Source organism: Lynx rufus, unplaced genomic scaffold (genome assembly GCF_022079265.1).
Source record: "Lynx rufus isolate CCGP_SWC_20201006 ecotype Redwood Valley unplaced genomic scaffold, mLynRuf1.p SCAF_15, whole genome shotgun sequence".
NCBI classification, from domain to species: Eukaryota; Metazoa; Chordata; class Mammalia; order Carnivora; family Felidae; genus Lynx; species Lynx rufus.
Window position 1 is genome coordinate 50058415 of NW_025814829.1, and position 60948 is coordinate 50119362.

At 43.0% G+C, this 60948-nt stretch overlaps 2 protein-coding genes across 2 annotated transcripts in view; both read right to left on the reverse strand.

Annotated features, from left to right (window-relative positions):
* Nucleotides 1–16085, reverse strand: part of FMO4 (flavin containing dimethylaniline monoxygenase 4) — a 17292-nt gene extending 1207 nt beyond the window's left edge. The window contains exons 1-7 of the mRNA XM_047077366.1: nt 15954–16085; nt 12334–12522; nt 11031–11193; nt 6500–6642; nt 5067–5266; nt 3378–3730; nt 1147–1216 (exon numbers count right to left, since the gene is read on the reverse strand). Coding sequence (XP_046933322.1) covers nt 1147–1216; nt 3378–3730; nt 5067–5266; nt 6500–6642; nt 11031–11193; nt 12334–12522; nt 15954–16085 — 1250 coding nt within the window. The remainder of the gene's footprint in view (nt 1–1146; nt 1217–3377; nt 3731–5066; nt 5267–6499; nt 6643–11030; nt 11194–12333; nt 12523–15953) is intronic.
* A 12654-nt stretch (nt 16086–28739) lies between these two features.
* Nucleotides 28740–51029, reverse strand: FMO1 (flavin containing dimethylaniline monoxygenase 1). Its single transcript, XM_047077327.1, has 7 exons — nt 50898–51029; nt 41281–41469; nt 37813–37975; nt 32958–33100; nt 30534–30733; nt 29335–29690; nt 28740–28816 (listed from the first exon to the last, which is right to left on the reverse strand). Exons 1-7 carry the CDS (start codon nt 51027–51029, stop codon nt 28740–28742), a joined length of 1260 nt encoding a protein of 419 aa, XP_046933283.1.
* Nucleotides 51030–60948: the final 9919 nt, after the last annotated feature.

Sequence of the window (60948 nt, forward strand, 5' to 3'; positions counted from 1 at the left end):
TGACAGAGTGAGTCTGTAGGTATGGGGGGAGGGGAGGGGAGAACATTCCAGGCAGAGGTTAGAGTAAGTGTAAAGGTTCTGAGGGGGCTAGGTTTGGGGTGTTTGAGGACCAGGGAGGAGGCTGCCTCGGACTGGAGCAGTATGGGTGAGGTGGGAGGACAGTAGGCAGTGAGGGCACAGAGATGGCTGGTTGCTCTGGAACACTGGGGAGCCCCAGGGAAATTTCTGGGAGTGAAAGGGGAAGCAATCAGAGTGTTTTGACCAGAAGGACAACGTGGCGCTCCTCACTTCTGCCGCAGCGTCAAGACTTGACACTCTCTGTAGGAGAGCAGAGAGGAGGCCAGGAGACCAGATAAGTGGTGACAGTCAGTGTCCTAGTGAGAGGCGACAGTGGCCTGGTCTGGGGCGGCTGTGGGGGTAGCTAGAAGGGTCTGGATTTCTACCTTCTGTTCGAAGGTAGGAGCCGACAGTATTTGCTGATGTGCGACATGGAGAGAAGAAGAGGAGAAAAGGATCACTCAGGGGTTCTGGCTGATCACGCAGAGTGAGTAGCCAGTGACTGAGAAGGGGAAGAAGAGTCTCAGAGCGGCCCGGGTGCAGGATGAGTGGGCAGGTGTTAGAGGGCTAGAGTTCATTCTTAGCTGTATTAAATTTGAGATATCTAAGTGGTATCCAAGTGGAGATATCTAGAGGGACTTGGATTAGGAGTTGGAATTCGAGGGAGAGACTTGGGAGTCACGACTATGTGATGGAATTGAGAGCCACAGGCCTGGGTGAGGCCGCCTAGGAGTGGGTGTTCGTAGAAGTGAGAAAGGATCTGAGGATTAAGGTTGGGGTTCGCCAATTTTTAGGAGCGAGGAAGAGGTGACACCAGGAATTGCAGAGAAAGAGCAGCCTAAGAGACACAAGAACAAAGACACAAGGGGGTTCTGGGGGCCAAGTGAGCTCAAGGTTGCCACCTGTTGGGGCCCTGGCTCTGTATTCTGCTGAGAGGAGCTGGTACCCCCGCCTAACACATCCGAGACCACACATCTAGTTGGTGGAACAGTTGGGATTAAAAGCATGTTCTTCTGGCTCCGATGCGGGTTTGTGGATACGGAAATACATTGGTAGGTTTTCCCGAAGAAGCTGCATGTCGTGTCATACCTTTCTATGAGCTGCTCCTTTTTCGTAGCCTCGGCCATCAATTTGGGAGACGGAGGTATCTTACAGAGTCCTGTGAGAAACATTGGAAAGAACATTAACGTCACATGTGCCTTTTCCTTTGCGTTCTCTTCTCCCTCGTTTCTGGTCCCCCACTGCTCTATCCTTAGGACGTGTAATAGTCAAAGCTTAGACTGGAACTAGAGGTAATTTCTGGAAGCATAATGCCCCTCCAAACCCACTTAACCAGGGTTCGTGGCATTCTACTGCCAGAATTATGAGGAGGGACGCCCCTGTCATCCAGCCCTCAGCCTGCGCTGACCCATCGGTCATTGGTACCTGCTCCAGCTCATTTACCCGCTTGCACATTACATATATTCATATATACTGTTTGTATTGTATTGTTTGTATACCCCTGTTTGTATTTGTATGTGTGTGTTAAAGCTATTTGTGGGTTAAATGTAACTACTTAAAATGACCTTGTTTTTATAGCCCTGCTTTGACATGTCTTCACTCCTGTTGCACTGGAAGCCTCGTGTGTGGAAGCGCCTGGTGGTCCCTCAGCCTCACAGAGAAACTAGGCTCTGACCTCTTGAGTGGTTGTGGGCATGTGTTCCTTCTCGGTCTCTCTCCTAGACGGTCTCAGCTCTTGGACTCTGCTCTTCCGACTGGAGCCAAGTGCTGGCCCCAGGGTGGGGGGTTAGTACCCGCTTGAGATAGGTCTGACTTAGGCCCGTCATGTGCTTGCCACTAGAGTCACTTTACCCTGTAAAAAGCGGGCAAGACTTTACCTAGTGGTTCTCAGATTGCGTCTGGAGGCTCTCTGGAGAAGCATGCAATTCCTCCTGTGGCGTCATCTAATTGAGTTTTGTTTTGTCAGCTCTATCATTCTGGTGAGCATTTTTGAGCTCATTACAAAACATTAAAAAAACCCCAAAACACCACGTACTTAAGAGTCTTCTGAGATTTTAATATAACCAGATAATGTTGTGAAAGCACTTTAATTGGCCTTAAAGAAAGAAATATTTGTGATCATTTAATGAAAATGTGCGGAATCTGAGGTCTATTACATTTGTAGAGGGTGAACGAAGTCAACACAACTTAGTACTGTGTTATATACTGTTGATAAATTACTGGTGATTGTCTTTATTCATTAATGACACAATTCTGAGAAAGAACACCTGGTTGGCTCAATTGTGATTGCTGTTTATAGTTAAAAAATCAGGGGCGCCTGGGTGGCTCAGTCAGTTAAGCATCCGACTTTGGCTCAGGTCATGATCTCGCACTTTGTGAGTTTGAGCCCCGCGTCGGGCTCTGTGCTGACAGCTCAGAGCCTGGAGCCTGCTTCGGATTCTGTGTCTCCTTCTCTCTCTGCCCCTCCCCTGCTCACGCTCTGTCTCTCCCCCTCTCAAAATAAAATAAAATAAACATTAAAAAAATAAAAAAAATCATGCAAATGCAATTCTTTAAAATGCTTACTAATCTAAAACCTGCCCTACTTTGGAGAGGTATGATAGTAACAGCAAGAGTAAGAATGCCAGTTACCAATTAGTAGAGTTCACTGTGTGCCAGGTACCACGATAAGTGGTTGGCAGACATTATCCATCTCACAAAACTGTTGTGAAAGAGGTTTTATTCTCCCCATTTTACAGACGAAGGGGCTGAGATTCAGAGAGGTCCTCACAAAGATAATGAGTTTTAGAGTTGGGATCAGACCCTGGTAACCCCGACTCCATCATCTGTGCTCTTACTGTGAAAACTGACAGCAGTTAGTGTCTAGTGTCTAAAATATTTTTTTATAGGCATTACTCAAAGGTTACCATCTCCTCAGAACTCAACTTTATTCACAGTCTGCATTATTCCAGCAACTTCCTTTGGAAGGGATATAGAGTTCTACTTCTAGAAATAAATAGAAAGATTTAGAAGTAAATAAGCTAGAGTAGAACAGAATATAGGATCCCAAAGCTTCCAACAATTTCAGTTAATCTGAGAAACATGATTATATGTTGCTGTGCAAATTAATCCCATCCACACAACCAAGACCTTTTTTCCACCGTCATGTTAGTGACATAAGCACACCCATGACAATATTACTCATATATGAAATTAAATATTTCCTAAACTTGAAATATCTTATGGTACTTTAGCTCACATCTGTTCCATTTTGGCTGAATCACAAGACACTAATTGGAAACTCAGTTGATCACGTAGGGCTTTAAATAGAGTCAAGGTACCTTTGAATACTCTTGTGGCCCAACGTGCCTGGAGCTCTGTGCCTGATAAGATGGATCCTTTAAGGCTGATGAGGCCAATGATAGCTAACGTTGCCCTCTCCAGGTTTGAAGGAAAGACCTGCTTATACAGGAATATCTTCTTTGTACAAAGGCTTTTGAGAGGCTCTTCAAGGAAGGGAAAAGAAAATGTGTATCCTGTCGTAAAGATCACAACGTCGAGGTTTTCCTCCACTGTTCCGTCTTCAAAGACAGCAGAGGTTTCCGTGAACTCCTTCACGCTGGTTTTCATAGTGACCGTCCCACAGAGGATACAGATTGGCAGTTCATCATTCACAATGAATTTTGGTTTTCTCCTTTGACACAGAAGAGAAAATTATTCATTGTAGTTGTATCTGTGAGATGGTTGAGCAAATTATTTATTTGGTCAGCTCAGGGGAATTATCTGCTAAGCCAAGGGAGTGAATTGGCCAATGTCTAGTTCAAAGTTGTCTACCCAACTTACTGTTTCAATAGCATCTTTTGTTTTTCTGCTTCCAGTAGAAGGCATGTGGAAAATGGCTAAACCTATTCTTTTCTGCCTGGAGTTTAAAATTCTCTGTCTCTTGAAATTCATTTCTGGAGCAATGCTTTTCTCGAAGAATTAGGACGGAGTATACAGCAATCCATTTAAGAATCAGGTCTCACATCACCCAGGCCTCAAAGGGTTGACGTTAGACAAAGAGGAAATTAGCAAGAAACTTTTTGGATAAAAATAAAAAAATCTGAACCAAGTTATGCTGAAAAATATTTTTTATTACGAACATCATTCCATCTAATCATGGCACATATAATGTCTTTATAAAATTGACATATCAAATCATCCACTGCCGTTAATTTTCTTTGTAAGTTGAGAGCTGTCTTACCAAAAAAAAAAAAAATATTTGGGTCAAGCATAAAATAGAAGTCACATTTAATGACCTTACATTCATTTCAAAAGTTTTCTTTTCCTTGCCATGTGCAGCTTCATACAGATGCATGTTATATTAAAATGTTTAATTTTAGGAACTCCTATTGGAAATTCATCCTCTAATCATTCAGCCAGAGAATCATTGGCAAGAGCTGGCCATCTGTCCTCAAGATGCTGCAAATATTCCATTTGTAGATGGTGCCCATTTCAAGACTCCTCAAAGCCAATTTTAACATCCTGACTTTCAAGCTAACATCCCGACTTTTCAAGAAATGAAAAGTTTTTATCTTTCATTATATTCTAGCCTCATGAATTACTACTTTTGTTACCAGACAGAGAATATTCCTATTTGTGGTACCTGATGGACATTGTCTTAAGGAACTAAGCCCAGAGCAGAATAAATAAAGGCAGCATAATAATTACTGAAGATTTGAGTTCTGAATAAAGTAGAATTAAAAATTATTGATTGTTTTTTAAAAATATGTTTATTTAGAGAGAGAGAGAGAGAGAGCACGTGCATGCACCTGAGTGAGTGGGGGAGGGGCATAGAGAGAGAGGGAGAGACAGAATCCCAAGCAGGCTCCATGCTGTCAGTGGAGAGCCTGACTGGGGGCTTGATCTCATGACCTTGGGATCATGACCTAAGCCGAAATCAAGAGTTGGACACTTAACTGACTGAGCCACCCAGGTGCCCTAAAATTATTGGTTCAATAATTTTCCCATTAAATAAAAAATTTAAGTACCCCTTTGTAATACTTAATCCATAATTCTCATGGTTAAATCTTTTATTCATTTGCCTCTCTTGAATCCAGTTTAGTACACACGAGGGCAGAACTTGCGCCATAAAATTAAGGTATCTTCTTGTAATCACCATATTATAGGGGTAACCCCCATTTGAACAGCGGTGGATAACCCAGGCACCAGTTCTAGTACTGAGAAGTACCTAAAAAGTAAGGAAGGATAAATATATGTACATCATTTTGTAGTATGTTTGTTTGATGTGCTTCAAATGTTCTTATAACATCTGTCCTTTTTAAAGAAGTTTTTATCTTAATTCCAGTTAATTAACATCCAGTGTTATATTAGTTTCAGGTGTACAATATAGTAATTCAACCCCTGCACACATCACCCGGTGCTCATTGCGACAAGTGCACTTTTAGTCCCCTCACCTATTTCACCCATCCCCCCACCTCCCTCCCTTCTGGTGCTCTCAGCTTTGTTCTCTGTGGGTAAGAGTGTGTTTCTTGGTTTGCCTCTTTTTCCCTTTGCTCATTTGTTTCTTAAAGTCCACACGTGAGTGAAATCATAGGGTATTTGTCTTTCTCTGACTGACTTATTTCACTTAGCGTTATACTCTCTGGCTCCATTCATGTTGTTGCAAATGGCAAGATTTCCTTCATAGCTTCTGTTTTTAACTGGTGAGTTTGTACATAGAACTACAAATGACTGTTTCTGTTGTTTTCGTTTTTATGAGTCACTTTTACCTGATCTATATATCTGTTAAGTATTTTTATCATGTTCACTATAAAAATTATAGTGCTAGTAGATATGTGCACTGTTGACCTGGCAATCTTTTACATATAAATAATACAGAATGTAAAGTGGAGTTTTGGGAAAGCAATTTTAACTGAGTTCAATACAAATCTTCAACATCTCCTTCCCAAATCTAATAATGTCCTATAATATATGTTAAAGTGGAACAGATTTCTAATTTGCGAATCTATGCTTGGACTTTCTAAAGTCATTCTGCACACTTCGTGGGCAAAGTGAAGGCTGTTTTTATCTGAAAACAAATTCTAAATGTGACTTCTAATAGAAAATTTGGACATGTTCAGAAAATAACTTCCATTTTCTATTTTTATATGGGGGTTTCGCCAGAATTATGAAGAGAGAGTGTAAAAACAGATCAGTGGTCTTGGTGGAGTAATTTATTCATTTGGTCTTGTTCCTGAAACAGTGCCTCTGAAAAAATGCCTCGTGGCCTGGCATCCACACAGTGTCCTTGACCCCTCTTGGAGATGTTTCAATTCTGTTATGTGTGGATTTTTTTTTTTTTTTCACTCACGTTGGGTCCACATGATTTAGCAATCGGCCAATGTGCTTTAGAGTCTTGTATCCCTCTCTCCAGCCACCAGAAATGATGATGGGGTGGGGGTGTGGATTCACCCTTGTGTACCTGAGCTGCTGTTCGACTGAGTTCCACTGCCACGTCCCCTCCAGTGTTCCCAAGACCGATCACTAACACGCGTTTGCCTTGAAAGCCTTCTGGGCTCTTATATTCCTGACTGTGCAGGATCTGGCCTTTAAATTTATGAATACCTGAGGGGAGGGAGGGATCAGAAAATCAGAAGCATCTAAAGTTTTATAACTCCCTAGTATGCAGGCATAGGGTCTGTAGGAAAAGGAACGTTCCAGAAATATGTCAGCCTTTTGCTCCTGCTGCTAATTGCAGGACATAGAAGCCACGTATCATTTTCTTCTCCCATTGGATTCTCTGAGCCTGGTTATAGCTTTAGTACAACCTGCAGGAGATTTAAATATACGGGAGAATTTAAATTCCACATGAGTGCTCCCTTTTAAAGCAATTACCTGGGGAAATCAAGGTCACTGCAGACCATAAGAAACATCTCATGCACGACCCTGAACATCCTAAGCAAGAAGCAGATTGCCGACGCATGTTATTTTACCCAACAGATATATTCTATAAGAAAATGGTTTGCGTATAGAACATATTTACAAGTGAATTTTAATTCAATTATAATTTTCCACAAAAGAAATTTTGTGGCAAGTTCTCTTATACATAATGACTTTTGTGGCTTAGGCTTGCTACTTATACTCTATGCTTATTTTACGTTATTCTTTATTATAGGCTTAATGCTTCATTATACCATATGCTTATCTATACTCTATTCTTGCATTATTTACATTTGTGTTACTGACTGGTTTTTCAAGTTCCGAACACCGTTGATACAAGTATCACTCTTATGGTATTTGTATACATGAGAAGGACTCATGTATCCAAATATTTCTTCTCTTGATTTATTTTTGGTAATTATGTCCTTGGCACGTATAAAAGACATAAGCCATGGATTCATAAAAATGAAGACTGGTCGCAACAGCGGAAGTAGAGGTATTTCCAGCGGTGGCTGCAGAAATGGACATTATGAGGTGGCAGAGGAAACAAGAGTGATGGGGACAGTGACCATCAGTGAGATGAAACTCTGATGAAGAATCTGGAAGGAAGCCCTGCAGTTTAGAGAGTTTAAAAGCTTCTCACCCCAATACTTCAAGTACATTTGAAATTTTAATATAAAAAAATGAAACTGTCTCCTAGAATATATCAATCTTCTATCACAGTGATTGACTGATTCATTTACTCAGTAACATTTATTTATTTATTAAAAACAACTTTTTTTAATGTTTATTTTTGAGAGAGAGAGACAGAGCGTGAGTGGGGGAGGAACAGAGAGACGGGAGACACAGAATCCAAAGCAGGCTCCAGATTCCAAGCCATCAGTCCAGAGCCGGATGCAGAGCTCTCCAGCTCATGCACTGTGAGATCGTGACCTGAGCTGAAATCAAGAATTAACAGACTGAGCCACCCAGGAGCCCCATGATGCCAATTTTTGTTTCAGTAGGCTTCATGCCCAGGGTGGAGTCCAACGCAGGGCTTGAACTCACAACCCTGAGATCAAGACCTGAGCTGAGATCAATAGACACTTAACCGACTGAGCCACCCAGGTGCCCTGATGCCAACTGAAAGGAACTTTGCATAAGACAGGCATCTATCTGCCCAGGCAATGAGACCCTAAAGACAGTCTGTGTGGAGATGACTGGGGGAGGAGCTAGGGTTCAAGGAGCTGTGCGTGGTCAGCGACAGGGTGCGGCCCATGCTAAGGGGCTGCACTGAGAGATCCCCCTTCATGGAATGTCCCTCTGAAGCAGAACCAAGAAAGCACCCTGCAAAGTGTCAGTCTTAGGCACGTCTGCGGCCAGAGAAAACTAGCGCCTGCTTGGTGCCAGTCAAGAAAGACCCTCCCTGCCCCCTGTGACTCTAATTCCGGAAGGGTCTAGGGTTAGAGACTGTAGCTGGTGGGTGACGGGTTTGGCAAGAGGAGGCACTGGGAGAGGAAGGGGGAAAGTCATGGGTGCCTCCTGTTCTCACTGAGCGTCCAGCCCAAAGCAGGCTCCAGCCGGGGGAGGGGAAGCCCCAACGTTACATGTGGTTGCAAGTTTTGACTATTCCACGAGGCAAGATGTTTTCGTTAGGAAAATGAGAATTTTCTTGGGTGATTTTAAAGCGAGGAGAGGGCTTGCCGTGATCTGACAGAAAAGCGGTGGGAATGGCCCGAGATTGCACGGCGGGGGAGAGGAAGGGCAAACCCCACAGAGCAGGCCTGCTCTGAGAGACAGAGAGACAGAGAGAGAGAGAGAGACAGAAACAGAGATAGAGCGTGAGCGGGGGAGGGGCAGAGAGAGAGGGAGACACAGAATCGGAAGCAGGCTCCAGGCTCTGAGCTGTCAGCACAGAGCCCGACGCGGGGCTCGAACCCACGAACCTGAGCTGGTCAGACACTTACCTGGCTAAGCCATCCGGGTGCCCTGAACTCATTTAATTCTTAAACCACTCTCTAAATGGAATCACTGGGTTACGTTTGCCCAGGATTATGCAACTAGTGCTGGCATGTGGTCCGGGCTTCCAGACTTTAGACCTTTGCTCCTAGGGGCACCCGGGTGGCTCAGTCAATTAAATGTCTGACTCTTGATCTCTGCTCAGGTTTTGATCTCAGGGTTATGAGTTAAAGCCCCATGTTGGGCTGGGCATGAAGAACTTTGTTCATAACTATCATGTTAAATGCCACTTATCACCAAGGGCCAATGTCCCCGGGGGAACTGTAGCAGACCAGGACTCTTTGGAAACCTGAAAGCATGCCTACTCACCAAGATACCCCATGCTAGGAACACAGAGGACATTGGCATATTTGGCCTGGTGTCCTCCTGTGACAAATCCTTCTGAAGTCTGGTCTTAAACTAAGACCTCCTCAGGAGGAGTCTCTGACATCTGTATGTGTGGATTTCTTCCTTCTCTATAATCTGGGTTTTGTGGCAAAAGAGAAGGGCACACCGATATTTCTACTGCAGTCAGCCGCACCCCCCTGCCCCAGAGATCATTAAAGTATGCAGAAATGTTTGCTCTTGTATTGATCCCAAACTCCCTTGTCATTCTCCTTTGTGTTTGCCCAGTCTCTTTCCTTCGGACCAGCTCTCCCAGATTACGTACATTATACTGCCACAAGGATCCTCGCCTCTCAGCTCTTGGTTGATCTTTTGCAACAGCATCTTTTAGTCAGAGTCTAAGTACAACTGAGGGCGAGCCAACCCAAACCTGACAAGATATTGTATTCCAAAACATAGTATCACATCTTGTAACACATCTCCCCATAGAAACATTGCTATAACAGGCGGTTCTATATTTCTTTACTGCTGTGCCATTGTGGATTGAGCCCCCAGACTAGCTGCAAGCTGGACCATCATTTACAATATTGCTTCTTTGCAATAGTATGCATTGAGGTCTCCCGCTGGGTCTCTAAGACATTTTTTTGAGTACGATATTTTGTTAATTTGATTATAATGAGATTACGTTTATAAGATTTACATTTCATTTTCTTCATTGGCCCAGGTTTGCAAGCTTTATTCTTCATAGTCTTCCTTGAAAGCTTGTTTCTTTCTTTCTTTCTTTCTTTCTTTCTTTCTTTCTTTCTTTCTTTCTTTCTTTCTTTCTTTCTCTTTCTTTCTTTCTTTCTTTCTTTCTTTCTTTCTTTCTTCCTTAAATATATATATATTTAAAGTTTATTTATTTATTTTTAAAAAGAGAGCATGGGAGGGGCGGGGGTTGGGGGGAGAGAAGCCCAAGCAGGCCTCACACTGTCAGTGCACAGCCTGATGCGGGGGTTGACCTCACAAACCGTGAGATCATGACCTGAGCCGAAGTTGGACACTTAACCAGCTGAGCCACCCAGGTGCCCCAACTGCTATGTTTCTTTTTTTAAATTTTTTTTTTTTTCAACGTTTATTTATTTTTGGGACAGAGAGAGACAGAGCATGAACGGGGGAGGGGCAGAGAGAGAGGGAGACACAGAATCGGAAACAGGCTCCAGGCTCTGAGCCATCAGCCCAGAGCCTGACGCGGGGCTCGAACTCCCGGACCGCGAGATCGTGACCTGGCTGAAGTCGGACGCTTAACCGACTGCGCCACCCAGGCGCCCCCAACTGCTATGTTTCTTAAAAACAAATCTGTCAAGTTTCTTTATGCTCTCACTTTGTTTGTTTGTTTATTAATTAAGTTATTGATTTGCAGTTTACTCCTGACTCAAATGACCTGTAATTCAATGACAGAATTCAAAAGCTTGGCTTTTTTTTTTTTTTTTTTTATGACACATCTGATAGGGTTATGTGATTACTGAACTTGAATCAGATCAGGTACGATAAAGCTTAAATAATAACAACAGCATTTATATTAATAAGTAAGTAATAAGACCTGACACCTCCATAGCTTCCTACCTTTCCAAGTTATTTTGTACACACTTTTTCTGAGGTTGAGCATCAAGTCACTTATAATCTCATGAATTATCTCCAATGGCAAATAAACAACTTTCTTCTAGAATAACCCAGCAGAGTAGGCACGATCTCGGGTAGAAGTGACTCACCAGGAAAGGACTCCAGAGGCAAGTGAGGATTCAGGAAATGTCCAGTGCAAACCATGACAGCATCAAAGACACCTCGGTCCTGCTTTCCCTCTGTCTCTGTGACAACTTCCCACTGACCAGTTTCAGAGAAGTCTGGATGCTTCGTGACACTGCATACTGTGGTCTGAAAGTAAAAGACACACACTCACTTAAAAAAAATGTTTAATTTATTTATTTTATTTATTATTTATTATTTATTTAATTAATTTATTTAATGTTTATTTATTTTTGAGAGAGAGACAGAGACAGAGAGAGACAGAGCACGAGTGGGGGAGAGACAGAGAGAGAGGGAGACACAGACTCCGAAGCGGGCTCCAGGCTCCGAGCCGTCAGCAGAGAGCCCGACGCGGGGCTCGAACTCACACACCGCGAGATCATGACCTGAGCCGAAGCCAGACGCTCAACCGACTGAGTCACCCAGGCACCCCCAAACACTCACTTTCTATCAATCACCTTTGGACTTCATGTAATGACTGGTATGGTAACCATGCTTGTTACTTCAAGCGGGCTGAGTGAGTCTCAGGATAGGAGGTCTGTCAATATTGGTTTATCTCCCCCCTAAAGAAATTAAGCAACTTGGGGCACCTGGGTGGTCAGTCGATTGAGTGTCTTACTCTTGGTTTCGGTTCCTGTCATGATCTCATGGTTTGTGAGATCAAGCCCGGTCTCGGGCTCTGTGCTGACAGTGTGGAGACTGTTCTCTCCTCATTTGTGCTCTCATGCTCTCTCTCTCTCTAAATAAATAAATGTTAAAAAAAAAAAAGAAATTAAGTAACTTGTACACAGTCTCAAAAGTAGTCATAGAGAGCATGACCCAAAACATCTGAATGACTTCACTGGAAGGAAGAAACATTCAGTTTTTACTCCCGGCGAGAAGGAGGTGAGTTACAACACTGAATGACTTGGGAAAACACAGGAAGATGAATTTTGGCTCATTATAATTTCTGTGGTCCAGATTCCTAGTCACTTCTTCCCAGTGGGTTTCATGGGCAAAATTTATTTTTCCTTTCCTCTCAAAAAGAAAAACATTCTAAATTTCATCCTGAGTAAGAATTTGGATTCAGAAGAGGAACCAGGATATTCAGTATTTTAATGCCTTATTTGAGTAAAACATGAGAAGCAGGAGAAGTGAGGAGTCTTTATTATCTGCCTTGTTCATATAGAGATAAAATCAGGAATGAATTTACTTAAATATCCCATTTGCATTAGATTGCCGAATGAGCAGTCCCCATTCATTAACCTTCCGTGACCCAAGGTGTCTTACCCTAAACCGAATGTATTTCAGAAGGTCAAAGTGCTCAGCAAATTCTTGGAGATAGTCCCAAAATTTTCCTTGGTTCATGTAATTTGGATAATCTTCTTGGAAGGGGAAGTCGCTGTAACATGACATCTCTTTGCAGACGTTTGTCACTAATGACCTGTAGACCCTGGTCATCCCATCTTTAGAAGTTTCCTGTGGTGAGAGCACAGTTAGCTTGATGGGGTGGGGAGTCAGGAGGAAGAGAAAAGAGATCGTTAGCAGTCAGTGTTCCACTCACCATTCCAAAGAATTCCACGGAAATGCAGCACTGGGTCTGTATGCTATAGTTATCAGAAATCGTTGTTGGGATTGGACTTATTAAACATAGTATCTTTATCAAACTACAAAGAAGTTAACACATTTAACAGGGTTCTCCAAGACTAACAATGCCATTAAGCGATTCCATGAACATGGGGCCTATGGTCTCCCTTGCTTATTTTTTTCCCCTTCTTTGCCATCCTCACTCCCTCAACTCATGCCCTAGACCTCTTTCTCTTGACTTTACTCAGAGAACTCCTCACTGATTTTTGTATATATCGTCTATGTATATTTTCAATCACTCTCTCTTTATTGGCTCCTTCCCATCAGCACTTAAAATACTGAAGACTCTAATTTTTAAAAACAAAACAACACTCCCTTTCAACCTATATCTATTCCCTTTCCAGCCTTGTCTCTCTGTGTCCTATATCAATCTTCATGAAAAAAAATCATCACATACTGGCAGCCTCTTTTTTTTCATTGACTCTTCAACTCACTGTTGTCTTGTTGCAACCTCACACACTCAAAAAACGTACCAACAAAACAAAAACATGCATATTAAATTTTTTTTTTCAACGTTTATTTATTTTTGGGACAGAGAGAGACAGAGCATGAACGGGGAAGGGGCAGAGAGAGAGGGAGACACAGAATCGGAAACAGGCTCCAGGCTCTGAGCCGTCAGCCCAGAGCCCGACGCGGGGCTCGAACTCACGGACCGCGAGATCGTGACCTGGCTGAAGTCGGACGCTTAACCGACTGCGCCACCCAGGCGCCCCAAAAACATGCATATTAAAAGCACCGATGGGGGCGCCTGGGTGGCGCAGTCGGTTAAGCGTCCGACTTCAGCCAGGTCACGATCTCGCGGTCCGTGAGTTCGAGCCCCGCGTCGGGCTCTGTGCTGACTGCTCAGAGCCTGGAGCCTGTTTCCGATTCTGTGTCTCCCTCTCTCTCTGCCCCTCCCCCGTTCATGCTCTGTCTCTCTCTGTCCCAAAAATAAATAAACGTTGAAAAAAAAAAAATTAAAAAAAAAAAAAATAAAATAAAAGCACCGATGGGGGCACCTGGGTGGCATAGTTGGTTGAGCATCTGACTCTTGGTTTCACCTCAGGTCATAATGCCAGGGTCACGGGATGGAGCCTCACGTTGGCCTCCGTGCCGGGCATGGAGCTTGCTTAGGATTCTCTCTCTCTCCCTCTCTCCCTCTCTCTTCCCCTGCCCCTTCCCCAGCTTGCATGCTCTATCAATCTCTCTCTCTCTCTCTCTAAAAAATAAGGCCTCAATGAACTTCTGATGGCTGAAGCTAATCTCTATTTCTCTTTTAAGTATCTTTCTTAGCTGTCAATATCCATAAGACGCCATCTCTAAGGTAGCTGTTCCGGCCGCATAGCACCCTGCACTCCCAACACAGCCCTGATCACACTGCACTGTAACAATGTGTTTTACTGTTTTTGTTCCCTACTAGACTGTAAGGAGGGCAGGGTCCTTGTCTATTTTGTCCCCATCCTGGTAGAGGGACATTATAAGCACAGGTACTCAGGTACTTGGTGAATGGGTGAACATTAATACTATCACTGCATTTTTGAAAAAGAAATAGTATATATATGACTGAAAGAAATTACATTGAAATTTATTATTATTATTATTTTAATTTGAGTATAGTTGACACACAGTGTGACATTAGTTTCAGATGTACAACATACAGAGAAATTTTAACAGTGCAGGTATATAATTCCCATGGGTATTGATATTATATTTAATTTGTACTTTTCTTTTTGTTTAACTCAGTATTATTTTCTAAAATTTATCTATGTTACTTTATTTTTTTGAGAGAGAGAGAGAAAGAGAGAGCGTGTGTGTGCACGCATGCACACACAAATGGGGTGGGCCAGAGGGAGAAAGAATCTCAAGCAGGCTCCACACTCAGCACGGAGCCCAATGCGGGGCTCGATCTCACGACTGAGATCACGACCTGAGCGGAAATCAAGAGTCGGACGCTTAACTGACTGAGCCACCCGGGCTCCCCTATCTATCTTACTTTAGGGGAAGAAAACCAAACAAACTGTGGGGTCAAATAGCAGAAGGGACACAAACCAGACCCAGTGTTTTCTGTCCACATTGACATTTGGCTCCATTTGGTTCCATCAGGCTCACGGTACAACAAGAGAAACTTTTCTCCCCTAGTACACTATAATCACAGGGCTGTGACCATTTCCGCTTACATACGTTTGCTTATTCTGTTTTCTTCACCATCTGTCGATGAATGGCAAATGCCACCTCCTCCATGAAGGCTTCCCTCATTCATACCAGTTTGAAGTACTCTCCTCCATGCTGAGCTCCCACTGAATGTTGCTTTTCTCTTCCCCCCAAGGCCTCCTATCTTCTGACATTTTATACCTCACTGCTGGGACAGATCCCTAGGTCCCTGCCGAAGGCCCTGTGATGCCCAGGACCAGCCAGAGGCAGGTGGTATTGAGCCACTTCCAGCCCCTACTTCTGTTGCTCAAGTCACCTAACAGCTGGCCTAACCCTAAGCATAACCCCCCACGATGCACACCCCTCTCCTTAGAAGGATTGATCAGCATCTCGACCTTTTTTATTCTGATACTGCTGCGAAAGCTTCCCACCCCCAACTCTACAAGGTCCGGATTCTTGCCTCACTCTTGCCAGTTCTCTTCCCAAAGACCCGAACAATGCCTGGGGGCTGGGGCTTCACTCCCTGAGGCCAACCTCCGTCCTTCTAAAAGTGTCATTGCTCCATATTCACCAATGCCATTCAGTTTAACCTATGTGACACTTTGTTCCTTTGCCTCAGAATGTGGTCCAGAAACCACTGTAACTTCCAATACTATGTGTAGCGGACTTAACTCTTCCTTCTTCCCTCCTCCAACTGTCCCTGCCCTGCCCTGCTAAGTCTCCGGGTTCATCACCTGTCAGACTGCATCCTGCACAGTATTGGCACCTTATGTGCACAATCCTGTGTTGTTGTAGTGAGCTGCTTTCTTTTTTTGTTTTAACGTTTATTTATTTATTTTGAAAGAGAGAGAGAGAGAGAGAGAGAGAGAGAGAGAATCCCAAGCAGGCTCTGTGCTAAATGTGAACAAGAGCCTGACACGGGGCTCGATCTCACAAACTGTGAGATCATGACCTGAGCCAAAATCAAGAGGCAGCCAGCTTAACTGACCGAGCCACCCAGGCTGCCCACCCCCACCCAGTGAGCTGCTTTCTTATGTGGTCCCCAAGATAGGCTGAAGTCACCATGCCTGAGCAGGGACAAAGCCGACAGCCGGATTATGATTGAGAGAGGTGGGAGGGTACGAGCTACGCACAGTAAACTTCCATAGTCCCCCGATGTCATTACTTCTCTCAAAGCAGGTGGGCTCTAGATCCTCATCCAAGCAGCACTTGATGGAGGACAGGCCGCTCACACCCGCCCCAATCACTGCGACTCGCCTGGCCATGGCACCCTGTTGGAAGAAGGGTGGCCTGAGCGTCCTCCTGTGACAAAACTGGAAGGAGCCTCCTGTCGTAGCATTCAACTTCATGGTGGCATAAACACCCTCTTGTCATCTTTGAGCTGGGGCAGACTCACATTGTGGTTAAACATGAGGGCTTTGAAATGGGACTGTTCTGGTTTAACTCTTTGTGTCACTTACTAGCAGCGTGACCTTGGGCTAGCTTTTTTTTTGTCTCCGGGCCTCGGTGTTCTCTTTAGTACAGTGGGGACGGAAATAATAATAATAGCTCTTAAATACTTGTTATGGAATTAAATGATTGATATGTCGGAAGGATTGTAGAAGTGTGTTTCCTACATAGTAAGTGCTCACTTAAATTTAGTTCTTATTATTAACTAGTATAGTCAGGACCTTGATGCCCTTGGGACTTTAGATCCCCTCAGTATGAAAAGGACCCTCTGCTTCCACTTTGTCTCTCTGGACCTGAGGAATTGTGGCTAGCAAAAAAGATTAGTTTTTATTCATAGCCTCTAGAGTCCTGAAGAACGGCTGGTCATGGGTCATCCCCTACCATGCAATGGTGATATTACACGAATTGAGTGGGGGGTTCTTAACCTCGCACAGAGGCAAGACTGGCTGACCATAACGCAGAACAAAGTCCCCAAGGAAAGCTACATGGGGCATTCTGGATGAGGTCTTCTGGACATGGGGATGTCTGTGGCAGTCAGTAGAGACTGGAGGAGGTAAGTGTCATAGGGATTGAGAACCAGTTTTTCTTGGTACTACAATTTGGGCTTCTGTCAACACCAATGTAGCTTTTGCTTTGACAGATGGGCGAACCGCTCAGTTGATTCCAGCAAATCAGACATGTCACGCTGAGGCCCTCGACATGTCAGGTGGATTCAGTAGCCAGTGCTGCCTTTCCCTCAGCGCCCCCTGGCCAGTCCCAAACACACACAGAGCAGTCAAGACGTCAAAGTATTTGTTTTCTAAAAATATATATATGTATAATTGATTTGGCTTTGCCTTTGAAGACATGGTATTTTTTTGAGGGGAGATCTTGCTGTGTAACCCTTATGTGATTTTTGTAGCATGATGCCGCTTATTCTAGTGCTATTTGCCTTGGGGAACCAAGAGAAAAAATATTTATTGAGACCTGAGCGCCAGTAAATGAGAAAACAAAGAGCGTCATCGTGTGACATGATTTGCGGCCACACTGCTAATAAGGGGCTGAGTCTGCAGCGACTCTAGATCTCTGACTCTGAGGTTGGATGTGCGCATCTCGTTGGTCTGAGAGGCTAAGGTGTCCTGTGGTTCCCATTAGTAAGCCCCTTCCCTCACCTGTGCTCAGGTTTGCTGTCACATTTTTGTGATGGACTTGGGGGAATGTGTCGTATGCCTTTGCAGCTTGCCTTCTAGATCAAATCAGAGTCCCCAGGCACAGAGCCAAAGTGTATTTATCAACTTTACAGGGGGCAGAGGAAGACTTCTGAGCCCTTCAGACCCTCGAACTCACCTGGTCCTGGAGCAGATCCAGGGACTTGCAAGGAGATACAGAGGGATTTCTTAGGGCTGTTGCCAAATCTTACTTGCCAACCTGCCCTTTGTAGGGTTGAGACCTCCAGGTCTGGCTTCCATTATTTACGACAAAACTGGCACTTCTTCCCCTTAGACTCTTGGTTGACTTGGGAGTCTCTATTGAATTGAAAGAGCTAGGTAGGCTGCAATCAGAATGGACTTAGAGGCAACAGAACTGGTTTGAACCCTGTGTCTGCAACCGATTGGCCATGTGACTCCAAACAATCTACTTGAACACCTTAAGATTTATTGCTTATAAGATAAGAAAAAGAGCTATGTAGAATTGAGTTTTAAACAAAGTGATATTACTCACACAAAAGTGCCCGGCACCAAATATTTATCAGTGTTCATTCCCTACCTCCCTAATTATCTCCCTCACTTCCTCTCTTTTCCCTAGAAAAGACAGCTCACACAGACAAAAGCAATCAGCGAGTTTGGAAATAAGGAGGCATACATACCTGTAGCTTCCTTTGGGGTGAGGAGTAGGATTTTTAGACAGCTTTCAAACAGAAGTAAATGGCCTCTGCCAATGAGGACACTGGAATTTCTAGGCCACTAGGTAGAAGGCTGAAGTCGGTAGATCTCAACTGTGTTCTGTCTTTGCAATCAAAACACAAAAGAAATGGTTGCTGATTGAACTGGCAAAGTGCAAAACATGCTCCAGTGAACAGGCGAGCAGCAAATGAATCCATTCTGTTGAGTGGATGGATGCATCCGGGTACCTCGAAGTGCAGTTAGAGAGCCAAGGGTGGGGACCCAAAGATGATGAAGGCCCAGTGACTAAATAATAGTAATAAGAAAAGACCCCGTAACAGGAGACGCTGCCATATGGAGAGATGTGGACACACATGACATCATGTGGTGCGTTCCTGTAACGGTTGTGTGCTCCAGGTACCAACGTTCGCAGGCCCTGTTGGGTTGTTTGGCTACACAACACAGCAACACAGAGCAACACAGAGCAACAATGTCTCTGTTGGTTAGAGACACAGAGTGGGCTTTGTTTTTCCAGGGCAAAACACCTTGTCCTTTATAGAGCCACTTAAGAAACTGTACAGGCAGCAAAAACAAATTAGGAATTTACACCTCTTGGAATTACACAACACTTGCAGATTATGAATTTCTGAGTGGGGGGCAGCCATTTAAAAAATATGCTTCAAATAAAAAAGTTTAAATAAAAAAAAGGGGGGGGGGCGCCTGGGTGGCCCAATTGGTTAGCGTCTGGCTCTTGATTTTGGCTCAGGTCATGACCCCAGGGTCGTGGGATCCAGCCTCGCATCGGGCTCTTTGCTGGGCAAGGAGCCTGGTTAAGATCCTCTCTCTCTCCCTCTGCCCCCTCTCCTCCCGCATGCACACCCACATACTCTGTCTCGTTTTATCGCTCTCAAAATAAATATGTAAATGTAAAAAGTATGCTTCGAGTCAATGAGGGGAGTTGGTGAGTGAACTAGAAATAGGAAGATCTGGGTTCTGGTTCTGCCTCTGGCTCTGACCGGCCGCAGGAACTTAAAATTCTTTATTTCCCCGTGAGATTGTTCCTACATTTGTAAAACAGAGGGTTCTAGTAGTTTTCCCTTTGTCCTCTTCCAGCCCAAGAGAATTGTTTTTAATGTCTGAATGCCAAGTAATTGGTACCAAAATAGGTGTGATTTGAAAGGGAGGAGAGATTCCGCAGGCATGAAGGGCAGGGGGAGTGGTGGGACATAAGGTGTGTGTATGCTCTCTCTAAACTATAACGTGTGTTATGACTGTAAGGTCCTCTGTAGCTCAAAGGTTGCTTCTAATCGGAGTTCTTTGGTAAATGAGCCCTAATCTATTGAACTGACTTTTGAACGACACGAAAACCCCATCCCAGACCTGCCAGACCAGAAAATGTAGGAATCATTTCTGAAATATGGAGAGACTTGGGTGATCTGCAAATCATGCAATCGATCATGGTTCATTTGGGTTTGGAATTTGATCTGTTTATATTTCTTATTATCACTCACCAATGCTATAGTATTTCCTAACACCTGTGGAATATTTTATGTTTCCCAACGCTTGGCACTCCTATGTCATCCGTAAGATGACATCAGAGGGGAGAAGAGAATTACAGAAAGTCCTGGGATGCTGTTATTCTCACTGACAGCTTTCTTTCAGATGGTTTCTCCCGACCACGTAACTTTGTTTCCTTACAACAGCTCCTTTGCTTTCTGACTTTCTCCTTAATTCTGTTGCTTTCACCCTGATCAAGAGGCTCCTGAAGAAGACATTCATCCTTAAGGAAGGCACTCAGCAGGGGGAATATTCATCTTCTGCAAAAGAGGTTTCTGAAAACATTTCCCCATTTAAAAAAAAGAAAAGAAAAGAAAAAAAGACAATGACAATGAAGAATAGCCCAGCACACTTACCTTATTGGCACAGAGCAGATACTCTGACAACTTATTTCTCAAAGCAAATAGACAAGATAGTGCTTGCCTTAAAAAAAATTCGCATCTCAAACTCTTTGTTCTAAAAGAAAAACAACAACACAGGAATGCAGACTTCGATCAAGTTCTCTGTTTCCAGTCTTGCTGGTGACAGCAGAGAGTATCGTCCTCACTGAGGATGAAAAGTTGTGTGGGACAAGGGCTTGCTACTTCCGTGATATGAGGGGAGGGCTAAATGACGAGTTAGATCACTGGCTCTGGATTCGAAGAACATACACGACCTCTGCCCCCCTCCCTCCCAAACGTCACACTTCGGCAAAGCCCGAAACTTAAAGCACGTGGTAAGCGGTTGCTTTTCTCACAGTAGCCTTTAGAGGGCGCCAGAGTCACCGCCAACATCACAGCCCTGCGTGAAACAGGCATTCTGCTTGCTAGATTCTTCTGTGTCATTTAGTCCCCGGAGCCATCCTAGGAGCCGTCCAAACGACAAAGTCATTTCGGTGACTATCACCTCGCCAAGTTCTTTCATGTCTACAGGTCTCTAACCCGAGAAATATGATTTTAAAATCCAGAACTTGTAAGGAATTTAAATACTGTCATCCTTTCAGAAAGGGTCAGCCGAGAGAGCTGGTAAAATGAGTTTGAGAAAGCACAAAATTAGTTTTAGATCTTAGCGTAGGGCACAATGAAAACAATAATTCCAGAAGCAGGAACAGAATACTAAATAGGCACCATCTTTTTGTTTTTTTTTTTTTTTTTTTTTCCTTCTCCATTGAGTTCTTGGAAGCTAGCTAGCATAAAAGGCCATCTTGAGTTCGATGAACCCATTTCTGGACCCAGAGCTCAAATGCAAATGCCCACAGGGGTCAAGAAGGTAACTCAGAGGAGGAAAGAGGGCCAGGTTAAGACTGATCGGCAAGCACATCTCCTGTCTGTTAGGTTCAGGTAAATGGTGTTTTTTGAAAGCATGAGTCCGAAATTGCATTTTTAGGCTTTTTTCAATAGAAAACGAAAATCCAGATTTTTACATGATATCTTCTGTTGGCCACAAGTTAATTTTTTCCTTTTTAAAAATATTAAGCTCATAGAAAAGTTGAAAGAACAATTTTTTTAATGAAGACCAATATATCCTTTCCCCCCTCCCAAACGTGTCCATGCGTGCACGTGCGTGCGCACACCCACGCACACACACACACACGAGTGTAGCCTTTAAACATCAGGATGCCATCAGGATATTTTAGCATATATCTCACAAGAATATGGGCATTTGCCCACACAATCACATTACCATTACCACATCTAAGAAAATCAATATAAATTCAGTGATATTATCCAACACATCCAGTCTACTTTCAAATTTCTCCCGTTGTCTCCAAAACGTTCTTATCCAATGGCATGCTGAGGCTGGCTTGTACAGTGACAATGTGTGCATCTCTTCCAACTTCAAGTTCAGTGATATCACAGTAGCTTGACATTGGTCGTAGTGGGAATATTTATACCATGGAAATTGGCAATTACTAGAAGTCTGAGATCCTCCCTACCCCTGGCTAGTTGTTAAACAAAATTTAATGACACACCATTCTTCCTTTTTTTTTTTAACTTAACAGCATATATATATATACATATATACATATATATACGTATATATATATATATATATACACACATATACATATATACGTATATATATATATATACACACACACACACACACATGCACACACACAAATTCTACATATATTTAATGAAGGTAATTTGACGAGTGTGGATGTATGCAATATGCTTATGAAGCCATCACTGCAATCAAGATAATAAACATGCACATCACTTTCATTAAGTTTCCTCACACCCTTTCATTTGTTTGTTTTTGGTAAGAATACTTGATGTAAGATCTACCCTTTTAACATTTTTTTATGTGCACCGTTCATATTTTAACTGTAGGCACTGTGTTGAACAGCAGACTGTCAGAATTTATTCATCTTGCTGAACTGAAAGTTTATATATATTGAACAACTCCCCATTTTCTCCTATCCCCAGTCTCTGACAACCACCATTCCACTCTTTGCTTTTTTGAGTTTAACTGTTTTGAAGAAGAATCATATGATTTTTTGGTGACTGGCTTATTTCACCTACCATAATGTCCTCTCCAGGTTCATGCATGTTGTCACATATGGCAGGATTTTCTTTTCTTTTCTTCTCTTTTCTTTCTCTTTTTAACACTGAATATTCTGTTGTATGTGTATAGAACATTTTAGGTATTCATCTGTCAAGATCCTGATTTCAATTCTTTTGGATAAATATCCAGGAGTGGGATTGCTACTTTTCATTTTTTGAGGACCCTGCATACCACTTTCCATAGCAGGTACCCCATTTTATTTTCCCACCGACAGTGTACAAGGGTATTAGTTTCTTCACATCTTCATCAAACCTGTTACTTTTATTGTTTTTGATAATAGCCATCCTATCAGGTATGAGGCAATATCTCATTGTGTTCTTGATTTGCATTTCCCTGAGGATTAGTGATGTTGAGCACCTCACCTTTTTATGTATCGGTTGGCCATTTGTATGTCTTTTTTAGAGACATTCAAATACATTGCCCATTTTTAAATAGGATTATTTGCTTTGTTTTGTTTTAATTGTAGAAATCTCATGTATTTTGGATATTAACCCCTTATGGGGAATATGGTTTACAAATCTTCTTCCCATTCTGTAGGTTGTCTTTTCATTCTGTTAATTGGTTTCTTTGCTGTGAAGGTTTTTAGTTTGATGAAGTCCCACTTGTCTATTTTTGTTTTTATTTTCTGTGCCTTTGGTGTCATATCCAAGTGATCACTGCCAAGACCATTGTCAAGAGGCTTTTTCCTGGGGTGCCTGGATGACTCAATTGGTTAAGCATCTGACTCTTGATTTTGGCTCAGGTCATGATCTCAAGGTTTGTGAGTTCAAGCTCCACATGGGGGCTCTGAGTTGACAGCATGGACCTTGCTTGGGATTCTCTCTCTCTTTCCCTCTCCCTCTCTCTCTTTCTCTCTCCCTCTCTCTCTCTCCCCGCCCCCCCCCCCCAAATAAATAAATAAATAAATAAATAAATAAATAAATAAGAGAGGCTTTTCCCCTATGTTATCTTTTAGGGGTTTTATATTTTCGGTCTTATGTTTAAGTCTTTTTTTTTTTTTTTTTTTTAATGTTTAAGTCTTTAATCCATTTTAAGTTGATTTTGTGTGTGTGGTGTAAGGTAAGGGTCTGATTTCATTCCTTTGTATGTGGATAGCCAATTTTCCCAGCGCCATTGTGCGCTCTTGGCAGCCTTGTTGAAGATTAATTTCTGGGCTCACGATTCTGCTCTGTTGGTCTATATGTCTGTCTTTATGCCAGTACTCTCTTGTTTTAAGTGCTGTAGTTTTGTTTCTTAGTTCTAACAGGGTTTTTGTTTTCGCTTGTTGGAATCTTTAGTGTTTTCTATATGTAAAATCATGTCATTTGCAAACGTATTATTTTATTTCTTTCTTTCCAGTTTGGCTGCTTTTTATTTCTTTTTGGTGCCTAGCTGCTGTGGCTAGGACTTCCAGTACTATGTTGAATGTAAGTGGCAATAGTGAACATCCTTGCCTTGTTCCTGATCTTAAAGGCAATGTTCTCAGTTTTTCACCGTTGAGTATGACGTCAGCTATGGGCTTGTCGTATATGGCCTTTATTATATTAAGAGAAATTCCTTCTGTACCTAGTTTGTTGAGAGTTTTAATCACGAACATGTGTTGAATTTTGTCAAATGCTCTCTCTGCGTCTACTGAGATGACCATGCGACTTTTATCCTTCATTTCGTTAATATGGTGTATCACTTTAACTCATTTCCATACGTTGAACTATATACCACTCTTTACAGTTATATTTTTTCCTGATTAAACAGCCAATCAAAGTTTACAAGTTGCATTTACCTGTTAGGCCTCTTTAGTTTGTCCTATTCTGTAGCAGTCTTCCAGCCTCCAAAGGGCCCAATTTAAGATGAGCCGATATTATCTAGTTTGCTACCACAGAAACTATTTTTCTGAAATAGCATTTTATTAAAAAAAAATTTTTTTTTAACATCTTATTTATTTTTGAGACAGAGAGAGAGAGAGAGAGAGAGAGAGAGAGAGCATGAACAGGGGAGGGTCAGAGAAAGAGGGAGACACAGAATCTGAAACAGGGTCCAGGCTCTGAGCTGTCAGCACAGAGCCCAACACGGGGCTCGAACCCACGGACCACGAGATCATGACCTGAGCCAAAGTTGGCCGCTCAACCAACTGAGCCACCCAGGCACCCCTGAAATAGCATTTTAATTAGTCTCCTTACTTTCATTTGCTCCCCTATAATCTATTCTCCAGAAAGAAATCTATTCTTTTAAAATCATAAATTAGATCATGTCACTCTAATACACAGAAGCGTTTGCTGAATGTGTGGTCAGGGAGGGTTTTCAAAAAACAGGAATATTATACCATATTTATATATTGTGAAGGATGGTCCAGGAGAGCGAGAGAAAGATCAGCAACTTGGGAGAGAAATTGGACAAATTATGGGAGAGGTCTTCTTGGGTAAGTACAAAAGGATGAAATCAAGAACACTAGCCGGAATTGCCCATCAGAGCATAGGTAGTCACCCTTGGTGACAGGAAAGAGAGTTTATGGGCACGGTGGCAGGGAGATCTGATGACGTTCCCCTCGAATTGTTACTATTTTCTTGTCTGACAGTGAACCGAGAAGGAAGTGGTAGAGATTGGGGGTGAGAGGAGATGATATAAAATAGTCATCCAAGAGATCAGATTGGGGAGTGAAGGAATTAGGGAAATCTAGCAGGATTTGGGGGCAGTCGTGTAGGCTTGAACTGAAGAGTGATCCATTAGGTACTACTGAGTGTTCTTCCTCCATCTAAGGTCAAGTGCTCAAGCAGAAGTTTGAAGAAGGTAGAGAGTTGGATTTTGACCAGAATTGCAGTTCTGTCATGCAAATATGAATGAATGAGAGGGGGCAATGAGTTGAGAGCACACACAAATGTGACACCGTAGAATCACGAAGTCGAAGCTGGATGATGAAGGAAATGAGAAAATGAGGGGAGATGGAAAGTGAAAGATGGCAGGATGTTTGGATCGGAAGTCCCAGCAGTTTGAAGAGAATATTGTATTAGTAGGGGTTGGCTGGCAGACCATGACACGATTGGTGGAGGACGGGATGTTTGTAATTCAGACTGTGGACAGCTGCTCTTGCTGAGAGTGACAAAGCCAAGGCCTGCCCTGGCTAGTACAATAGCCACTTGCCATCTATAGCTGTTGAAGCTGAGACTTAAATGAACATTAAATAAAATGAAAAATGTAATTCCTTATTGGCACTAGCTGCCTTTCAAGTTTTTAACAGCCACGTGAGGCTAGTGGCTACCATATTGGAGAATGAAGGTGAAACATTTCTGTGATGGTGGAAAGTTCTTCTCTTGGACAGCACTGGTCTAGAGTGTGAACATAGTAGTGAGTGGCTGAGATAGGTGGAGGGTGTGATCGTTAGAGGTAACTGGGTTAAGGAATAGAGAGAACGTGACACTTGATTTTGAAATCACTGAGAATTATGAGAGAAGTAAGGGTGAAGAAAGAGACACTGAGTCAGAGATCTGTTCACGCTTCCACGCAGCGCTGAGCCTGAGGATGCTGGCTCCTCCCCCAGCTCCAGGTGTGGGTCGTTTGGTCAAAGGAGAATCCTGTCCCCGATGCGATGCAGGCCGTGAGGACTTGAGACACGAGGAGAGCTCTGCTGGAGACTTCAGGATACATACCTATTAGTAGTGTGAATGGGAAGCTGACCTAACAGGCTCCTACGCACAGTGGAACGAATAAGACAACATTTTATTTCTCTGTCATGTGACAATCAGACCACTCTAGGCTGGTAAGGCAGCTTTGTTGCCTGGGTCATGCAGGGAGCCTTGTTGCTTCTATGTTGTTACTTAGTCATCTCTGAGGAGTATGGTTGAAGCTGGTTTGCTTCGTGCTCCATTTCCATGGCACCCTCTTGCAGAAAGGAGTGAGGAAGTCCTCAGAGTAAGCAGTTCCCTTGCAAGTAAAGCAGGGATAAATGACACACATCGTTTCCATTCACATTCCGTTTGCAAGAACTTGATCACATGGCCACACTAGCTGCGAGGAAGGCAAGGTGGGCATATGACCTGGAAGAGGAGGAAAGCAGACTCTGTGGATACGAGTTGCTGTCTGCCATTTTCTGCTTCTGGAAGAATTCTGGAAGCACTTCTCTCCTTTTCTACAGGCGGTAGACTGGACTTGGAGCCACCATCCCCTTATCGTGCTGAGGATGATGCTGGCCTAGGGATAAGAGTGGATCAGGGAACCATGGAGAGATGGCATTGAAACTCCTGGATTCAGTCCACCCCGAAGCCCATCTCACTGCTGGACTCTGATTACATGAGCCACAGACTTTCCTTGTTGTGTCAGTTTCAGTTGAGTTTCTGTTTCTTACAGTTGGGATGTTCCACAAATTATGTAACCATTCTGCTACCCTCAGTGCAGTGTCTTTTTGCCGTTGTTGTGAACAATGAGATAACCGTCCTCACATACGTATCTTTGAACGCACGACTGTTTCTACAGGATGGATTCTGAGATGTGTAATTGCTGTCCCAAGGGATATGCACATTTAAAACTTTGGTAAATACTGCCAAGGTGCCTCAAAATGCACTTAATAACATTCTCATTCCACAATCACTGTCCTCCTCCTCTGATGTCTTGCGACATCTCCCTTTGCCTTCTTCTATGTCCTGACTTTATAAAGACCATTTACAGAAGAGCATTTGGGGACATGCGTTCTCTCCCCTGATGACATTTGCACTCAGCTTCCTTCCATAGCCACATGTTGCCCCTGCTGTTTCTGGCCGGAGCTCTAATTCCAGCCACTCTCTTTATAAATAAAGGCTGCTTGCACTTTCATGGAAACAGATGCCGCAAATAACAACATCGCATATTTAAATAGCATAAATTTTACTTTGTAGGGAAATTTGATCAATTGTCTTATCCTACTGAAACAAGTTGATCATCTCATGTTTTCCCTTTTAGCTTAAACTTGTTAGGTTTGCTTTCAAATGTCTAATCGAGTTCTTTTTTGTAGAGAAAGAACTAAGTGCAGACTTTTTAAACATCAAAATGTTCTGGAGTTAGGCTATTTACTTTATTAAAACATTTTAAAATGTTTATTTCTTTTTCTCTTTTTTTTTTCTTTTTGAGAGAGGGAAAGAGCGAGCGAGCGAGCCAGCAGGGGAGGAACAGAGAGAGAGGGAGACACAGAATCTGAAGCAGGCTCCAGGCTCTGAGCTGTCAGTGCAGAGCCTGATGCGGGGCTCAAACCCACAGCAATGAGAGCCACCCAGGTGCCCCTGAAGTTAGACTTAAATAATGTAAATTATTCTTAAATAATGTATCCTATCTTACTAAGGACAGGACAACCCTGAAGGGTGTTTTTTTTGTTGTTGTCTATGGCTTCCGTGGGAATTTTCCTAAATTGGGAGAGTATTCAATGGAGTATTTTTTCGTTATGTTTCTATTTTAAGGGTTTTGTACCCAATTCCAAAGTGTGTGGGAGGTTTTTTCCCTACATTGCAACGCAATTCTTGGACACCAGTTGGGTATCCTACAACTGAACTCAATTCTGGTCCTTCCTACCTGGAGACAGCATCTGATTGCACAGGTTAGGGGCTCAGTCCTACGAGGTGCCCCTCTACTTGAGTTGCCTGCCCAGGGTGTCACCCATGCTTCTGATGACCGGCTATAGATGGAGGTTCTGTGACCCCTCCTTCGGTTTGATTAATTTGCTACAGTGGCTCACAGGACTCAGAGAAACATTTTGCTTGCTAGATGATCAGGTTATTATAAGAGGATATAACTCAGGAAAAACTAGATGGGAAGAGATGCATAGGACAAGATATGTGGGAGGGAGGGGTGCCTGAGTGGCTCAGTCCGTTGAACATCCAACTCTTTAATTTTTTTAAGTTTTTAAAAACTTATTTTGAGAGAGAGAGGACATGGGGTAGGGGCAGAGAGAGAGGGAGAGAGACTTCCAAGGAGGCTCTGTAAATAGGTGCTTTTAATATGCATGTTTTTGGGGCGCCTGGGTGGCGCAGTCGGTTAAGCGTCCGACTTCAGCCTGGTCACGATCTCGCAGTCCGTGAGTTCGAGCCCCGCGTCGGGCTCTGGGCCGACTCTTAAAAAACATAAAAGTTCAAGTGGTCGGCAGATTTGACCTGCAGGACATAGTTTGCAGAATCCTGACTAGAGTAGAATCTAAATAAAACAATAGAATTGAATACAGATTGGTTGAATGAATGAATAAACAGACCCTTCTAGCATCAGAGGGGATAAACACAACTCTTTGCCTGCTGATTATGAAAAAGGCGTGGAATAATGTATCTGGTAGATGGGAGTTAATTGTATTTGGTTTAGAATCCAGACTCCATGTGGTGCTAGATAATTATGGTCTGAAGTGACGATTTTGGGACCTTTAAACTTTTCAGTTCCCCTTCTCCCCACTCTCCTTAACAGGCTATGCTAGTTTCCTCCCCCCTCTAAATCTCAGGCGCTGCCTCATGTCTCTCTGCTATTGTTTTGCCAATTTGAGTCATGATTCAAAAAGATGCATAAGGAGTTAACTAAGTTAACTCACCCACTGGGTTTGGTTTCTTTTCTTGCATTGACTTCCTCAATCATGACACTTTGCGGTGGTAACTTATTTATACCTGTGAAACAACAAAAAAGGCAATTTAACTTCAGGCCTGCTTGCTTAGTGGGTGAAGATGTTTTATTACTGCTTATCTTTATTCCTGGTACCCAGCGACTCATCTGTTCTCCTCCTAAAAATATTAGCTGCCTACAGGGTGGATGGTAAGTTTTTGGTAATAATGCTACCAGCTGAAAAGTTATAAGCATCTGGTCATCTCACTAGTTATCTGATACAACATAACCTCAGAACTGAATTCTGTCACTTGATTGAAGTTTTATACTTTAATTGAACCAGTTAATTCAGTGAAAACAACAGATAGACACAACTTGTATTTTTTTGACCCCCGATTTATCTTTTGTGCTGGTAATGGCTCAAATTCATTCTGATAGTGTAATTCCATGAAGAATAGAATGAATCCTGCTTTTAAAGATTCTGTTGTTTGAGATTGGAGCTGGGGACGCTCTCAAAATTTCTAGTATCCAAAATAACATAGTAAACAGAAAACATATGCCCCGGAATTTCTCATGCACGTACCTTTTAGGACTCGAACAACCCATCGTGCTTGGGTCTCTCCAGTGGGTATCATGGAGCCCAAAGGTTTGATGAGGCCAATAACAGCCAGGGTTGGCTTTGGCAGATGTGCAGGGAAGATGTACTTGTACAGTGATGCCTGGCCATTTTCGACTTTCACTATGGACTCATCAAGGAAGGGGAAAGCAAAGGTGTATCCAGTGGCAAAGACAATGATATCAATGGGCTCTTCCTTTGGGGTGTTGTTAAATATGACAGAGTTTTCCTTCACCTCTTTTATGCTTGGCTTGATGAGCACTTTCCCAGTGATGATACAGCCTGGGAGTTCATCATTTAGCACAGGCTCTCTCAGCTGTGTCCTAAAGAGAAACATGGGCAGGGAAGAGATGTGCCGGTGACCAGTGTGGCTGGCCCTTCCACCTCCTTCCCTTCCCTTCCTCATTCTGGGGCTCTCCCCTTGGCCAGGCAGGAGGTGCCAGTCTTGGGAGAAGTGGCACTCGGTAGGGAGCTGTGTGCCCTCAGTGGTGGCTTGGGTACACCTGATCCATGTTGGTCCAGAGTGGAACCTGGAGGAAGATCAGATGAGATCTCTGGGCTACGATGCCAACCCCGGGAATGGAGTATCCTTGTACTGACTCAATGAGAAAGTAAAACCGTCTATTCTTAATGGGATAAATTGTAGGCTGTAACTCAGATACAGACTGAGTTAAGTACAGACTGAGGTCAAGGTTGTCTTGACAAGGGCAAGAAGGCACTGCTGCTGGAGAGATGGGCAGGGGCCACTACAACATTTGATTCTTCCCACACAGAGAAACAAGCCAAGCGTGTTGCTTCTACCAAAAGAGTCGTAGACAAGTCATTGTCTTTCGAGCGCTGCAGCTGAGGGCCACGTAACCTGCCTAGGTCATAGAGCTCACTTATCACTACATGAGCTTGGGCAAGTGGCTGAACTTTGCCAAGCCTCGGTTCACCCACAGTAAAAAGAAGATTAAGTAAGACTTTAAAAAAGGGTTGTTGACAAGATGCAATACCTAGTTTCACTTACCAAGAACTCAAAATAGCTAGCTATTAGGAAATACACTGGGATGAAGTTTTCCTTCACGTTCGGTCGATATGATGTGTTGTTGCCTGGTTTGGAGGTGCCAGTGGAGGCACAGAGCCTCCTCCTTCCTCACAGCCCTCAGCAGATACCCTCCGTTTACCCGTCTTCCGGTACCAAGCCGTAATTTGCATGATGGAACCAGCTGTTCATCTTTCTTGCCAGCAGCCAGTTCACAATTGGAGTTGGGAGAGAATTTCTGAACATGGTCTGAAACCGAGTCGTGAACACCATGTCCCACGGGTACCCTGAGTCGAAGACTCGACTGATCACCCACATCCCGCCGGTGGTGCTGAGGAACACCTGGAAGCAGTCAGAGAAGCCACTCAGTTTGACACGGTGAGCCCGGCTGGCTTCGCCAGAGAGTCAAGAGGTCTCATCATTGGAATAGCGCCTGAAAGTCTCCCTCCCTCAAAATATATCCTCCACAAGATGGTTTTGGCTCCTCCGGCTCCCGCTGTAAAGATAACGGTTTGGGCACTTAGAGTATTAAAGTGCCTTCGAACATATAACTGAGCCCTTATTATCTGCGAGATACAGTGCCAGACACCTCAGTGAGTGAGCTACTGTGGCAACCCAGAGCGAGCTCAAAGTCTCGTGTGAAAAAGCAGCGAGCGGGTGGGTACAGTTTTGCATGCTAGTAATTGTAGGGCATAAGAACAAGGTGTGGCAGCAGGTGAATCTTGTCTATAAAGGGTTTCAATAGAAACCACTGTTTGAACTGACAATAAATTTCAGTAACACAGTTGGTTTTGGTGAATTCCTTAAAAAACACTTTTTTTTTTTTAACAGGTTAGCTGTTTGAGTTCACCAGCTGACTGAGTTTGAAATTTCCACATGATAAGAGAGATAGAAATAATATGAATGGAAATAGAATATGCTACCCACATGTCTCCTGTGGGGGTCGGAGTGGATGGGACTGTTAATTTTTATTTCAGGACCTCCTTTCTCTTCTCTCGGGATGTCTCCACCAAACTGCGAAGTCTCTCCAAATCAATCAACCAGTCAATCCTTTTTTTGAAAGTTCCCGAAGGGAATATCAAAATCACATTCCCAATCCTTTTCCTTCATAGCTATTTTTGCTCTTGCAATTATTATTTTTAAAGATTTTATTTTTAAGTAATCTCTATATCCAACATGCATCTTGAGCCTACAACCCTCAGATCAAGAGTTGCATGCTCTACTGACTGAGCCGGCCAGGCACTCCTCACTCTTGCATTCATTCATTCATTCATTCATTCATTTATAGAGCAAGAACAAGAGAGAGAGAGAGAGAGAGAGTGCACAACCCAAGTGTGAGCACAAGCGGTAGAGGGGCAGAGAAAGAGGGAGGGAAAGAGACAGAATCCTAAGCAGGGTCTGCACTGTCAGTGTTAAGCCCGACATGGGGCTTGAACTCACAAACCATGAGATCGTGACCCGAGTTGAAATCAAGAGTTGGACACTTAACCGATTGAGCCATCCGGGTATCCATGACCTAATTATTTATACTTATTTAGTTGGCATCTGTGTCCGCCTCAACTCTATGCTCCATTATGGCAGAAATCTTGCTTTTTTTTTTTTTTTTTTGAGAGAGAGGGCTCAAGTGAGTGAGGGTCAGAGAGAGAGGAAAAGAGAGAGGGAGAGAGGGAGGGAGGAAGAGAGAGAGAGAGAGAGAGAGAGAGAGAGGTGGGACTCTCACCCGATGCGGGACTCAAACTCAGGAACCTTGAGATCATGAACTGAGCTGAAGTCAGATGTTTAATTGACTGAGCCGCCCAGGTGCCCAGAAATCTTGTTTTTATTGTATTTTTCCGTGATTCCCCCTGTGCCTGGCACAACGTTTGGCACATCAGAAACCAACAACTAATATGTATTTGTTTTTAACAAGTGCCAGCTGAGGAACGTTAATTACAATTATTACATAAACTTTACTAGGGAGAGATCACTGTGTTGGGGCAACATAGCTGGGGAGGTACAAGTGGATTGTAATAAAGGGGAAAAGAGCACCGAAGGGAGGGGTGTGGTATGAGCAAAGGGGAAAAACACAGGAATTGGAAAAGGCTCAGAGTAGTGGGAGATAAAGTTGAAATGGCACATTTGAACCAGATTAAGGAGAACTCTATAAAGCAGGGCTAATCCATCTGCAATTTATTATTATTATTATTTTCGCTTTTGTTGCTTTTATTTTATTTTACTTTATTATTTTCGTGAAAAGAGTTTCCCTGTACATTTTGGCAGGATTGAGGAGCCAGAATAGCTTTTCTAGCTTCTGTTGTTTCACAAAGTGATTAAACGTGGCCTGTGCTTTCTCAGATCTGCCTCCTCTGCTAACAGCACAGAGACACTCTCTCCCTCTCTCTGTCCCTCCCCTGCTCTCTCTCTCTCTCTCAAACAAACAAATAAACATTAAAAAATAAAATTAAAAAATCTGTTTTTTTTGTATGTGTGTGTATTTTAGGCATTTTTATTTCTTTCATCTTTTGTCACTGTTTGCCTGAGGCATGCATCTTAAGCTACAGTTTTTCATTAGGTAACATCAGGGTACCTTTTCTGCCAGGTGGCTGGCCTCCACAGCAATGTCTGTGCCCGAATTCCCCATTCCAACCACAACGACTCTCTTGTCCTTAAATATATTTGGGTATTTATACTGTCGGCTATGAAAGTACTGGCCTTTAAAGGTATTTATACCTATAGAAAAAAAAAGTCAAATGAAGAATTTTATAGGATCAGTAAACGAAACATATGCATTGCTCCATTAATAATATCCCTTTGATTGGGGCGCCCGGGTGGCTCAGTCGGTTGAGCATTTGACTGGCTCAGGTCATGATCTCACTGTTCGTGGGTTCGAGCCCCACGTTAGGCTCTGTGCTGACTGCTCAGAGCCTGGAGCCTCCTTCAGATTCTGTGTCTCCCTCTCTTTCTGCCCCTCCCCTACTCGTGCTCTGTCTCTGTCTCTCTCTCAAAAATAAATAAACGTAAAAAATTAAAAAAAATAATATCCTTTTGATGGATTATTTTGGTTGTTTTTAATAGCATGCTCAATTTTAAGAAAATCCAAAATGTGAATACATGACTTTGTAAGACACAGAAATGAGTGATTATTTATTTAATGGAGGTACTTATTCCATCTCACTAGATAGGCCTCTGGGTTTATTTGCTACTAAGTTGAAATATCATGGCATAAAGATTAATTAAGCCATTATTACCAATTTTATTTATTTATTTATTTAAAATTTTTTTTTAATTTATTTTTAAGACAGAGAGAGACAGAGCATGAGCAGGGGAGGGGCAGAGAGAGAGGAGACACAGAATCCAAAGCAGGCTCCAGGCTCTAAGCCGTCAGCACAGAGCCTGACACGGGGCTTGAACTCACAAACTGTGAGATCATGACCTGAGCTGAAGTCAGAGGCTTAACCAACTGAACCACCCAGGCGCCCCTATTTATTTTTTTAATTTAATTTTTTATTTTTTTAAATTTACATCCAAATTAGTTAGCATATAGTGCAACAGTGATTTCAGGAGTACATTCCTTAGTGCCCCTTACCCATTTAGCCCATCCCCCCTCCCACAACCCCTCCAGTAACCCTCTGTTTGTTCTCCATATTTATGAGTCTCTTCTGTTTTGTCCCCCTCCCTGTTTTTGTATTATTTTTGTTTCCCTTCCCTTATGTTCATCTGTTTTGTCTCTGAAAGTCCTCATATGAGTGAAGTCATATGACTTTTGTCTTTCTCTGACTAATTTCACTTAGCATAATCCCCTCCAGTTCCATCCACGTAGTTGCAAATGGCAAGATTTCATTCTTTTTGATTGCCGAGGAATCCTCCATTGTGTGTGTGTGTGTGTGTGTGTGTGTGTATACCACATCCTCTTTATCCATTCATCCATCGATGGACATTTGGGCTCTTTCCATACTTTGGCTATTACTGATAGTGCTGCTATAAGCATGGGGGTGCATGTGTCCCTTCGAAACAGCACACCTGTATCCCGTGGATAAATGCCTAGCAGTGCCATTGCTGGGTTGTAGGGTAGTTCTATTTTTAGTTTTTTGAGGAACCTCCATACTGTTTTCCAGAGTGGCTGCACCAGCTTGCATTCCCAAGCCATCATTACCAATTTTAAAGTTGATGGAAATCAGTGATAGAATTAGTTTGTTCTATTTACTAATATTTGACTATCTAGAGCTTCTCCCAAGCAAGGAGCAAGAGCAGAGAAGTTCAAGGGAACTATGAGTCAGCGCCTCCACTCTTTTCAGCAAACTGTTTTTGGCATCTATGTGCTTGGACCTGGGCTAAGTTGATATTGGAGAAATAAGATAAACAAAATGTGGTTCCTATTCGAAAAGATCCATGTTGGCTGGGGAAGTTCACCGATAGCTCACCTCGGTGACTGACTGTAACGCAGACTGAGTTTGCTGAGGCAGCAAGAGTTGGCTCTGAGAAAAAGGGATCATGTTCACCACGCTGGGTTTAGCTCTACTGTTCTAACCAGAAAGGATATCTCAGGCGGTTGATGCCAAATGTCTCACTGAAACATTAACTGTGAATGGAGAGTTTTGGAAAATACTCTCAGGGTTGCATAACACAAAAGTTAAGAGGTGCTGTACAAAGAACCTTTTTTTTTTTTTTTCCAGGAAAAGTGATAAGACACCTAGATTCTCAGGGGATAAATATCGATGCTTGTGGCAAACAGCCTTATCAAGGTTTGGTTCACCCTTAGTTCACCTTGAAACATTAGAAATCTGACATGAATCTCAGTTAAAACCCACCACAATCCCGAGCACTTAGAATTTAATAATCATGCAGCCAAGTTCAAATATTAATTCAGACAGGACTCATCACAGATCAGAGAATGGCTGACAAGGGAGAGCTAGGCAAGTTTAAAAATTTTTTTTTTCAACGTTTATTTATTTTTGGGACAGAGAGAGACAGAGCATGAACGGGGGAGGGGCAGAGAGAGAGGGAGACACAGAATCGGAAACAGGCTCCAGGCTCTGAGCCATCAGCCCAGAGCCTGACGCGGGGCTCGAACTCACGGACCGCGAGATCGTGACCTGGCTGAAGTCGGACGCTTAACCGACTGCGCCACCCAGGCGCCCCAAGGCAAGTTTAAGGAGAATCATAGAATTATTATCCCTGGATGTTAAATTACCTTAGATTTTTCTCCAGATCAGAGTCTTTTGGATCAGAAATGAACAAAAATGAGACTGTGTCTGAGCCACCTATCACACTAATATTTTCCCCCCTTCTATCACAGGAGGATAGAGCAGGCACTTTTTTTAGGTGAATGTGGTTGTGTTAGTAAACACACCAGAGTGTATATATCTGAATGATTGATTACAAGTAGTTATTTTGGGAAGTTGTACATTTATTCTGTGAAGTTATGCATTTATTCTGTGATACCTATTATTTTTACTAAGACTTTTTGGAACATCTTTGGAATTGACTCCAGACAATGTGCCTCCAGGGGTGCCTCAGTGGCTCAGTCTGTTGAGCGTCTGACTCTTGATTTTGGCTCAGGTCATGATCTCATGGTTTGTGGGATCAAGTCCCCCGTCAGGTTCTGCGCTGGTGGCGTGGAGCCTGCTTGGGATTCTCTCTCTCTCACTGCCCCTTCCCTGTTTGTGCTCTCACTCTCTCTCAAAACAAACAAACAAAGAAACAAAAAAGAACAATGTACCTCCAGACACATGTTTTCAAATGTCTTCAGTAAATCTGAATTTTTCTAATAGTTATGATGACCCCAGGAATTACGTGCAGACTAAGTAAGTCTGTTGTGAGGCAGAGAGAGAGTTTGTGAGATTTCGAGGACTCTTTTTCAAATCTAAAGTCACAAAACCTTAGAACTCAAAAGCTCCTTAATAGTTACCTACCCAGGGATTTCAAATGGCCAACTGGTAGTAGCCGGTGAGATATTGAAAAGGTCTGCAAGTCCCATAGAGCTCTGTTTGCTTGATTTGTGATGTATGCTGTTGGATAAGGTGGTCAATTTATGGGCAAAACCCCAGAGGCTTAGAAAGGTTAACCGGAAGGCCCAAGGTTGTATAGCTTGTTAGCTGTGTAGCCTAGAATCTGTACCTCCTGGGTCTCAAGCCCATCCTATTCAAATTGAGGACACTGGTTCAGTTGCTTTCGGGGTACACCTTATCCTAATCTGACCTGACCTGAATGACGTCTGGAGGGCAGACCCAGCACCAATGGATGTACGTGAGTTGTTGTAAAATAAGCATTTGTATCATTTTCAGGTCATGTGTAGACTGTGATTCCTCTGCTGGACTCCTATAAAACTCTTTTCATTCCTTCCAGACAGGCTACATGTTGTCATATCCACCCCTGTATTTTTAGCACTTTGTGTAATATGGCACTGTTGGTGCCAAATAAATTCAGCGTATTCTCTATGTCATGGAACTTTCTGGATTCTTAGGGTGATCTAGTACCAGGCACTCCTTCCTAGGAGTTTGGAGGGGCTTGCCTACTTAGGGATTTTCTCTGTGGACAAGAGCTGAGAAAGGATTGGGTTGTCTTGTGGGGTGGCTATTGATCCTCTCTCAGGGATGTTGGGGAATAGTTCCTTATATCGTGGACTTGGGGCTTTTTGATTCAAGATTCAATTCCACGGCAGTTTTCAGGATGTGCTTCATCCTAACTTGGCCGGACTTGCATAAGCTCTTGGGGCATGGGAGGTGTGTGAGTTTATTGTAAGACGAGACTTGAGATCACTCCAAGTCATATTTAGATGATGAAGAGAAAAATTTCCTAAAGTTTTAACTTCTTGAAAACTTACTGTGGATAAAATAAACCAAATCATTGTGTTTTTTATTTCCTCTGCATTGTAATCCAATGGAAATTTGACATAGATTAACATGAATCATGTTTGCAAAAACCAGATAAGGAAACTGGGACTCAAAGATGACTTAACTTGCCTTCTAAGATTCTTTTCTCTGTTGACTACTGACCCAGTGCTATAAACGTCTGATCTAGCTAAACCTCTATGGAACAAACGAACAAAAGTCACACTACTTTTTTAAAAATTTATTCACTGATCGACCTTTGTGGCCTCTAAACTCAGCTTTGGTTGTGTGCTACTGCTGAGGCTAACAACTTTGTAAGCATCCAGTGTCTTAGAAGACTTTCTGAGTGTTGCCCATCGCTTAAGGAGGGACATTGAACCCCAGTGAAGCATAAAACTGCTTGCAAGTAATTTGTTCTACTCTTTGGCACTTATAAATTGTTTGGAACAAATGAAAGTCAAAAATTGGCCAGAAATGCTGGTTAGAAAAAATCCCTGTTACCTTACAACTTTAACTATTTAACGGAAGAACCATAGAAATTCATTCCCGGACCAAGCCAGTATCAGGATGGCTCCCACGAGACGAATTAAGGTCAGTTTCAGAAAACCGTACCTGGGAAAGAGTCCAGTGGCAAATATGGGTCAGTAAGAAAACCAGTGCAGACCATGACAGCATCAAAGATGGCAGACTCTTGCTTTCCTTCATGCTGAGTGACCACCTCCCATTGGCCAGTGACAGTAAAATCTGGGCATTTTGTTACACTGCAGACTTTAGTCTGAAAAAAAGAGTCATAGTCACAATTAATTGTTGTCAAGCTTCTAGTAAGGGCTTGCTGGCCGAGGTACCAGTTGACACTTCAAATGTTCTAGAGCATAGGCTAAACATAATCAATAAGCATAAACTTAGAAATAGAATCAAGTTATCAGATTAACCATAATTTTCTGGATGGATGTATTCTTTTTTAAAAATATTTATTTTTGAGAGAGAGAGATTGAGAGAGGGAGAGAGAGAGAGGGAGAGAATATGAGTGGGGGAGGGGCAGAGAGAAAGGGGGACAGAGGACCCAAAGCGGGCTCCACCCTGACAGCAGAGAGCTGGATGTGGGGCTTGAACTCACCAACCGTGAGATCACGGCCTGAGCTGAAGTTGGATGCTCAACTGACTGAGCCACTCAGGCACCCCTGGATGGATGTATTCTAAGGGTTGTAGAGGGTTACTTAAGAGAAGTGATGCGATCCAAAAATTTTGAGTGATTTGTTCAAATTCTCATAGTAAGTGATAGAACCAAGCATCGCGGTCTTCTGAAGTCTTTTTCATTTTTTTTTTTCTGTTACGTCTATCTCTCATAAAGCTGTGCTTTGATAAAAACATGGATGATATAAATTAGAAATATGAATTTGGTCCCAAGGATCTTACCTTATGAAAGGTCCTGTAGAATATGTTGTTGACGTTTTCCCAGATCTTGATAGCTATTGATAAGTACTAACTTGATGGCCTGAATGATAAGTACTAACTTGATGGCCTGATAAGTACTAACTTGATGGCCTGAATGTACTAACTTGATGGACCATGGGAGTGGTATTTGTTTCAATAGAGTATATATATGTTTATGCATGCTAGGTTCTGATTCAGAAAATATATAAAATAAATTTACAAGACAAATTTATTAATTTACTTATTTATTTATAGTTTATTTATTTTGAGAGACTCAGAGAGAGACAGTGTGAGCAGGGGAGGGGCAGAAAGAGAGGGAGAGAGAATCCCAAGCAAGCTCCGCGCTGTCTGTGCAGAGCCCGATGTGGGGCTTGATTTCACAAACCCTAAGGTCATGATCTGAGCCGAAATCAAGAGTCAGATGCTTAACCACCTTAGCCACCCAGCGGCCCCCCAAGTCAAGTTTAAAAGCATAAATGCTCCACTGGCCAAGAGACTTTGCTGCTTTTCTTTCCTTTTAAGTTTTCAGAGAAGACAGGTGTCTCAAGTCTTACCTCATGGGTTCACAATTTGGTTTATAATATTTGAAGTGCTTATTGGATTTCAACATTTGTATTAGTAACTCTTCCTTTTTTAAATATAAATTTTCAGTTAATTAAAAATTAATTTCAAAGTAGAATTTACTTTCAACTTAAAAATAAGAAATGTTCATAATTAAAAACTTGGAATGCACAGAGAGGAAAGAAATCTCTTATAAACAGCTGCTTGTGTGTACTCTCTTAAAACTTTGGTGAACATCTAGCTTTAAAGTTTTTTTTTCAAGGTGGGCCTGGGTGGCTCACCCAGTTAAGTCAGCATCCAACTTCGACTCAGGTCATGATCTCGCAATTCGTGAGTTCGAACCCTGCATCAGGCTCTGGGCTGACAGCTCAGAGCCTGGAGCCTGCTTTGGATTCTGTGTCTCCCTGTCTCTCTGCCCCTCCTCTTCTTGTACTCTCTCTCTCTCTCTCTCTCTTAAAAATAAATAATAAAACGTTAAAAAATTTTTTTCAATTATTTTAAAGCAGGCTTGGAGCAGCACCTAGTAAAGAAAATGCTTCAGATTCAGGAGCTCTGATGCATTAAAAATACTTCTGTGGATTATGCCCATTCACTATGGTACTGTTTCAATTTTACTGTGTCCCTTGAAAGATATGGGAGTGGGGTAAAATACTCTTTAGAAGTTTTTAAAAAATTTTTCTCCAGTTTTTTTGAGATATAATTGGCATATAACATTGTATAAGTTTAAGGTATACAACATAATGATCTGATATATGTATATACTGCAAAATAATTATAATAAACAATAAGTTTAGCTCACATCCATCACCTCACATAGTTATAATTTTTTGTCTTGTGATGACAACTTGTAAGATCTACTCTCTTAGCAACTTACAAATATACAACACAATAGAGTTAACTATATTCAGCATGCTTTGCATTATATTCCTGGAACGGATTTACCTTACAACTGGAAGTCTGTACCTTTAGAGCACCTTAACCCATTTCCCCAGTCCCTACTCTTCACCCCTGGTAACCAGCAATCTGTTCTGTTTATATGAGTTGCTTTTTTTTTTTTTTTTTTTTAAGATTTTACATACAAGTGAGATCCTACAGTCTGTGTCTTTGTCTGACTTATTTCACTTAGTATAATACCCTATAGGTCCACCCATGTTGTTGCAAATGGCAGGATTTCCTTCTTTTTTATGGCTGAATAACATTCCAGTATGTGTGTATGTGTGTGCCACATTTTCCTTATGCGTTCTTTATGCATGTGCCCATCGATGGACACTTAGGTTGTTTCCATGTCTTGACTATTGAAGATAATGCTGCAGTGAACATGGTGGTGTAGATATCTCTTCAAGATAGTGGTCTCATTTTTATCAGTGCTTTTAAGGTTGTGAATATGAATCTTATTTGCTACTAGTGTTGGTCATTCATGTTGTTTTCAATTCCCTAGGAATTCCTTACTATCCCCATCTGTATTAGGGAGAGGGGAAGAGAGGAGAAAGAAAACATGTGGATTTTTCATGTTTCTTGGAGAGGGGAAAAAAAGAAGATATATTTGTCCCCATCCTTCTACCTTCTTCCTGTCTCTGTTCTTGGAAATGGGAAGGGAGGTGGTAAGGCCTCTATAAAGAACAATATTCAAAGATCTTTCTATTCCCAAGGATATCTAGAAAAGATTTCCTTCAGATCGTGGGGTTCTCTTATGTGTGGGCCCCTGCACATGCTTATTCCTATAGAGGGATAGTCCAGAGGAGAGTGCCTAGGTATGGGTAGAAGTCATCAGTGTCACTATGTGCATTTGTTCCGAGCCGAGAATGTGGCCTATTTTTAGGTCCCTTTGGGTACTTGGGTGAAATTATTGCAAACTAAAAATTTATTCATGTGAATCCTTACTGAAAGTATCCATTTCCACCTCCAGATTTACTTAAGGCGGCGGGGGTGGGTGGGTATGAGTACAAGGGGAAAGGAATCCAGCCAGCTGTCAACAATCTTGCCAGTTCATGATCTCATCTGCAGAGCCAAGGGCTAGGCTATGGAGAGAAATAGGAAATTGGTAGGAAATACTTCCTGACTACTAACTCATGTTTTGTGTCTTACCTTGAACTGAATGTGTTTCAGAAGGTTGAACCGGTTTGCATACATTTTGAGATATTCCAGGAATTGAGAATTTGGCACATAGTTTGGATAATCTTCTGGGAAAGGAAAGTCTGAGTAACAAGACATCTCCTTGCAGGTGTTGGAAACCACAGACCTGTAGAGGCTGGCTCTTCCTTCTTCAACATGTTCCTGTACAAACGGTACACGCACATGAGTGTGTCTGCATTCGTGCATGTGTGTGCACACACATGAAACGGATATTGATTTTTAGACATTTCAAACATTGATAAAGATTAAGGTTACCCTTTATCTTTTTATTTCCTTTTCTTTCTTTCTTTCTTTCTTTCTTTCTCTCTCTCTCTCTCTCTCTCTCTCTCTCTCTCTCTCTTCTTTTTTCTTTAATTTAAAGCATGGAGCTTGAACTCATGACCCTGAGATCAGGACCTGAGCTGAGATCAAAAGTAGGATGCTTAACCAACTGAGCCACCCAGGCACTCCAAGATTACCATTTCTTTTTTTGTTTGTTTTTAAGTTTACTTATTTATTTTGAGATGGGAAGAGGGGCAGAGAGAGGAGAGAGGGAGAGACAGAATCTCAAGCAGGTTCTGTGCTGTCAGCACAGAGCCTGAGGTGGGGCTGGAACTCATGAACCATGAGATCAGGACCTGAGCCGAAATTGAGGGTCGGTCGCTTAACCGACTGAGCCCTCCCAGGAGTCCCTCAAGGTAACCCTTCCTAATGGGATTTGTTACCCTGCACTTGAGATAGGGTGAACACTGAATAATTTTATGATCAGAATTACTATTTCATTCACTACATGTTAACAAATAAACCCAGGATGAACTCCCTTGTCCAGATTGATATGGCATCACTCCAAAATGTAGGAAAATATGGAAATAGACCAGAGCCAGGAAGTACTATCTGGATGATGGACAATTGCTAGGTAGTTTGGTTTCCCAGGGTATTGTTGAAAGAATCACGGAGAAGAGGGTTCAGATTATTGAAGGACTCTGCGTCTAAAGTTAAGGAATTTGCATTTAATAGGAAGGTTATGGCAGTCTTCTGAGTTTTTATGTGGAAGTGATTCATATTAAATTTTGGAAAGATAATTCCAGTTCCACAAAAGAAATAGGAAGTCTGGAAAAGAAGGAAGGAGGCCAGTGAAGAGCCTAAAACACAAATCCACTTGATTGCTAACGGCAGCCCGAGCAGAGGCAATGGCGGTTGCCACAGAGAGGCGAGATTTGTGAGGTAGCAGTAAGTCAGAATGCGCAGCATAGGGAAGCTGTTTGGATTTAGGACTTGGGAGAAGAAGCACGTCAAAGGTTTTCAGAATGGACAACTGTGCACTTAGTGAGACACTAATTTCCCACTCCTAGTTTTGACATGAATAACTAGCACATGTCAGTGTCTCAGACAACTGCAACCAGGTTGAGTAATAAGCACTTTTGGTATATTTAGTCTTTAATATACATTGCCTCTGTGTTTTGAATGTATTATGGAGGATTGTTCTGATTTTAATGGGAATGTGGTCCTTAGTATTTTAATATTATTTACCATTTTGGATATCTACAGTTTTTTTTTTTTTTGTCCTCTGTGAAGCAAAAATTATTTTGTTTGTGTGAGCAAGTGGAAAGACGAATGTAAGCCTCACCTATGGAGAAGGGCTCACTTCGTTGCCTCAAGTGGAAGGGTATAGTGAGCACAGAGAATAAACTTATAAACATGTCTTTGTGGTTTGAATTAATGTTACTGATCTCATCAACTAAGGAGCAAGCTGTATCTTGTTTGTCTGGGGCCTCACCTCTGCCAGTCTCATTTATACAGCACAAATCTAGAAACCTGGAATCTAAAGGCTCCTGAGAAAGATGACTATTTAAATCCTGATCTTTTATTCTGCAGGCAGATCTAAAGCACTGTTACTCAAAGACGTATCGCTCGGCGAGCAATATGGAACTGGATTCTTTGTTAATCCTCTATGACAAGTACAGAAATTGAGAGTAAGCATCTGGAAACTTTACTAGCAATACTTCACCATTGCTCAATATCCAAGCACGTGGACTTCTATGTGTTGAATGGGACTTAGATCAGTCTCAGTGTTGCCTTAACTCGTGTGATGAGTGGCCTGGGGTTCGAACTGTGTGCTAGTCATGGATCACTGATGTTTTAAGGTTAGTTTGAAAACTGTTAGCCAGAAATGCATAAAATTTGTCATTATTTTCTTTCATTGAAAGATAACTGGGGGCACCTGGGTGGCTCAGTTAAGTGCCCGACTCTTAATTTTGGCTCAGGTCATGATCTCATGGCTTGTGAGAGCCTGCTTGGGATTCTCTGTCTCTTCCTCTTCTCCCCCTCTCTCCTTCTCTCTCAAAATAAATAAATAAACATTAAAAAAAAAAAAGAATCACCTGGGGAATCTTACTCGTATGTAGATGCTGATTCAGTAGGTCTGGGTGAACTTGAGATTCTGTATTTCTAACAAATTCCCCTGCAGATGCTGTTGGGCACAGACCATACTTTGAGTAACAACACTTTGGAGCAGTCCTACCAAAGTGGAATTTGGTGGAGGCCACTTATGCTCTTTAAAATTTTCTGGCAGTCATATTTAAAAAGGTAGAAAGAGCCAGGTGAAATTAATTTTAACAGTATATTTTATTTAACTCAACATATGTCAAATTTTATACTTTCAACACATAATCACTATAAATATTACTAATGAAGTAGATTACATTCTTTTACTCATAGCAAGTCTTTCAAATATCAGTGTATATTTTATATTTTATTTATTTGTTTAAAAATTTATTTTTCTCTTTTTATAAAATTAATTTAAAAGATTTGTTTTATTTTTAGAGACAGAGAGAGCATGAGCAGGGGAGAGAGGCCATGGGAGAGAGAGGGAGAGAGAGAGAGAGAGAGAGAGAGAGAGAGAGAGAGAGAGAGAGAACGAACCACAAGCAGGCTCCAAGCTCAGTGTGGAGCTCTGTGCAGTACTCATTCCCACGACCCTGGGATCATGACCTGAGCTAAAATCAAGAGTCAGATGCTCAACTCACCTGAGCCGCCCAGGTGCCCCTTAGTGTATATTTTATACTTCTCAATTCAAATGCCAAATTTTTATTGGAAGAAGGGGATTCACATACCCAAACTGTTAGCAAATATGCTTAAAAACACTCCAGTAACTGGACTGAGTATTGGTTTTAAAATTAAAATTAATTACAATTAAGTGAAATAAAAAATTCAAGTTTTTAGTCATATGAACCAATTCCATAGTTACATGCAGACAGTGGCTACTTTATTGAATAGTAGAGCTTTAAAGTTGAAGCCAGCTATTAGAACAAAATTTAGTGTTGGTTTTATTTAATTAAAAGTGATGCTTCCTCTGGGTTACAGGAAAAAAAGAGAATAGGAACAGCTATAAAGAGATGTAATGTGGAGCAGTGAGAGCAAACAGCAGGGGAAGAAGCTATAGTATAATAAGAGAAACATCAGTTATGAATGTTTTGGGATCAATTAGGCCAAAACTCCCTCACTTTTCTCTAGCATCTGAAAACATCACATAGTGAATCATACTTGGTTAATACTGGCAATTTCTAGTTAACAATAATAAAAGGGTAAGTTAGGAATATATACTGTTTTAACAGGGGAAGAGATGTGCATAATACATGTTGTAAAGATTTCCATAAAAATGGCTCAAAAATTTTTTCTGTATGTTGGAATGGCACATTTAAACAGCAGAGAGTAATGGGGCTCAGTGGAGTTGCATAAGCCAGGAACCATGTATTAATGGGACCTTAGAACAGATGAACAAAGAAATATAAACAGAAAAAAATGCTGTTTTGTAAAACCCTGGGAGATAATTGTAAAGGCAGGGAGAAGAGAATCTTCCCGGAAAACCTGAGGCCTATCTTGAAACAATGTATCACAGATGTTAGCCAAGGAGGCACTATAGTTTAGAGGGAAACTTAGCCCTTAGGGCGGAATCCAAGACCAACTCTTTGCTCTTTTCTTTCTTCCCACTGATTGTTCCTCCTAGAAAGATATAGAGAGTACTTCTGTATGCGGCTCCTGCCGCCTGCCCTCCTGTGTTTGCCCCAGTGATTCCCAGGTCCTGTTGGGACCTCCAGCTATACACACTCTTGGCATCGTTCCTGCGTGGGTCTGCCAATTGCCCTGGTGCTCCAAGTCACATGCCTCACGAATTGGTGGGGCCATGTAGGGGAAAGGTTTTTGTCTTGAAGGGAAAAGTGGGAGGGGAGGAGGGATGGACGGGGACAGAGAGCAAAGGCTAAAAGCATGCACTGAGCGGTTCTGGCTTCCCGGTCTACTTTGGTCCTGCAATGTAATGAATGGAAAGGTCACGGTCATCTGCTAAGACACTTGGGTGGGACTCCCTGAACTGTCCAGAATTTACATGCTCTCATTCTTTTTTTTTTTTTTTTTAATTTTTTTTTTCAACGTTTATTTATTTTTGGGACAGAGAGAGACAGAGCATGAACGGGGGAGGGGCAGAGAGAGAGGGAGACACAGAATCTGAAGCAGGCTCCAGGCTCCGAGCCATCAGCCCAGAGCCTGACGCGGGGCTCGAACTCCCGGACCGCGAGATCGTGACCTGGCTGAAGTCGGACGCTTAACCGACTGTGCCACCCAGGCGCCCCTACATGCTCTCATTCTTGAGCCAGACTCTGGAAATGCATGAAGTACAGTTCTCGACAGCACAGACCCAGACCCAGACTGCCTAGGTTCATCTTCAAGCTCTACAGTTTTATCTGGGTAATCTTGGGAATTTTCTTTTTTAAAGTTTATTTATTTTTGAGAAAGAGAGAGAAAGACAGAAAGAGAAAGCACGCACAGAAGCAGGGGAGGGGCAGAGAGAGATGGAGAAAGAGAATCCTAAGCAGGCTCCCCACTGTCAGTGCAGAACCGGGCAGAGTCGGGGGGCTCAAACTGAAACTCACAAACCTTGAGATCATGACCTATGCTGAAATTGAGTCAGTTTCCTCAGCTATAAATAGGTATTATAATAATAGTGTATATCCCCTAGGATAAACTGAAACGATAGCTGTAACGTGTTTAGGATAGTGTCTGCTAAGCTCTCAATAAATGTTAACTGTTACTCATACTATTCCTCCATGATTATTATGGAGATTTACTTTCTGAAGCTTTGTGTCCTTCAGAGAGGATAATAGGTGATGGGAAGAAAGCTTTGACAGTTCAGATGTCTCTCCTGTCTCATATTAAAAATAAATGTAAAATGATAGTAAAAGTCACTCCTAAATAGAGACATTCTCTCTGTACAGGACATTCATACCTCTTGCTCTCCAAGAACAATTACTGCCTTCTTTTCCTCTCCTTTGAGCAGCCAGAATCCGTTTTTCTTTGTCTCCTCCTCTCCCTAGCGAGAGTTGGAGTCTCACTGGAGGCCAGAACATCATTCTGGGAGGGTTAGTAGGCCCTGGAATATGTTTCAGGGATGTGAAGGATGAAGCCGAATGTGTTTCTACCAGTATAGTATAATTTCCTCTAGATAATGTCAGTGTGGTTCTATAGGAAGGCTATCCCTTAAGATCCCTTCCTATACTAAAATTCTCTGAGTAAAATTCATTTTGAGTCATGGGACAATTCCTCACATTTTATTTCAATGTTACTTTATAATTGAAGTAATCAACCTATGGTGTTACTGCCCTAAGCCTCCCTTCCCTCTTAGGAGCCTAAGAGAATTGGTTGTAAGATAGACTTTCCATACATCTCGCTTGCCCCCACTTGAGTTAGTGGACAGAAGTGGGCTCTTTACCAACGTATCCCAATTATTACCAATTTATTTCTCATTAAAGATCACCACCTCTCTCCCACCCCAAGGAATGATGCCATTTCTTTTCCATTGCAACCTTTGTTTCCTCTTTGCTTGAGGCTATGGTAGCTGGAAAAGGCCAGAGAAATGGGTGTCTGAGTGTCAAATTAAGCACAGTGGTTTCTAATCTCTATAATCTTTGGGGGTGTCTCCCTATTTGGAAATGGAGGCAGTCTCCATGTGTGTTGTCTTGGGTTTCTGCAGATGGCTTGTCCGTTTTTGCCCGGTGATCCCCGATGCCCAGAAGGGGAACTAAGGATCCCCTATGGGCTTTCTGGTAAGCACAGCCCTTGGTCGAGCACTTTATTTTTTTCATTTTAAAATTTTATTTATTTATTTATTTATTTATTTATTTATTTATTTATTTATTTATATTTTAGAGAGACAGAGCAGGGGAGAGGGGCAGAGGAAGAGAGAGACAAAGAATCCCAAGCAGGCTCCATGCTAAGCGTGGAGCCTGACATGGGGCTCAGTCCCATGACCCTGGGATCCTGACCTGAGCGGAAATCAAGAAATCAGGAGGTCCAGCACCCTGGAGCAGACACTTTAATCTGCAAGTTTTGAGTTGGCCACTTGCTTTGAGTGCAGAGACAGAGACACCCTGTAACCAAGCCTGTGTGCGCATGTGCACGTGCGCTGAGGTAGGAGAGTGGGATGCCTCTAGAAAGACTCAGAAGGCTCATAGCATGTTGGAGCTGAAAGGTCCCTTTAAGGGCACCTTAGTTTAGGGATTTTCTCTCAGGCTTTCGAGAAATCTCAAGGTGGTACGGTTATCTCAAGAGGCCACTGTGTCAAGAGAGGGCTGCTGAATGAAGGTGGGGTGGTTTTCCTGGCTCTCAGTCCCCGAGCTTTTATCTATATTTCAAATTGGTTCTGTGTTCTCATTAAAGACAGAAAGCAGTGGGGCTGGAAGGACTTGTTACTTGGGCTACTTCTGCTGTATTATCCTCTTTACCATCCTTTCGATGCCCTATCATGTGCTTCGAGATAGGTTTCCCCGACCTTCTCTATTTTTCTTACTTCCCTCCCCCCTTCCCCACTCCCACTCCTTTATCCTCCACAGAGGCCGTATTTTCCTGATGGGATCGGGGCCTCTCCACCTTTCCGAGGCAAACCCTTCTGCTGGGCCTACAACGACACCCCTTCCCTTGTCTGTAGGATCTTGTTCTGTTTGGGCTCAAGTAATCAATAGTCCCCCCCCCCCCCCCCCCCCCTACCTCCCCTGTCCAGGTAGCTTCTCTTTGCCTGTAAACATGTCTGGGTCTTCCCATCATGCCAACATAAGCAAATCGATACACTAATAAAAAGTACCTCCTTTATTGCGTTCCTCATTATCGATTGCTTTCTAAATAATACCTTGCCAGGGGCGCCTGGGTGGCGCAGTCGGTTAAGCGTCCGACTTCAGCCAGGTCACGATCTCGCGGTCCGTGAGTTCGAGCCCCGCGTCGGGCTCTGGGCTGATGGCTCAGAGCCTGGAGCCTGTTTCCGATTCTGTGTCTCCCTCTCTCTCTGCCCCTCCCCCGTTCATGCTCTGTCTCTCTCTGTCCCAAAAATAAAAAAAAAAAAAAAAAAAAAAAAAAATAATACCTTGCCAGAAAATTCAGCCACCCTCATCCCCTCCCATTATTTCTTACTCACGCCACGTACACCAATGAGCTATTTTTATTTTCCAAGCCTGCTCAGTACCTTTTCTTTACTGGTTTCCTCCCTGTAATCTCCCACTCAGTCTCGTCTGCCTGTTGAAATCTTTCCATCGCACACCGTCTCCCCCATGAAGCCTTCCCTGACTTTCCTCCAGTGGATACAATCCTGACCTCATTTATTTATTTATTTATTTTAAGTTTTTTTTTTAAATTTTTTTAACGTTTATTTATTTTTGAGACAGAGAGAGACAGAGCATGAACGGGGGAGGGGCAGAGAGAGAGGGAAACACAGAATCGGAAGCAGGCACCAGGCTCCGAGCCATCAGCCCAGAGCCCGATGCGGGGCTCGAACTCACGGACCGCGGGATCGTGACCTGAGCTGAAGTCGGACGCTTAACTGACTGAGCCACCCAGGCGCCCCAATCCTGACCTCATTTAAATACCCACAGCACTGTGTCTAATTTGTAGGATCCTACTCTCTTCTCATTACCCTGGCAGCAGCCTGGGGGTTTGATGTATTATTCTCATTTCTGCGTCCCCCACGGTGCTCATGCATAGGTGTTTGACCTGCCCAAGTCACACGGCCAGTTGGGCACAGCTGGGTCTGGAACTCATTTCTCTTGATTCTTAGGTCAGTGATTTTTACATGTGAATAATTAAGTGTCTGTGACCTATATAAGGTGCTTTTTTTTTTTTTTTTTTTTTTTGTCCAGTATCCTCAGGTCTCTGGGCTTTTTTTTTTTTTTTCTCTTTCTGGACTCACCTTTGCTTTGACTGAAATTCTGCTATTTATCCTTTTAACTGGGAACTTTCATCTTGCAAGCCAACTCCCAGCTGTGATAGATTAATCCTATTTATCTTGAGTATGTGTTCAGAAGGATTCTGAGGCTTATCAGGGGAAGTGTATCAGGCTTGACTAGCAAGGTCTTCAGTGGGCACAGAAGGGGAGAGGTACAGCAGGGGTGTTAGGTTTCTGCTGTCCTAATGGAAAGTATGCACTTTGAAACATGGGAACAGATGTGCTCTTTCACTTAGTGCCTTTGGAGGAGGTTTCTATGTATCGATGGTCACATTTCAACACCTGCAGTTCTTTATGTGGGCCAAGCGGACCTATGCTAGGGGAACTGCAACTAACCAGCAGCCTTGGCCTCTCGGGAGCTTTGCTCACAGAGTTAGGAAATCCTTTATTCCAGTTCCAAATTCCATTCTTCTAGGGTAGAGGAGTGCTGCATCTTTCTCTTAGCCCCTTATGGGCTCTGAGGCCCGGACGTCTGACACCTTGCTCCTTTTCACTATTCCCGACAGCTTTCTCATCAGCATGTTTAAAGCTCTAGAGAAGGAGGGCCAGGAGGAGGCTTGGGAACTCTAATGCAAATGCTTCCCTGCTCAGACACAGGACTCAAAGGGTTTCAGTGGCCCCAGCAGTGCCGCTGCGATCCCCTTTGGCCCAGGCCAGCCAAGGGTGGGCTGTAGAGTCCCCTCTTCTCCTTCTTCACCCCATTCTCCTCTCCAGTCTGGACGGTAGCCCTGCTGAGACTTGAGGATATTACTTTCTTTGCCTCAGGGAAAAAAGGCGCCTAACTCACATTCTTTACTTCTGGTTGTTCTTGGCATAGATTGGCATTGTTTGGACAGCAGCACCTTGAGTATAGAACTCATCATCCAGCAAGCCCTGCGCTGTTTCACGTCAGGGGCAGCAGGACTGGGGAAAAAAGAAGGTGAGCAGTTCCGCCCAGCAGGTGGAGGCCAGCATCCCTGCGCTGCTGGGTTCATATGCTCGCCCCAAACACTACAGCCTCTGGCCTCACTTCACACCCCCTGGCTCCTGGGGGCTCCTTCCGGGCTTTCCTGGCTGTCCCAGCCACTCCATTCTCTCCCACCCTTTGTGGGCATCTTCCTTCCTCTTGGCTTTAGATAAAGTTGTAGGGTTGCTTCCACACTCCCCACCCAAGCTCAGGCTGTGTCCTGCTTCTTTCTTTTAACAATTTCATTAACCCTCCTGGCCCCTGTTCAGCAGATGCTTCTAACTCATCCCCCCGCCCCAGAGCAGCCTTGGGAGAAATGCTTTCACACCGTCGAGCCTTATCCATTAGACACGTCGCACAGCTGCTGAGACCCCTACTTACGGTGAACCTCCACAGCCCCCCGAGGTCGTCACTCCTCTCAAAGCATGTGGGCTCCAGGCCTTCCTCCAGGCAGCACTTGATGGAGGCCAGGCCACTGACCCCGGCTCCCACAATCGCAACTCGCTTGGCCATGTTCCCTGGTGCAGGGGAAAGCAAAACTGAGCCTTTTATTCACAAGTGAAAGCCCCACCCCAGCTTGGCTGCTCTAGCCAACCAGGAAACAGAACCGGGGAGGTTAAGAAATTTGCTCCATTTGACCCCTCTGTGGCTGGCCTCTGGTGTTGTGAGTGCAAAAAGAGAAATGTTCAGGTCCCTGGTTTAACCCTGTGCTCGTAAGCCCCTGCGCCTACACTCGGAGCTCGTGCCTGATGTTAGCACATTTGTTGCCAAGACTGTGGCTTCTGGCAGAGTGGCTGAAATTAGACCCTCTCGTGGAGAGTTTTGCATTCAGGATGGGGCTGCTGCCTCCGGCCTCCCTTCATGGGTCCCAGAATGGCATAGAGTAGTGGACCAGAAAGAATCACCTGGTCAAACATGTTTTGTTTTTTAAGTTTATGTATTTATTTCGAGAGAGAGAGAGAGAGAGAGAGAGAGAGAGAAAGAGAGAGAGAGAGAGAGAGAGCATGCAAGCGTGAGCACACAAGCAGGGAAGGGAGAGAGAGAGAGAGAATCCCAAGTGTCAGTGCAGAGCCCGATGTGGGGCTCGATCTCACAAATCGTGAGATCATGACCTGAGCTGAAATCGATAGTTGGAAGCTTAACTGACTGGCCACCCAGGTGCCCCTAACATGTTTTTTAAATAAACATATGAAACTGGAGGTCAGATTAGCGTGGTGGCATGAGACAAGGCCACATGGCAGTGGTGGAGAGGAGTTGGGACTAGAAGCCAAGACCTGTGGCCACTGCAGGTGCCACGGCAGCCCTGGGAGAGTCCCAGCCCCTGGCATACCGCAGGGTCCCGGCTCGGTTGCCTATCTGCGGCCAGTGGATGGCTGCCAGTGGAAGGGTGAGGGTGCAAGGCTTTGTGTGGACATTCATCCCTCCTCTCCCCTTCAGATACTGATGCAGCTCAGGGAACATGGCCCTGTCCCCACTGGCACAGGCGGAGGGTCATCTGTCCCCAGGCCATGCAAGAATGCTGAGAGGCAATATAGTGTATTGGTTACGCAACCAGGCTGTAGACCAGATTGCCTGGGTTAAAGCTCAGTTCTGCCAGTCACTGCCGTGTGATCTTGGGCAAGTTATTTAACCCCTCTGTGCATCATAAAAATTGAGGAAATAGTGGTAGTTTCCTTGTAGTGTTTGGTGAGAATCAAGGGAGTCAACACGTCAGATGATTTAGAACTGTTCCTGGCATGTAACAAATGCTTAACAAATATAAGCTATTATAACTATGAAACCATTTCCCAAAATTGGTGTCCTCCTCTGCCTTTCCCATTAGTAAGTTTCTGCTCTTTTAATTCCTATACGTTTTGGCCAGTTCATCCACATTTAACAGTGAATCATGTGATTTAGAGTTGTTCCCTAATACATTTTTGTGACAATTGTACCTCCTCACGTTAGTGAGTTTTGAAAGTGCATGGGTCCCAGAGTCAATGTAAGAAGTACCCCGAAGGCATTGTTTTCCTGAACATTTGCTATTTTCTCGTTGCACAGATGAGCTTTTTCCACAAAACTGGACATACATCTTTCGTTTTTGAGAGAAATAGCTCAACTATAGAGACTTCATCTGCTTTGCTCTCTGCTGGGGCCTCTGTGGCCAGGGAAGTCCTTGGAACAGAATACAACAGGTGCTCAATAAATAGTTCTAGAATGAAATGGAAAGGCCCATTTATTTTCAGGTGTTATGTAAAAGTTTCTTCCCCAAAGCTACTAGCTCTGATTTACTGGGAGAGAGCTGGTAGGTCCCCTTTAGGGGAAGTCACGCTCTAGATCCTAACAGATACCATAGAAACACAACCTCATACAATTTTCCCTGCCTTGCGTCCTAGAGAAATAAAATGACCCTACATTTAGAGAGACAGCTGATGTAATGAAATGAATATGGGTGTTGGGACCAGACACATCTATTTCAAATCCCTGCTCTATCAGCTTGGCGCATAGGAAAATATCCCCTCTGGGTCTCACTTTCCTCATTTGTAAAATGGGAAATCATGCTCTTCATTTTTGTGAGACATAGTAGACATTCAATGAAGAATATCCACTTTTTTAAAAAAGATTTTATTTTATTTTATTTTTTTCTTTTTCAAGTTCTTATTTAAATTCATTAGTTAACATACAGTGTATTATTAGTTTCAGGTGGTGAATTTAGTGATCCATCACTTAAACACCCAGTGCTCATCACAAGTGCCCTCCTTAATCCTGAGCACCTATTTAACCCATCCCTCACCAACCTCCTCTCTGATTAAACCCATCCCCCACCCACCAGATTTTATTTTTTTATTTGAGAGAGAGAGAGTGCATGTGCACACAAGCAGGGCGGGGGGTGGATGGGGCAGAGGGAGAGAGAGAGAGTCTGAGGCAGGCTCCATGCTTGGCACGGAGCCTGATATGGGGGACTTGATCCCATGAAATGTGAGATCATGACCTGAGCCAAAATCAAGCGTCGGATGCTCAACCAACTGAGCCACTCAGGGAGCCCCAAGAGTATTATGGGAAAAATGACTCTCGGAATGAAGAGAGGAATTGCATATTATCACTATGATATCTGCAGCTGTGTGCAGAAGCATGCTGGCTCTGTAAAGACAGCAGGTCTGATTATAATGGGATACTCATGCCCTCAGCAGGGGACCAGGAAACAAAGCAGTTTCCTTTTGGAAGGGGAGAGGGCAGAGCCATTTGCAGTAGCTGGATTGAGAAGGAAGGTGGGGGAAATCTCCCTAGCATTGCTCCACTGAGACTAGAGGTCAGCAGGTGGAGATCGAACTTCTCCGGAGAGGGGCTAGTCAGTGTATATTCTGCCATGTTTCCAGGGTGGTGTCCCATGGAGGAAAAATGGGCTTCTGGTATGGCAAGAACCAGTGTGTATGTTTCCTTGACTAGGATGTTGTAGCTTCAGATACATGTTGCTGAATGAAAGCACCAAACTGGTTCTATAAGAAGAAAAGGACCCGTCATGTTGTATGTCAATTATATTTCAATAATAAATTTTGGAAGGAGAAGAAAGAGGAGAAGGAGGAGGGGAAAGAAGGAGAAGGAGAAATGCATCCACTCCAGCTGTTAGCCTGGTCAGAGGGAGGGCCAGCCAGGGACCTGGCTCACTGTGAGGTAACTGTGGAGACATTGGGCAAGGAAATCAACTGCCTTGGGCTCACTTTGCAAAAAAGGATAACCATATCAACTCTTAGTCCAAGGGCCGGACCCAGTACTGTAAACATTTGCCCCTAAGCATTTGAAGGATCGTTGCAAACAGAAGGATTAGATTTATGGGAAATGGTGGAACTGAAGACGTTACTTACATGAAGGCAAATTTTAGTTCCATATAAGCACTTTACAGCATTTCAGGCTCTGATATTTGTGCAGAGTCTGTAAGATTATTTTTTGGAAATATTGTAAGTAGGAGAGTAGTAAGTAATGTAGAGGGTGGAATCAAATGCCCTTTAGGATTCTGTTAACTCAGATTCCACGATTCATTTATGGATTAGTCTAGCGGTCAGACACTCAATGAGGGGCTTCTGTGATCCGAAGCCCTGGGCGAGGTATTGGGAGTAGGAAAGATGAATAAGGTGTGATGCCTTCTTTAGAGTAGCTTCCCTCTGGTGGGAAGTCAGGATGATAAATAGATCATTGCAGTATTCTGTGTCATGTGCTAAGACAGAGTCGTGTCTTATGTACGCCTTGCAATAAGAGCATGAAGGAAGAGGCTCATACTGTGACTTTGGGGTGATAGGAAAGCAATACTGAGGAATACTAGTTGCTTCAGCTTTTGAAGTTTGAAAAGAACGCCAGTGGGCAGAAGAGGGAAGGAAATGAGCTCTAGAGACAGGGAGCAGCAAAAGTAGCAGCCAGAGACGGTCGATGGACGCCTCTACGACTGCCCAGCTCCCCAGTGAGCTTGAAACTTACAGGAAATAGCATGTTCCCCACAAGAGGAGACTATCACGGTCTGTCTCTATCACGGACTGTCTCTATCACGGTCTGTCTCTATCACGGACTATCTCCTCTGTTAATCTTCTCTCTGCTCAAGGTTATATGTTTGCCTAAAGTGGGAGCATTTCCTTTGACTCGTTTCTTATTTTCCCTTTCTCTCTCTCTCTCTCTCTCTCTCTTTTAAAGGTTTATTTATTTATTTTGAGAGAGAGAGAATGAGTGTGGGAGGGGCAGAGAGAGAGAGAGAGAGAGAGAGGGAGAGAGAGAATCCCAAGCAGACTCCACACCATCAGTACAGAACGTGACATGGGGCTTGAACTCACAAACCCTGAGATCATGACCTGAGCCGAAGTCGGACGCTTAACCGACTGAGCCACCCAGGCGCCCTCCTTTGTCTTATTTTCTATAGTGAGTGGAACACTTGGTCTGTACTAGTAGTTGCATAAACACTTGGCAATGAGTTGACTTCCTGGTGGGTAAAATGAATGAATTCACCACAGTATATCCTTTTTAAAAAAAAAAAAATTAACTGAGCGAATATTTACTGGGAGCTAATATCAGAACACGAGGCTGGACCTGCCATTCCCCAAATGGTGTGCAGAGGTGCTGTGAATGATTTTAATATATCCAGGAAAACACATGTATGTTGAATTCTGAGCAAAGCTGATGGGTAGTTGATAGTTTTAATATCAGTTAGGGCTGTGTTATGTTAGATGATGTCATATTTTTGCAAAGCTGGGTTTTCGGCAGTTGCAATGTTAAAAAAGCAAGTACTACACAGAAAGTGCTTGGATACCAGCACTGAGTGCACAATGATACAATATCCTTTTCTTAATGTTTATTTTATTTTTGAGAGAGAGAGAGAGGGAGAACGCGCGTGCAAGTGCGCGTGCACGCGTGCATGAGCGGGGGAGGGGCAGAAAGAGCCCGGGACAGAGGATCCGAAGCTGGCTCTGTGCTGACAGCAGACAGCCCCATGTAGGGCTCAAACAGCCCGATGTGGGGCTCAAACTCATGAAGCATGAGATCATGACGTAAGCTGAAGTCCAACCCTTAACCGACTGAGCCACCCAGGTGCCCCATGATATAATGTCCTTAAGTGGGCTATGCATTTCAAGACTAAGAGACAGTAGATTTAGCTGGATGGATGGCAGTTGGGGGAGGGGTGAAGGTGCCTACTTGGCCCCTGGGAACAAATGAGCACAAGCTGGTAAGAAACTGAGGTCAGAGCAGGGCCGTGCTTTGTGATTCCTGTCTTCCCGCAGCTGTTCCTCGCCTGCTCAAGCCCATTCCTAACCACATAAGAAAAATTCTGCTAGGATTTAAATTTATCTTGTCAGTTACAAGGCCACAGAGTTTCCCTAGGCTGGAGGAGAAATGAGGAAGTAACGAAGGACTGAGACTCAGTTTCACCATCTGTAAATCAGAAGACATTAAACTGGGTAGCTATAAAAGATTTCCAAAACCTTTGAGAGTTAAAGTGAATTCATGTGGGAGTGGGGTTAACAAGAGAGATCTGACCATAGAAACTCAAGAAACTTTGTCATAATGCATAGAATGGAGCACTTTTAACAACGGGAAAAGGACAACTCAGATGCCAAAGGGGGGTTACTTATCTTTCCCAACTTGTGCCAAATGGGAGGTAATTCTGTCCTGAAGCACAATAACAAAACAGAAAAAAATCTGGGTCCCACCTCCCTAATTCAAAGAAATCAGAGATTATATCTGGTTACTTACTTTATGTAGTTACTTTAATGTACCTGGAATTCCCACGGTCCCCACTATAGTTTGGACTCTGGAGCCAGCAGGAATTGAAATGGATGAGCACAAGCCAATGTTGTCCTAGCAGGCCCTGGCTCCGGATAAACTGGGTCTAAGAGATAAGGAATGTTATGCAGAATTTGGGACCTAAGGTTAGTCTTTGCTTACATTTTAACTTGATTAATGGTACAATCATGCTAAGAGAAGAACATTGCCTGGTGAGTGATATGCCCTTTAGACTCACACTTCACCCTGCAGAATAGAAATTAACTTAGTGAGTCACAGCGGCATCTTAACTGTTCATCAACTTCGCTGTTCAAAGGGAGCAAATAAGACAATCATGTGAATAGCTGCTATACCAAAGGTTCACTTTTAAAGTTTTGATCCATTTAACATTGTTTTTATTTATTTGTTTTTTTTAAATGTTTATTTATTTTCGAGAGAGAGGGAGCAAGTAGGAGAGGGGCAGAGTGAGAGAGAGAGAGAGAGAGAGAGAGAGAGAGAGAACGAGAGAACCCCAAGCAGGCTCTGTGCTGTTAGCACAGAGCCCAATGAGGGAATGTTGAACCCACAAACCATGAGATCATGACCTGAGCTGAAACCAAGAGTCAGACGCTTAGCTGACAGCCACTTGGGTGCCCTTCACATTATTATTTTTAAACCATACATCACCCACATTGTTAAATTCATTTTTAAAAGACTTTTTAAGTACAGATGATTGCCCAGACATTTGGGAAATGTAACAAACATCTGGGTAGATCATGACTTTTGGAGTCACAAGTCCTGGGTTTGAGTACTCTCTTCACCAGTTATTACCAGAATAATCTTGGGAAAATTATATAACTTTTTAAAGCTTCAGCTTATTCAATTAAAATAAACATAATAATACCTAACTCAGATGGTTGTGGTGGGGATTAGATGGGATAATCCACACAGAGATTTTTTTACATAGTAAACACTGAGTGGCTGCAATGAAGGTGATAACGATGTCATTGCCAGGACAGATAAGGTGTCTTGGTTATTGACTTGTGGTATTGAAATGACTCCCACAGGCACAGAGAGTAAACGTCAGGACCGATTGGTAAGATTGAAGCAGGGAGAAGGCTCTGGAAGAATAAATCTTTTTCTTGATTTTCATTATGGTATAACCACACCCTTCAGCTCTGTATCTAGACGGCCTTGTGTATCACCCAGTCTGTTGCTGGCTCATTAGGCTTACCCTTTACCTTGCTTCTGGCGAAAGACTTGGCACGGAGACAGCACTGTTAGCTGTGTGGAGTTCAGCTGCCTTCCTGCAGCTATGAGGACAATATTTGAATCATTTCAAAGCTTAGTTTTTACCCAGAAAGGGAGCCCTCAAAAGTGGTATTAGTTCAAGCATGTTTTTAAAAACCAGAGTATCTTTGACGTCAAGTCAGGGACACCTTGAGAACTAGGGCCACAATTAGTGTCCCAAACCCCAGTACTTAGGCATTTACCTCCCCCACCCCAAAGTTTAGTTAAATTTGAGTTAACTAACATATAGTGTAATGTTGGTTTCAGGAGTAGAATTTAGTGATTCATCACTCATATGTAACACCCATCATAACAAGTGCCCTCCTTAATACCCATCACCCATTTAGCCCATCCCCCTCCCACCTCTCTCCATCAATCCTCGGTTTGTTCTCTATTGTTAAGAGTCTCTTATGGTTTGCTTCCCTCTCTTCCCCCCCCCCCACTAATATGTTCTTCTGTTTTGTTTCCTAAATTTCACATTTGAGTGAAATCATATGATATTTGTCTAGCTCCATCCGCATCATTGACAATGGCAAGATTTCATTCTTTTTTAAAAAAATGTTTATTCACTTTTGAGGGAGGAGGGGGAGAAGGGGCAGATAGAGGGGGACAGGGGATCCAAAGCGAGCTCTGTGCCGACAGCAGAAAGAGCAAGGCAGGGCTTGAACTCACGAACTGTAAGATCATGACCTGAGTTGAAGTCAGATGCTTCACCAACTGAGCCATCCAGGTGCCCTAAGATTTCACTCTGTTTGATGGCTGAGTAATATTTCATTGGATATATATACCACATCTTCTTCATCCGTTCATCAGTTGATGGACACCTGGCGTAGGCACTTACCTTGATATGTACATGCATCTTTGGCACATGCCTAGTAGTAAGGTCACTAGGCCTTACCAGGCATGCTGCTGACATAAGTAGAAACAAAGAACTTAAAACGTTGCTCGAGCCTAAACATGATCATTGATCAGATCATCTCCTTTTTCTTAATTAGCAAGAGACTTGTAGTAATTAAAAATGAGAAGATTGGCTTTCAGTGACACATTTACTTTCTGCTATTTTTAGGGCTTATTGTAAATTAGCTGTGCTTGAGGCCATGGAATGGAGAAAGCTATCCAGGCCCTTTTTGAGCCCTAGGAAGCCAGATTGGTAGACAATCATGCTTTTTAGGAAGTATTTTGGACTTTCTGCCTTCTGGCTGCATGGTAGGATAGAGCTTCTTGGTCTCTTGGTCTCTTGGCTGGGAACATGTGACTAGTTCTGGTCGGTGAAATGTGGGCCAAAGTAACATATGTCCTTTCTGGGCTCAGAGCTGTTAATTGCCAGTGTAAGACCAGAGAGCACTTTCTTTTTCTTCACGGTGGCTATAGCTACTTTCAGACTTTCAACCAGGCTGTTCCATTAGCCTGGATGCCTGAGTGACTCTGATGAGCAGAGCCTAGCCTCCAGTGGATACATAACGTGAAAGAGGAAGGATCCTTGTCTTATTGCAAGGTTTTGAGCTTTGGGGATTGGTTGTTAGTGCACCATACCTGGCTTCTATTGATGGATGCACTAGAATGATGTTTCTGGCTCCTTCACTGTATTTCTAAATTATCTTCTGAAGTCTCCCCACCCTCCCTCCCCCACCCTGCTCTGATGCGGAGCGGAGTTGAAAGAGAGTGTAGAATTTACTTAGCTTTAGTAAATTAGACCCACCCAGTGCAATTTTTTTCTTTCTCCCTCTAAAAATTAAAGACAGCCACAAGTCCCTACCCTTCAGCTCTCCCACTCCCCCAGAAGAAAGCATCAAGAGGCTCCACAGGTGCCTTTCTTGATGGTGACTGGTTGACTGATATTCCTAAGAGTGGGTAACTCCCTAAGTCCCTTTCACATTGAGGTTGTTCTTTTTCTTTTTGTGAGAACACAGACTAGTAGTACTGAAAGGGCAGGTGGAGAGGGTACCATGCCTACTGAAGGTCAAATATTTTACTTGGAATGGGTCCTTTCTCTGCCAACAGTGGTGAATCAGTGACTAGTCTTGTTGCTTTTAGGTTTTTGTTTTTCTCTACTCAGAGTCCCCCTTAAAATTTGTGACTGGTTTAGTGGTCACAAACTCCTTTAGTTTTTTCTTTTTCTTTCTTTTCTTTCTTTTTTTTTTTTTGGTCTGGGAAACTCTCTCTCTCTCTATTCTGAATGACAGCTTTGCTGGATAAAGAATTATTGGCTGCACATTTTTCCCATTCACCACATTGAATATTCCTGCCATTCCTTTCTTGCCTGCCAAGTTTCTGTGGACAGATCTGCAGTGAACCTGATCTATCTTCCCTTGTAGGTTAAGGACTATTTTCCCTTGCTGCTTTCAGGATTCTTTCCTTGTCTGTGTATTTCGTGAATGTGATTAGGATATGCCTTGGTGATGGTTGGGTTTTGTTGACTTTCATGGGCGTTCTCTCTGCTTCCTGGATTTTGATGTCTGTGTCCTTTCCCAGATTAGGAAAGTTTTAGTGATAATTTGTTTGAATAAACCTTCTGCCCCTTTTTCTCTCTCTTCATCTTCTGGGACTCCTATGATACAAATGTTATTCCATTTAACAAGTTACCGAGTTCCCTAAGTCTGCCTTCGTGATCCATTACCTTTATTTTCTTCTTCTTTTCAGCTTCAGTATTTTCCATAATTTTATCTTCTATGTCACTGATTCACTCCTCTGTTTTATCCCTCTTCATTTTTATGGCCTCCTTATGGGTTTGCATTTTCAGTTATAGTATTTTTAATTTCAGCCTGACTAGATTTTAGTTCTTTTATCTCTGAAGAGAGGGATTCTCTAGTGTCTTCTATGCTTTTCTCAAGCCCAGTGAATCCTTATAATCATTATTTTAAATTATAGTTCAGACATCTTATATCTGTATTGGTTAAATCTCTGGACATGAGATCTACTTCCTGTT

Coding starts and splice junctions, on each gene's coding strand:
- FMO1 (XM_047077327.1), bottom strand. CDS start 51,029: ATGGCCAAGCGAGTTGCGATTGTGGGAGCCGGGGTCAGTGGCCTGGCC. Junction 41,470..50,897: donor GGGGGCTGTGGAGGTTCACC/GTAAGTAGGGGT, acceptor CCGTTTGTACAG/GAACATGTTGAAGAAGGAAG. Junction 29,691..30,533: donor GGCTTGGTACCGGAAGACGG/GTAAACGGAGGG, acceptor GTTTCTCTTTAG/GACACAGCTGAGAGAGCCTG.